Below are 72,089 nucleotides of genomic sequence, written 5' to 3'. Positions count from 1 at the left end.
AAACACATAAGTACATAATATGTCAGATGGTGATACATGCAACAGAGAAAAATAAGGCAGCATAAAAGGAGGGTTATGGATTGAATCATGTTCCCCCAAAAGACACTGAAGTCTTTACTCCCAGTACCTGTGAATGTGATCTTATTTGGAAATAGGGGCTTTGCAGATGGTCAAATCAAGTTGAGATCATTAGGGTGGGCCCTAATCCAATATGACCAATGTGCTTATGAAAAAGGGAAATTTGGACACAGATACACACACAGGGAGATAAGGGCAGAGATTGGGGCAATGCTTCCACAGGTCAAGGAATGCCAAGGATTGCATTCCACCAGCAAACCACCAGCAACTAGGCAAGAAGCATGAAACAGATTCTCCCTCACAGCCTTCTGAACAAACTAACTCTGCTGGACTGGCCAGTTAGCTCAGTTGGTTAGAGCAGAGCCTTATAACACCAAAGTAACAGGTTTGGATCCCTGCACTAGTCAGCTGCCAAAAAAAAAAAAAAAAAAAAAAAAAAAGCCAAACTAACTCTACTGATACCTAGATTTCAGACTTCTAGCCACCAGAACTTGAGACAAATTTCTGTTGTTTAAGACACCTAGTTTGTGGTAGTTTACTATGGCAGCCCTAGGAAACTCATGCAGAGAGGGAAAGAAAGATTTTAGATGGGGTGTTGAGGGAAGTAGACATATGAACAGATAACTAAAACAAAGTCAAGCAGATAACTGCAAGAGTATATACCGGGCACAGGGAACAGCTTGTGCAGAGGCCCTCTGGTGGGAGTATGCTTGGCAAGTGTATGGAACACCAAGTCAGGGTCCTGCTGCACAGTGAGCAATGTGGGGGAAAGTGGGAGGAGATAAAGTCAGACCATGTGGGGATCTATGGGCCATGTGTGAATAGTTGGCTTTTTCTCTGGGTAAGACTAGAAGGTATTAAAGGGCTGTGGGCAGAGAAATGACATCACCATTGTCACAAGTAGAGTGTTCAGTTTTCTGTTAAGCAGAAAACAAGTTGCAAGTTCCTGATTTATGGTTTTGCTTATGCATCTGTATTAGCCAGGACTCGTGGGGTTGCAAGTGACAAAGATCGAACTCCAACTCTCCTAAGGAAGGGAGGGAATTTATTAGCTCACTTAACCAAAAAGCCCCTGAGTAATTTAGATAGAGCTCGATGATTTGGGAGCAATCCAAATCATCAAGAATCTGTCTCTCTTTCTCATTCTTTCAGCTTTGCTTTCCTCTGTGTTGACTTCATTTGCAGGCAGACTTTTATTGTATTGTGGCAAACAAACCCTTAGAAGCTCTAGGTTTACGCTTCTTAGTGCTGGAAATCTCAGGAGACATTCTTTCTCTTCCACCATCCATAAAATCCCCCCAAAAGTACTGGTTGGCTTCCTCAGGTCATGAGCCTCATCCTATAATAATCAGTGATGATCTCTAGAATTAGTACTCCAGTCGGCTGGTCAGGATCACATGTCCACCTCTGCAGAAAGGGAGCAGACCCACAGGTCAGACCGAGGTGGATGAGGAGCATTTACCAAAAGGAAGAGTTCTGTTGGGGCCATGTTGCACAGCTCCAGACTCTAATCCATGCAAACGTCTATGTGAATGGAACCTCCTGGAGTTGCATAGCACATAGCCTGAGGCGGGGAGGAAGCTGGGCAGGCAAAAGCAGCAGGCATCCCCTACTGTATCTAATTACAGTTAGTCATTTGTAACTTTTAGAAACAACTTTCTTTTTTAAGACTATTTATGGCAACGTTTTAGCTGGGCTTTTGGCTTCCTGGAACAAAATATGAGTCATGAAATTCAAATCTGCCATAGATATATAAATACATTTATTTTAATTTATCCAGGGAACAATATCTAATAACTCTAATTGAGGAACACTCTTAAAGTTAAGGCAAACAAATAATTCACCTTTGATAGCAGCAGTATAAATGGAGTTATTATTCATAAATGCAATGGTTCTTTCTTTCTAATAACTTTGGGCATTTACTTGTTTGATGACTATTGATTGGTCCCCTAATATTGATAGACACTATGTTAGAAATTACAAATATAATGGGAGAACCAAGCAAACCTGGGTCCTGTCTTCAAGGGTGAAATGGACATTGAACACACAGTAAATATATTCTTTAATATTGTGATAAATACCAAGAAGGAAAAGAACTGGGTTCTATCAGAGAAATTAACAGAGGTAGGGGAATAATTTAGCTTGGGATCAGGGACTTATCTGAGGTTGTGATATTTAAGCAGAATGCTGAGGGATAAATAGAAATTAGCCAGATCAAGAGTAGGAGAGAGAGGGAGAATATTCCAGACAGAGGGAACGGCATGTGCAAAGGCCTTAAAGAGTTTAGGATATCACCAGACATTCCTGGCCAGACCCATGAATGTTATCCCAGATACTTACCCTTTCCACTGTTTGTTGCTTTCCATAATATTTCAAATTAACTAAATCTTACACATTCTCTTCTCATCATTACCTGGGGAACTGAATGTTAAGATTTCCCCCTGTGATTATGCTTTACATATGTTAAAGTATTAATATATGAAGATCGCAAAGTGACCAAAGTGTTTAAAAGGTGGAATTTATTAAATGATGATTGCAATTATTTCTTGCTGCCAGTATGTTTTCAAGTGTTTTGCAATCATTTAACATTTCTGTTTCTGTAACTTCATGGTAGGAAAAAGAGGATGAAATGAGTTAGAAAGAGCTGAAGACACCAGGTATAGATAAGAGTTTAGTAGTTAAATCTAATTCTCTGAAGTTCTTTTCCTGCATCTGCTAAGTGAAGAACAGAGACCTGGGGGCTAACTGCTGGTGAGGAGTTAAAACTTGGGTGTAGTGGTCCAGGCCTTTGATCAATGAGAGTTCCAACAGGGAAGAAATGACACACTCAGAAGAAGATAATTTGGGGTACTGTATATAAAAAGGGACTATTTTCAAACATGTGTATGTGTAGGCATCTGGTGTTTCCTCATGCACCTTAGGCCCAAAGCGATGATGAGGGGGCTGGAGGGGAACATATAGAGTCATATAGAGTTGCCATTCTATAGGAGAGAGGAGCAGTGACCTTCAGTTGAGGGACATGGCCAGCTGGAGACAACCTTACAGGAAGGAGATTAAGCAACCTCCCTCCATTTGACTTCTAGATGAATCCAGCAGGAAGCCAGAAGTCATAAGCATCCATCAACATGATCCATTCAGGTCAATCTTCCATGTAGAAAGCAGGATGGAGAAGAGGAAGAGTAGATCTGATCTAAAGAGGCAAATGAAATATATTTTACCACAATTCTCTATAGGCTTTCTATCAATCCCAAGATAATTATCTAATCGATAGCCTGCTGCCTAGTTCTTTCCAGTTCTTTTTGTTCATATTTCATAGTTCATAGAGGTTGGATGTGTATTAGAAAATACCAAAAGTGCTTATTTGCTGATTCCTAAGCTACCCTGCAAAATGGATAGGTAGTGTCAACTCCGACGTTTGTAGTTTCAGTTACTTGCTTTTTTTTTTTATATATATCTACCCAGTCAACTCCTAAAAACATACAATCCAATAGATCACATAGACTTCGGCAATCATGTGCACTTGGAACAATTCTCTAATTAAATGATGACATCCTTGAAGAAAGGCATTTTTGTCATACTGCTATCACCTCCAACCACTCATCTTGGGTTTTTAATATTACAGAAATTTCAAAACATCAAAAACAGTATAAAGAATAAGATAATGTATATTCAAATATACATCCTGATTTTGAAAACGTTTTTTGACATGTTTGCTTCAGAATTTTTTGATAAATAAATGTCACAGAGTTGAAGGCTCCTTTTTACCTCCCATTACCTCCCCTTCATTCATTCATTCATTAATGCATGGCTTCATTCATTAGCTCTCATTTAAGAAAGAGGTATTGAGCAACTACTCACTATACTATAAAGTTAGGGGATAAATACAAATAAGCATGAGACTTGTTTCCTTTCCTCAAGGTGCTCCTAATCTGTACTGTGGTGACAGATAAGAAAACATCTGGGAAGAAGGCAGGTGGGGTGGGAAAGAGGGAGTGTCCATCCCAGACATCAGGATAAAAACACAAATGTAAAGATGCCCATTAAATGTAAATTTTACTGAGCTGATCTTGGTACAGTTGTGGATGGTGGCCCGATGCAGGTGCCAAAAGTAGAACGAGGAAGAGAGCAGGATGAGATGAAAGAGAAGACAAGAAGAAAGAGAAGGAGAAATGACATCATAAGTCCTTAACCGCTTACCCCTATGACACATACAATGGGTGATGGGATGATGTTCACAGATATGCCACACTCCCCGGGCACTTGACTTAGGGGCTGTGGCATAGACAAGGGATTTGCAGTTTCTGGTTCACAGGTGTAATTCCACCCTTTTCTTTCCCACATTGGAATGACATTATCATAGGGATAACCTATGATTATATATATAATAAATATACATACAAAGTGAATTATTTTTAAACTTTGGTTCTTTAATTCTCATTAGAAACAACTTGTACAGAGACAACCCACCATAACCATGTGACAACTATGACAGGCCTTGTCTGTGTCTTGTGTAAGGGCTGCCATCAATCTTCTGTCTTCACACATATGATTTTGTGCATTAAATCTATGGAACACTTATGGTGATGTCCCCAGATTGGCTATTGTCTATTTGCAGTAGGTGGATAGGAACAGATAGAGAAAAAACAAACTAAAGAAGTGACAGCTTCTGCCTTGAAAAATTGGCAATGTAAGACAACAGTGGAAACCAAAGAGTGAAATGGATAAATTGTACCCTTGAGGAGTACAGTTGCACTAACATAGTGACCACTTTGCCTCTTCTCATTTCTGACAGAACAGCATGGTGAAAAACCTGCCACTGAATAGGTATTTGACATTGGCAATTTTACTAGTTTCAAGGGCCTGGTCCCTACTAAGCATATAACCAGTACTAAATGTTCAAAAAATGTTTTGTTGAATCCCTAGATGGCTAACTTTCTTTCGGGTCTAAAATTGTATAATTCTATTTTTTAAAAATGATAATTAAGAATAAGTACACTATGAAAAGCATGATGATGCATTCAAGTTCTTCTTACTCATAATTGACAATAAGTTTTCTAAAATCAGATAACTGTAAGGCTTGACTATTAAATGAGTACTGAAAACTTTTTACAATGGGAAATATTCCTTTGAACTTTGTATTCTCTTCATATTCTGCCATTCTTAAAGTCACTGGGTTGGATTTGCTCTTCCAGTTGGTAAGATTGCCAGCCTATACGACGTCTTGGTGCAAATTTGGAAGTGCCCCCTTGGGGCTGATGCAACCCTGCAAGCATGTACTTCTGTGTGAAGAGAAAGACTCTCCTTTTTCTGGGCAGAGACAACCCCATGCCAGCCCATACCAGCCCACACCAGCCCCTCTTGCTTTCTTGGCCGGGCATGTTTGTGCAGTGCACAAACTGCCCAACGAGGTGCCTTGTTTCCAGTGCCAAAAAACTTGGCTTTCAGAACAATACACTGAACATCTCCAAAAGCCGGGCACTCTGCCAGGCACTGGAGATTAAAAAAAGGAATAAAGCAGAGTCTACCTTTGGCAGTCTGGGAAGAGGGCCATGTAAACAGATTACCACAATAAGAGCTGGTAAAGTGATCAAAGAGAAACACGCAAACTGCTATAGGATCACAAATGAAAGAAGAACTCATTTCTTTTGGATAGGGCTGTGATCAAGGAAAATTCAGAAAGGAAGGGGCACTTGGCTAAGGGTTCATAGGATAAGTAGAAGCTTATGAGGTGGGAAAAGGGCATTAGAACTTGTCATGACAAGGACAAACTCAAGACTCTCTTCCTGTACCCCTAAATCTCAGCAGTGGGGGTTATAAAAACAGTGTAATAAACTGTTTATTTTCCCAGACTGTTCTTCTATATAGCTCTCTTGGGAGTCTATAGAACTTGTAGGTGGCTGGTCAAAGGCCAGGGATTTGGGATCATTGCCAAATGGCTTTCTTGAAGATACACAAGGACATTCCAGGAAGAGGGAACAGTATAATTCCACACTATTTTGTTTGCCAGATGGAAATATCCTTAGTAACAATCGTAAGTAATTTAGCTGCAGGTGTGACCTTTGGTTAAACAATAGAATTGTGGATCAGCTAGAACACAATTTTTTAAAGACCTAGACTGCTTATTTCCCTAGAAGAATCAATTAGTTTTGCCCAGAAAAACTGTTCCATGACCACAGACTACATTTCTAACTCTAGTGAGCCTTTTCCCTTGTTGGCATGTGCTGCTGGTTGCCTGAAGGATCAGGAGGGGGCATGTGCATAGAATAGCTCCACACAAGCCACCTTCGCTCTCAGAAAAACAACTCAGTGTGTGCCCTTTTGGCAGGAAGTCAGAGACATCTTCTCTGAGTCATTAAGAGAGAGTGGTCATGTGCCGGCATCAAACTGATCGTATTGGAGGAGTGTGGGAGAGGAGATAATGACCTTTATTTCTTCCTATAGTAGCACTCTGATGTTGCTTTAATGTTTTGAAATGACAGTGTCCTCTGAACCTGTAACATGGAGTTCAAGGTGGATTAGAAGCTTCATTGGGCACAGTTCTGCACAGTAATAAAAGCAAAACAACAACAAAAAACTCACTGACTGTGCTTTTACTGATTGGTTCAAACTGGCTATTCCAGGCCACACACTCATAAGCCAGGATCTCCTTTGATGACTCCTATGTTGAAATAAAAAGTGGTGGTGAGTTAGGTATCACCAGCCCTCAGGAATTGCCTGAGGGCCTTCATTGCAACAATCTGATAAAGCAGAAAGCACCAAGGAGTACCTCCCCCATGTTTATGACCCTCTAGTGCCCAAGACATTCCTTCTGAAGCACCCCACTGACCAGGTAGTAGAAAATCCAGCCCACATTAGTATCCAGGAAGGAGTCATCAAAGAGAACATGAGACACACTCAAGAACACTTTGTAAACACAAAAAGAACATTCCTGCAAAGTAGGCAGGCAAATTAGAATGAGGCAGGTCAAAGAATAAAGACCAAGGGCAGCAGCAGAGAGTCAGGGATGTGTTCAGCCTGTATTTAAGGACCCCGATAAGGGGGATGACAAATCAATGATATCACTGGGAAAGTATCATGCACCAAAATATCCTCAATCACTCCTTAAGGACTTCACATTCCTCAGCTCAGAAAAAGATACCCCCAACCCCTAGTTGTTTATATCAAAATCTAGGAACCATCATTTATTTCTCTTTTTTCTTCATTACCCTTGCCACCTCCCAATCAATCAATCAATCAGCAAGTCATCCTCCAAATTATATTGACAAGGGTTCAGATCCCCATACTGGCCAACTGCCAACCCCCCCAAACCAAAACCCCCTCCAAAAAAAAAAGAAAAAGAAAAAAAAAAGCAAATCAAATTACATATTGATCTATCCACCTCTTTTTATCTCCACTGCTACCATCCCATCCAACCACAATAATCTCTTGCCTGGACAACCTCAAAAGCCCACCGACTGGTTTCTCCATATTCATGCTGGCTCCCCTCAACCCCCAATTTCTGTATGGGGAAGGTCTTTCTAAACATAAACAAATGGTAGACAATAACAAAGGAAAAATTCTATAGATTTGACAGCATAAAAAGCTAAAGATTTTGAAAGTCAAAAAAACATCACCACACACATCCTTTAGCAGTAGGAGTGAGAGGGTTGGGGAGAGAGAACTTTTACTTTTTACCATACATGCTTCTATATTATTTAATTATACAATGACTATGTACATCTTTTAAAATATAAAAATACACACAATAGAACATGTTATAAATAATTAAAAGTAAACGACCAACTGATTACTTGACACAAATTTGACAGACTTAATAAATTTGGTAGCCTTATTACATAAAAGCTCATATAGGTCAAAAACACTAAGATGATCAATATAAAAATGGGTAAGAAAAAAATGTATACTTTAAAATAAACTACGAGGGTTTTAACAAAAAAACGATAAAAATGTTAACAATAAAACACTGAAAATTAAGTACAAATACGTAATAAACAAATAAAAAATGTTCTCTCACTAGTAACTCAATAAGTGAAAATTAAAAGTGAGATATCACTTTTTGCCTCTTAGAGTAGCAAGACTTTTAAAATTTATTTATTTATTTTTAAAGAAAATGTAATTTTATTAATATCAGTTTTTACATTCTAGGATGTTGTTTCGGAGCAGTTGGGAGGAAGGGGGAGAGGGGAAAGGGGAAGGAAATGGGATGGAAGAAAGAGGAAGGAGGAGGGGTAGGATTGAGGCCTCTGGCAGCCCCCTCATTCCCACAGGGGAGGGGGGCAGGGGGGAGGGCTTCCAGCGGTCGCTTGGTCATTGCCAGGCTGGGTGCAGCTGTCAGGGCGTATGCAAAAGCCCTCGTCCCCTGCCGTCCCAGCTCGAGAACCTGGGGCCCTTCTTGCTGCCGCTTCTGGTCATTGCTGGGCTGGTTGCATGTGTCGGGGGGGCATGAGGCCCTCAGCACCCCACCACTCCAGGTCGGGAGAGCCCCTAGCTGCTTCCTGTGGCAGCTTGGTGGTTGCTGCTGGGTTGGCTGCGGTTGTCAGAAGGGCGTGGCTGAGGTCCAAGGTGCCCCACCACCCTGGCTGGGAGAGCCTGTAGTGCTTCCTGTGGTGGTTCGGTGGTCGCAGCTAAGCTGGCTGCACATGTTGGGGGTGTGTGGGCGAGACTCTCCTCCACCACCCTCGGAATTGGTTGTGGGTGTCGGGGGCATGGCTGAGGCCCCCAGCCCTCCCCTCTTTCTGGCTTGGTAGCTGTAGGGAAAATATAGGAAAATGGTCAAGGCCCCTCAGATGATCAGAATCTTGCCGAGCATTTGATGTAAATATCCACGTGTGCCCAGGTGTTTCTTGGTTATTGTCTAATGTAATTGCATATGTGCACCCAGGTGTCTTGGGTTATGACTTAAGTATAAAGGGTGAGTGGCTCTGGCCCGCAGGGGGCCCCCTTGTCACTGGGATGCCCCCCTGGGGGGGGCACAGGGAGGCTGCTCCTGCTGCTGGAGGCTGTTGCTGCAAGCTATTGCTGTCAGTGCCCCCAGGTGCCCCGAGAGGACACTGCCACTGCTGCTACTGCTGCTGTAAGCTACTGCTGCTACTGCTACTGTTCCTACTGCTGAGGACTGAGCTTGTGTCATCTGCCAATGGCTCCTGGGATCTTTCCTAATTACCTAGTGTGGACCTGCATGCGAGGGGTCTGGTGACCCAGTCTGTACAATGGATTTGAAGGGTGTGTGGGCCCTAATCCCCAGCTCTGACAATACAAATGGAAACTTAGTATAACTAAAATAATGAAACGTTTTGGCTTTAGTTATGATATGCCTAGCCATACAACTAGTGTAGCTATTGCCTCAACCCGACAACTGGCATAGTCGTGTAGCTTTACAGTAGCCCAGGGAACTTCCCGTCCTTCTAGGTGTTATAGGTGTTCTTTGGTGAAATGAGACCTTTACTAGGTAATATGAAACTTTGTCTCTGGTTGCAGGTACTTTGTTTTTTCTTTCATTTCTGTGTTGGATTATTTGCTGTTCCCACCATTTAAGTTCTGTGCTGAAACTAATTAGTTATCCTTTGCTTACTTCTAAAATGGGGGAACTTCCTGTGGGAACCAGTACTTGACCTCTGTGGTTGAGCTAAATTGCTGCTTTGCTGCTGATTCCCTAGGGAAGGCTTTTTGTGCAGCTCAGGTTTTAATGGTTAACTTTATATGTACTTCCGGCTCTCAAGAGATCAGGTGCACCTTGGTTGTGTAGAAACTGTGGTCTGGGTCTGAGTCTTTTCAGCTAACTGCACCCCATGCAATTCTATATTCCTGACCAGTCTCCTCTGAGTGGTCCTACACTGGCTGGGGGGCAGATCAGCTGTCCTTGCTGTGCCCCAGTGTTTCCCTGGTGGGCCCATCTCCCCCACTGCCCATGCTGCGAATACTTCCCATGGGATGGGCTGTGTGCTGGTCCCTTGCAATGACTCCCTGGCCTCTGAGTGGCTCCTTTTTTTCAGTGTTTGTGGCTCCTCGCTCCTATGTGGGTCCACAGGAACCCTATTGTAAAGTTACACCACTACACCAGTTGTTGAGTAAGGCAAATCATAACTAAAGCCACAACGTTTCATTATTTTAGTTATACTAAGTTTCTATTTGTATTGTCAGGGCTAAGGCTCAGACCTTTCAAACCCATTGTACAGACTGGGTCACCAGACCCCTCACATGCAGGTCCACACTAGGTAATTGGGAAAGATCTCAGGAGCCGTTGGCAGATGACACAAGCTCAGTCCTCAACAATGGCAGCAGCAGCTTACAGGTCTAGCAGGTTACAGGTCTGAAGGTGGCAGCAGCCTCTTGGAGGGTTCCGGGGGCCCTGGAAGCAATAGCTTGCAGCAATAGCCTCCAGCAGTAGTAGCAGCCTCCCCAAGGCCCCCCCCCCCGGGATCAGAGCCACTCATCCTTTATATTTAAGTCATAACCCAGGACACCTGGGTGCACATGCACAATTACATTAGACAATAACCAAGGAACACCTGGGCACACATGCATTTTTTTTTTTTTTTTAAAGATGACCGGTAAGGGGATCTTAACGCTTGACTTGGTGTTGTCAGCACCATGCTCTCTGAAGTGAGCTAATGGGCCATCCCTATATAGGGCTTCAAACCTGCAGCATTGGTGTTATCAGCACCACACTCTCCCAAGTGAGCCATGAGCTGGCCCTGTGCACGTGCATATTTATATCAAATGCTCAGCAAGGTTCTGAACATCTGAGGGGCCCTGACCATTTTCCTGTATTTTCCCAACACCTATTAGTGGTCTTGCTGGCCTGGGAGTCACCATGGCCCTTTTCTCCCCTGCCGCCTCCAAGCAACTTCATCTGAAGGGCACAGCTGTGGCTTTTGCTGGCTCCTGCTCCATGCACTCAGCAGCTCCAGCCTGGATGTGGCTGGGGCTCAAAATGGTCACAGGGGTTTTTTCTTTCTCTCAACATGGCTTTTCCCACCTTCGTGCACTCTGTAGGTCTCTCCTTCTCTTTCTCTGAGCTCTAGCAGTCCCAGCTTGGCTGTTGTTGCTTTTTTATAGTGGTAAATTGGTTGATTTGGGGGAGAGAGTGACGCTGGGGATTGTCTATTCCCCCATCTTGACTGGAAGAAATACTTTTTAAATTTAATAATTTAAACTTAATATTTTAATCCACAGTTTGTGAGAGTACATAATTTATTTGGTAAGAGATCTGGCAATGTCAGATATCTCAAAGATTCACAGCCTTTGACTAGTGATTTCATTTCTGGGAATAAATCATAAGGTAATCACAGATATGGACAAAGATTCAACTATAATCATGACATAATAAAAAAATATATATTTGGCCTCTGCTCCTGCTTCCTGACACAGAGCTCCTAAATCCCTTGGAATTTCCTGGGTAATGGAAGCACTTTTTTTTTAATGCATTGACTCTTGATGGGCTCCTAGATACCGGATAGGGACTGGTCACCAGAAAGCTTGATTAGAAGCTTGGAACTTTAGGTTTCATCTCCATCCTCCGGGGACAGAGGGAAAGCTGGAGATTGAGTCAGTAATCAATCATGCCTATCTGATGAAGCCTCCATAAAAATCCCTCAGCTATGGGGTTCAGAGAGCTTCTGGGTTGGTTAACACATCAAGGTGCTGGGGGAGTGGCACACCCAGAGCCAGCATGGAAGCTACGTGCCCCTTTCTGTAAACCTTACACTATCTATATCGTCTTCTGCCTATTCATCCATATCCTTTATAACCAACCAGTAAATGTGTGTTAGCATTTCCCTGAGTTCTTTGAGCCATTTTAACACATTATCCAACCTGAGGAGTAGGGTCCTGGGAATCCCTGATTTGTAGCCAAGTCAGACAGAAGTGTGGGTAACCTGGGGACCCCTACTTGTTATTGGCATCTAAAGTTTGGGGCAGTCTTGGGGGACTGAGTCCTTAATCTATGGAGTCTGTGCTAACTCCAGGTAGTTAGTGTTGGAGTTTCCTGGGGTAGAAGAACTTCTTCATATTTGGTGTCAGAAGTGTTATGTGAGTATAGAAAAAGTTTGGTTTTTCTTTTTAGTAATAACTCAAGTAAGAATTATCTAATTGGAGGAAATATAAGTATTGAATAATAGTTAAATTAATATATTACATCTATCAATAAGATAAACTATAATACTGTCATAAAAATATATATGAAGTTTCAATATAACGAAAATACCAATTTGCCATAGGTTAGGTATAAATTTAACATAATTCCAGTAAAAATACCTTTAGAAAGTTTTCAATAGAAAAACTGATTATAAAAGTCAAAGGGAAAAATAAACAAGAATGGCCAGGAAAACTCTGGGAGAGAAAAAGAGCAATGAGGAAGGACTAGTCCCTCCAGACATACACAAAAACATACTGTAAAGCCTCAATAATTTAGTGTGTGGTACTAGAACATTAATAGACAAATGGAGCAGTATAGACACAAAATACATACATGAGTTTATTTTGTGAAAAAGGAAGCATCTCAAATCAAAGGGGGAAAAGGTGGACTACTGAATAAATGTAAGACAATTAGTAGATGTAAAGAAAAAAGTTGGATCCATATCTACATAACATTTACCCTTCCAAAAGAAAAAGTAAAAAAACCTGAAACTATATAAGAACTATAGGAGAAACCAGAGTACTAGAAGAAAATAAGGGAGAATAATTCTTTTAGTAAATGTAAAATGGGGAAGGCCTTTCTAAATATGACACAAAATCCAGAAGCCATAAAAATAAATATTAATGTTTGACTACATAAAAATATATTCCAAAATTTCAACATGGCGAAGACTCCACCATAAAGACAAAAGCAAAACCAAACTGGGAAGAAAATTGTGATTTATATCACAAAGGACTCACATGACATGACAGCTGGTTTCTCAGAGAGTAAGTGATGTGAGAGAGAGAGAGATGAGGTGCAAATGAGAATCCAAGATGAAAGGTGCAGACTTTTCCTAATAATATCCGGAGTGACATTGGATTTTTCCTTTGAATTTTTCTGATTTGTTTCTTCATGGTGTTATTTATCTTGTTCCTCTGGTCTTTGTCTTTCTTGTAAACTTTAAAATTAAGTTTAGAAGCTTAAGTAGCTTTATGTTAAACCTTTTTTGCAAGAATATTTTGTATGTGGTGGATTGTACTTTGTGTCTCCTTTCATTAGGAAGCACTTTCCCAGAAGCCTGACAGTGAACTTTTTCTCAAGTTTCATTGGCCAAATTAGGGAAACATGCACTGTCCTGGACCAATCACTGGTGATGGAAATAGTAACACCATGATTAGGTTCACTAATCACATGTACCTTTTCGGGCTGAGGATGATGCCAGGCTCCTCTAGAGGAAGAGGGTGGATACATGAACAAAAAGTGTTCCTCTAGTAAGGAGGAAGCAGGTGGCATCCTTTCCCTGACCTCTTCTGTGCATCAGCAAGTTCTGTCGGTGCTACCTTTAACCCATGTCTGAAATCCACCCACTTTGTTCCATCTCCACTATCACACCTATCCAAATCAACAATGACTCTGGCCTGGTCTCCATGATAAACTCCTACCTGGTCTCCCTGCTTCCAAGCAATTATCCAAACAGAACCCAGAGTTATCTTTTCAAATCTAAGTTAGATTATGTCAAACTCTGCTTTAATCTCTCCAGTGGCTTCCCAATGCATTTAAGATAAAATCCCCAAATCTCAACTTGGCCTACAAAGCCCCACATCATTCGGTCCCTGCTTATCTCTCCAGTTTCACATTGTCCACCCTCCTGCACAACCACTAAGTGCCAGCTACACAGCTTTCACCCTGTCCTTTGAGTATGCTGAACCCTTTACGGATTCAGGGCTTTTGCACATGCAGGTCCCTCTTGTGGAACATTATTCCTACTCTTTGCCTGGCAGTAGAATATAGAGATGAAGCAGGCAGATTCTGGAGAAGCCTCCCTAGGTGCAAATCCTGCTTCTGCCAATTACTAGCTGTGCGATTTTAGGCAAATTACTTAACCTTTCCATACCTTGTTTTCCTTTTCTATAAAATGGGGATGATAAGAGTAGTATCAGTAAGGTGACAACTGTCCAGTTTGCCTGGGACTGAGGAGTTTCCTGGGATGTAGAATTTTCATGCAGCTGAACCTATATCCTTATTATTACAATGCGAGTTATCACATTATATAATAATATACGTATTTGTAGTGATTTTTGTTTGTTTAAAGTCTTTATCTACCACTAAAGAATATGTTCTTTGACAACACAGAACATATTTGCTCATTCTGGCATCCCAGCAACTGGCTCAGTGTAGGCCCATAGTTGGCTCTCAATAAATACTAAATGAATGAAATAACAGCATAAGAAAATGTTTTTGACAATGTTAGGCTAATCAAATAACATAGTACAGGCAATATGTAAAAACACAGAAAAAGCCTATGCACAGAAAAAAAGATGAAAGAAAATGTGAACAGTAATTGCTTCAATTATAGGTTTACATGTGATTTTTTTTCACATTTGCCTATATTTTCCAGATTTCCTTCACTGAGCTTTAAATATATATATATGTATGTGTATATATATGTGTACACACACACACACACACACACACACACACACACACACACATGTTATATATATAATGGAAAACACGTAATGAAATGAAATGAACCAGGGAGAAGTCAGTTGATCCCCGAAGGCCTTGGAGAGGGAGGAGGAGGCATGTGGAGGATTCTTCTCCAGGGAGGTTTAACTAGTTGTAGTCTGGTATAGATTCTCTCAGACCCTTTAGATATACAAGGTGTCATGTAAAAGCTGACAGCAACCTGACTCTTAATGTATGGAATGAAGCTCACTTCTTAACAAAGGCCATGGAAAAAATAAGAGGTGGAGTAATATTCTGGAACAATAAGGTATAAATCTTTAAAATGTAGGAATCAACCAAAGGACAGTCTTTACTGGGCTAAAGCTTGGAAAGAAATGTTACTATGTTTCATCAACAACTACACATGTGGATCAGTTATAATCACCATGGAAAAACTCATTTACTGAAAGAGGACAGAGTAAGCAAATGCCACAGCTAAAGGCCCAGTTAACAAACTGTGCTTCTGTGGTCATTAATGTTGTTAACTTTAATATTTTGCTTAAGCACTGAGCTTCTGCCTTGATTATGACTCGGATTGAATTAAAGTGTATGCATATTTCAAAAATATTGGCTTTGATACCAGGAAATTAGACTAAGGAAATAATTTTATGTGCACATAATACTTTAAAAAAAGGCTATAGTAGAATGTATAAGAAAAAATTTAATTTCAAGGTTAGCAATAATAGATGTTCAATTAATGTTAGTTAGTGACAATCTGTTATCCATAGCATAATTTTAAAGGTTCTTAATTTTTCCTGTATTGACATTAATTGGAATTCTGCCTTCAGGTTTAGGCTCATAACACCTTTAGTATGCATTTGTGATAACTAGAAATGGCTATATTTTTCAATATGGACTCATTGGCCTGGAGACTAATTAAGAAACAAATAAAGCAGGTTCATCAGAAAGATGTGAAACTGTGAAATGAAAGTAAAATGGAAGCAAAGTTAATAATAGCTAATGGTAGCTGTTAAACACTTTAAAAAAAAATTTTATAATCATAACTTTCATACAGATAAAATATGAACATATCAAAAATTTCATTTAACTCATTAATTAATGAAGGTACCAGTAAGATGTTACAACCAGTTCAAAGAAGTATTCAGATAGGAGACACATACAGGCAGTCAGGAATGCATAAATAAATCTGCTTTAAAAAAAACTGCTTAATAGATGCAAAACTGGCAAAATTGGTCATTTGTAGAACAATAATCAACTGAATCTTCATTGGATACAATCTGCATATTTATGAACAGGAATCAATATTCTACCACTTACAGAATTGTAAAATAGCACAAATACCACATAGAAGCAAATGATCTGGACAATGTCTAGCTTTCCATTGAAGATACCCAGCAATCTTTGTGGTTTGTTTGAAAAATCTTTCATAACGTTTTCCCTTCACAGATAACTTGTGTTGGGTATTATCATAGGCCATGCACTGTTCTAGGTACCTTAGATGTACTAACTGACTTAATTCTCACAACAGCCTTATGAAGTAGGTTCTATTATTATCCCCATTTTACAGGTGAGAAAACTGAGGCACAAGAAAAGGTAGGTAACTCACCTGAGGTCACAAAGTAGTAGGGGGTAGAGCCAGGATCTGAATCCAGGTAGTTTACTACCAGCTATGCTGCCATGGATATACATATTCGAAATAAAAAGAATTAGTAGGATCTGACCAGTTAGACTACATTAGATGTAGAAGAGGGAAGAGATAAAGATGACTCCACAGTGTTTCCATTGGTTGATTGTGAGAAGGGGACACTTTCCAAATAAATAAAGAGACTAAGATGAGGAGTTGGTTTGATTTGGTTTTTAGACATAACAGACTTTGAAATAATGGCAAGATGTCCAGATGGAAAAACCCAATTGGGCAGGAGATCAGAATTGGAAATGTGGATATTTTATTTCATTTTATATTTTTTAGTGGATGTGGTGCTAGGGCCAATGTCAGCATCCTGCCAACATAGGCAATTGTTGGGCTCTTTTACCTGCTGGTAAGCCTGCCAACTAGGCAAATTGTCGAGCTACGGCTGGGTCTGGAGCTCACAGACCCCTCAAACCTGTTGTCCAGATTGGGTCACAAACCCTTCACATGCCAGGCTGGGTCACCAGACCCCTCACACCCAGGTCTATGAGCTAGATAACTGGCCAAAAGGTCCTTGGAGCTGTAGGTTGGAAAGCATGGCTGCGCAGGCAGCCGCCAGAGGCAGTAGATGCCAGCCAAGGTGGTGGCACCATGCATGTGCACTAACTCCACCCACACACAACTTACTTACAAAGAATGTGCTGTACCTCCCGCAACTGGACCTGGGGCAAGGGACCGTGATTAAACTATTCTATTTTCCCAACAGTGGAGCAGGTTTAAATTGTGATATTGGAAACACTAACATGTGTCTGTCAGAGTTAAAGGACAGAAGCCCAGAGGGAAGAGAGGACATCATGCAGGAGGGACTGGTGTTCTGCTTTCACATAGGCTGAAGAGAGGCAGTCTCAGGGAGTGAAACCCAAGCTAGGTGAGTTGGTTAGAGTTCTTAGGTCCAGACAACAAGGTGCTCTCCCTTGAATTTAAGCAGAAACATTAAACTGGAGTTACAAATGCAAATGACCAGAGTTGAGGCTAAAAGGTAAATAGAGGCCACATCATGAAGGGATGGTATCCAACACACCAGTAAAGGTTGTCAGTAGGGAAGGGCCGTGACCAGATGCACATTTTTTTGTTTGTTTGTTTTATTTTGTTTTTTAATTTTTGTGTTTTTTTGGGTGGCTGGCTGGCACGGGGGAACTGAACCCTTGTCCTTAGTGTTACAAGATGGCACTCTAACCAACTGAGATAACCTGCCAACCCCAAATGTACATTGTAGAAAGATGCAGACTGGCCGTAGCATGAACAGTTTGGGCAAATCTGGAGGCAGGAGGTGTCATTGGGATCCAGATGTAGGTGGCTGCAGACTTGGACCCAAGTCAGTGGTGGCAACTAGACCCAACTCTGATATTTGAGGAGCTGGAGGGTAAAAGTACTAAAGGAAGCTGACATACCAGGTGATCAAATATTTAAAGTTATAAATCAAGCTAGTATACTGTCAAAAACTCTATCTTCCTACCTTGATAAATCATCTTCATAAGGACCTGAAAGGTCAGGTTTAAATAGAGAATTTGACCCCTTGGAGTTCCACGCTGAAAGTTAGGGGCCCAGATGCGCAGGCTCTGGCCCATGGCCTGTCTCACTTCTCTTCCCTCCCCAAACAGCACTCTGGATAAATACAGATACAGTATTTCGAATGTTTGAATTTTACCTGACCACTTACTATTTACGTGAACAGAGGCTTCTACAATGTTCAAGCGACTGGCATTGGGGATAAAGCAGGAAACAAAAGAATGACTCTGCTCTCATGGAACTTAGAGTGTAAGGGGAGAGACAATCAACAAACAAGTGAGCTACAGGCAGTGGTTGATAATGGCGTAAGGCATTGCTCCTCTCAGGGATCTTCGTGTTTTTCTTCTGGAGGTGCAAGGTGACCAGTGGTTCCTAACCAGGGCAATACTGCCAGAGCCTTTGGGAATGTGTGGGCATTTGGTGGTCACCATACCTGGGCATCCAGATGTGGCAAACTTCCAGCAACGTGAGGGACCGTCCCTCTCGGGACAGTGCTGTTGCGCCCAAAGTGCCAAGAGCACCCCTGTTGAGAAACGGTGCAAGGTATTCCGCTCTCATGGAGAATTTGGGGCCCAGGGGTGGTGGGACATAATTTTGACAGCTACTTCTTTCAGAAGAGGGCACTAATCACTTCTTATAAGTGCTCTGGGGTCGCTTGTGGATGGACGTGGGGGAGGGGAAGAGCCTGGGCGGGATCGGCCGGACTTAGGCGGGGCTTCTACCGTACTAACAAGGCCGAAGAGCGCGGCGGCGGCCCAGATGCAGAGGACGACAGCGACACCTGCCTCTTCTCCGAGCGGCCTCAGAGGCGGTCTTCGGGAAGCTTGTGGGGGCGTGGCTGCGCGCCGACGGCGCGGGGTCGAAGGGCACGCAGCGCCATCACGCATCATGGCGGCCTCCGCTCCGGGCTCAGCCTGGGGCCCTCTGCGGCTCGGCATCCCCGGCCTGTTCCTCCGCCGGCCGCCCCGCAGTCTGTGCGCGCGCGTGCGGAGACTCCCGGGACCCGCGGTGTCCGGGCGGAGCGTGGCCGCGGCCAGCGGACCGGGCCTCTCGGGCAGTGACCTCTACTGCCTGGAGCTGCTGCGGTGAGCGAGCCCAGCCTGCACGGTGGGAGGTCGGGGGGTCGGGTGGGCGCGGCTGGGACTCGTGTCTGGCCTGCGCGAGCGGACCAGCGCCCTCCTCCTGTCCCTCTGGGGGTACGTTCTGGTGGGCTTCTGGTGCGGGTGTGTGGAGGGAGTGAAGCAACAGAAACTTTCACGCGGGCCACAAAATCGTGGCAACGTTTCTTCGTCTGCTCACGCTTCTCACCTTGCCTGAACCGTAATTTTATCCTCATTTATCGTTTTTGCATTCATAGCCTTCTTTACTCCTATAACGGCTAGTAATTAACTTTAATGGCAGTAATGGCTAACTTTGAGTTCTTTGTGTGTGTCCGGCCCTATGCAAGGTAGTTTACAAATTATCTAATCCTTATTACGAATTGTGACAGACAAATGTAGACCAACCATAGGGTTGTGAGGATTAAAGCACTTAGAACAGTGCCTGGCACTTAGTAAGGGCACCGTGAGTACAACGTTACGTCATTATTATCTCATTTAATAGTCAGGAAACGGGGATTGATTGATTGAATGTTTGACATATTTATTGGAATCACCTTAAACGTGTACACTGACTTATAAGGTCCATTGTCATACATTTTTGTGTTTTTTTTTTTTCTTTTTCTGTTTTATTGAATCATAATTGATAGGAAACGGGGTCTTAGAGAGATTAGGGAATTTGCCTGAGGCTCACTAGAATAGCTCATGAAGGCAGGGGCTGAAGTGTTTTATTTGACCCGCAGTGCTGGGAAGGCCTGGCAGTTGAGAGTCGCTCCTTAATCATTTGTGGAGGTGGGTTGGATCGATCAAGTCACGTGGCTCATTGGGGCAGGGAGAATCAAACTGCCTGCAGAGACGCACGGCTTAGCCCCGCTGCCCTTCTGCTCTTCATTGGGAACAGTGGTGTAATGTCTCAAAGTATCTGTTCTCAAGGATTTCTGAGAAGTACTAAACTATCTATACTGTCTTGGAATTGATTGGGCAAGTAACTCCAATTTTTTTTTGAATTCCATTTTAGTGAAAAGTAGTATAACATTACGAAAGACATGTATTTCAGTGTTCTGTTTTTAATCACTTTTTTTAAAAAGCGACTTAATTCTGTTTATTCCCCACCTTATTTGTTGATTACTTATAGGAGAAACAAGATAGCAATAGTGGAAATCAGGGCAGTAAGAATTATAAAAGCCAAAACGTTAAAAGGTTGTATTATTTTTATGTATTTTAAAGTTATTTATTTTTTGATGATAAAAAGTTCAAATTACCAGAGTATACCACCCATATCCACTAGAGTCATAACTTTTCTCTCCAGAAATAATCATAAGAATATAAATTTCTTATGTATTCTTCCAGTGATAGTCTATGGATTTACAAATATTTAAATACATAATTCTTTATTTTTATTTCATGCACATGCTAGTTTTTCTCAAAAATATGTATTTACAAATGGCCAGATATTTAACCTGTCCAGGTTGTTATTTGTGTGGAATGGAGGCCTTGGCTCTAGTGATTTATTAAAAAGCCTGGATTTTGTAGGCAGACCTGTTCTGAGTTTATTTCTACCAGCTCTATCACTTGGGAAAATTACTTTAAGATTCAGTTTTTTACTCATTTGTAAATGTCTACTCTTACCTTATATACTGGTGGTGAGGATTAAATGTGATGATGTGTATAAAAGTGCTTAGAGTCCTGGTACATAACAAATGCTTAATAAGTAGTTAAAAATAAAAACAAAATGAAACTTGAAAGGAATATTAGAACTCCTGGCTTCTAATTGTTTATCAACAATCTGCAAGACTTGGCCTCTGAAATTGTTTTTGCAGGGTTGTTTGGGACATGCATATTATGCAAGGCCTCCAAATATCAGAAAAAATATGAGGTCATAACTTCAGGTGAGTCAGCCTAGGCTGTCCTAGGAATCTAGGTTTTTGGGAAAATCTCAAACCTAATTTACATAGGCTTTGGGGGGTTTGGTTTTGAGGAGGATAAACAAGGAGCCTTAGTCCTTGGAATTCTTGCTATTGTAAGGAGATGAGGAGATACTAGTTAGTGGTGATGTCTGGGAGTGTATTCATGCTCTCCATCCTCCTGCAACCTCACCAGGAACCACTTCTTCCTTTGTGCCCAATGTCACAGGTCCATGGTACTAGCACAGCAGTACGAACGTCCCACGTGCTTGTTTCTTATATTTCTGTTTCTCCCTACTAGATTAAAGTCTGTACCCATCTTCAGTGTCTAGCACACTGCCTGGCACATAGTAGGCACTGAATAAATGTTAGAATGAATGAATGAATGAGAGTTTATTGGCCTTGTTGCTGTGTGAAGCCATCTGTTATATACATCCATAATATGGCATTTCTCACTCTCTGGGACAGCTCTCAGGTAACTGGACCTTGGTTTGCTCTTTAGGACCTCCTTATATACCCAAAGTCCAATAATTGATATTTATAATAATGATCCCGAATGATGAAATAGTTAAATAATTAGTATATCATATCTAATATAGAGAAGGGAGTAATAATTTTTAGTAAAATTTCTATCCAAAATTTAAAAAAAATAAACAGGGCAAATCCTTAGCTGTGTAGGGTATCTTATTTCCCAGATGTTCCTACAGTTCTATTTTGTCTTCATTTTATTTTTCATTTTCCCATAAGAAGCTTGAAGTACTCACATATTGGTTATTTTGAGGAGACGTGGAACGTGTAAGTTATCAAGCGTCCTTCTGCAAACTGGGAAATAGACATGAGTGATTGGTGTCATTTCTGTCAATAACTAGTTGAGTGATGGAAGTTAAGATTGTAGTTTTGATTCCTATTTAGTGTTTTCTCACTGTTTCATATTAACTTCAAGTGTTTTAAATACTTTTGAAGTTGAGAGACTTTTTATAGTAAAATAGAATTTGAAAGTATAAACTATAGACCTGCTTGCCCTTGCTGTCCTTAGAAACTTTTTTGGGAGCCAGTTTGTAGGTGAAATTAGTGAGATCTTTTTACGAGAGCTGTCTTAAGATAGCAGGGTTATAATTCATGATCTTTTCCTTTTGTTTATGGGGAAATTGGGGGAAATTGTCAAGGGAGTGCTAGAAAGTGTTTAAGTTCTCTGTTAGGCACATGACAAAATAGTTCTGTTAGGCACGTGAACCAATTGAAAGGTGGGAGTGATCTGAATTTTAGTACCTAACTTCCATGTAATGAGGTCCATGACAGGTTGGACTCATTTTATATTAAATACTGTGTTATAGGAAATAATGTTATAATAAGGTTCCAGTGTGTTACAAGTAAAATAGACTGGTCAATAGGTAGTCTGGTAAGTACTTTATACCAAGTCTCCTTCCTAGAATGAATATAGTAAGGTCTATATTTTTTAAATCTATTATTTTGAAGTAATTTTAAGTTTTCATAAAAGTTACAGAAGTAGTTCACAGAGATCCAAAATACTCTTCTTTGGATTGCCTCGTTGTTAACACTCTGATCATAATATTTTGAGAATAAGATGTGGATATCATGCCCATTACTCCCTGTAATACTTTGTGTATTTCCTAAGTACAAGGACACTTTCACATATAACTGTGGTACAAGCATCAAAATTGGGAAAGTAAAATTAATCCAATGTAGTTATCTCGTTCACAGACTTCATTCAAATTTTGCTGGTTATCCTATTATGACTTTCCTATATCCAAAGTCATTTTTACATTTAGTTATATCTCTTTAGTCTTCTCCAGTGTGAAACAATTCCTCAGTCTTTCCTTATTTTCATGAGCTTGACATTTTTTGAAGAGAATAGGCTGGTTACTTTGTAGGATTTCTCTCCATTTGGGTTTCCTCATGATTTACACATTTTTGGCAGGAATATCACAGAATTGATGCTGTGCTTTTCTCTGTATATTATATTAGGAAGCACATGAGATTGATTTGTCCTATTACTATGATGTTAACTTTTTATTACTTGGTTAAGAAGATGTCTTCTGGGTTTCTCCCTATAAATTTGGTTAAGAAGAGTGTTGATTAGTAAGAAATATTTACTTTGTGGGGAGCTATTTCAATATTTTGTAAATATCTTGTTTCCATCAAACTTTTGCCCATTTAACATTTTCAATCATTTATTGGTGCTTTTTGCTTGAATCACTTCTTACTATGATAGTTATCAGATGATGACTTTTAAAATTTCCATTATGTCTTCTAAATTTATCAAGAGGCATTGTACTGGTCAAGTTTTTCCTTCTCTTTCCATTTATTTATTAATTCATTAATTAATATGTAGGTTAATGAAGTCTTGTTACAATCTGTTACTGTCATTATTTTTTTGATGCTCAAATTGCTACATACTTGGCCATTGAAAACTCTGTCAAGCCAGTTTCTGTTTTCTTTTCACAAGTCTCCATTCTTTGAATGTTACTTTCTCCTCAAGAAGATGTTTCAGGCTTATCTTTCCCTGCTCTGTGCTTGGAGTCAGTTATTTCTCTAAGGAGCCCTAGTTTCTTTTAGTGGAGAATGGCTTTAGAAACCAAGATGTAGGTATAGGTGTGGTTACTGATACTGGGAGTGTGGGTGGTATTGCTGCTTCTAGGTGCTTTCAGCAGATGCTGCTAGGAAGTGTGTGTGTGTGTTTTCTATTTCTTTTACCTTTATCTTCCTGTGTATCTATCTGTGCATTAAAAACTGTGAGTTTACACTTGATTTCTACTTCTGTAGCTCATTTGAATTTTTACTGAAACCAAAGTGATTCTGGACTTCCGGTCAAGATGGTGAAATAGACGGTCCCTAGCATCACTCTCTCCCACAAATCAACCGATATAAACTATAAAAACATAACATCAAGTGCATACAGAACAGGGAGATGTCCAGCGAGGGAGGCAGAAGCTCCATGGAGACGACATGCCCTGTGGGGCTGCCGTCGCACGATCCGGCAGATAGGCTTCACTGCTGCCACCCGGCTCCATTCCCAGCCCAGCCCAGTGCGCACAGAGTTGGGAGACGTTTAGCAGGGGAGGCAGAGGCTCCACAGAAACCACACACCCTGTGGGACCGCAGCTGCGTGATCCAGCAGGTAGGCTTCACCTCAGGCACCTGGCTCCATTCCCAGCCCAGACTAGTGTGCTCGGAGCAGGGAGACGTCCAGCAGGGGAGGCAGGAACTCCACGGGGACCACACCGCTGCCATGGGATCCAGCAGCCCGGCCCAGTGCGTATAGAGCACAGAGACATCCAGCAGGGGAGATAGAAGCTCCGTAGAGTCCACACACCCTGTGGTGGGGGCTGCCGCCATGCAATCCAGCAGCAGGTAGGCTTCACCGCCACCACCCGCCTCCATCCCAAGCCTGGCCTAGCACGCCCAGAGCAGGGAGAAGTCCAGCACGGGAGGTGGAAGCTCAGCAGAGACCACACACCCTGCGGTACCACCCCGTGATCCAGCAGCCCCGCGGAGTCCAAGCTGACCAGAGAGGTGGCTCCTCGGAGAGGCCCAAGACCCGAGGCAACCACACACGCAAGGCACTAGTGGCCAACTGAGCAGTCACTGAGGTAGCCATACCAAATTGGCAACCACAGCAACATCTTAGTCAGTCAAGAGTATCAAACCTGTGGATTGTGAAACCCTCTGCCACAATGAATAAACATCAAAGAGAAGATACGAGAAATACGAAAAATCAAGAAAGTACACCACCAAAGGATAATAACTCTCAAGCTCTAGATCCTATAGAACAAGAAGCCCTTGAAATGACTGACAAGGAATTTCGAGTGATAATTCTAAGGAAACTGAATGAGATACAAGAAAACTCAGCTAGACATCATGATGAAACGAGGAAAAGTATACAGGACCTGAAAGAAGAAATGTACAAGAAAATCAATGTCCTGAAAAAAAAATGTAGCAGAACATGCCGAACTGAAGAAGTTATTCAGCGAAATAAAAAACACAATGGAGAGTTTAACCAGCAGGCTTGTCGAAGTTGAAGAGAGAACATCTGAACTTGAAGATGGGCTGTTTGAAATACCACAAGCAGACAAAAAAAAGGAAAAAGAATCAAAGGCATTGAAGAAAATCTGAGAGAGATATCAGACAACCTTAAGCGCTCAAATATCCGAGTCATGGGTATTCCAGAAGGGGAGGAAAAAGGAGATTGCATTGAAAACATATTCAACAAAATAGTGGCAGAAAACTTCCCAGGTATAGGAAAAATCACAGATCTTCAGAGCCAGGAAGCTCAACGATCTCCAAATGTATTCAACCGAAAAAGGTCTTCTCCAAGACATGTTATAGTCAAATTGGCAAAACTCAAAGACAAAGAGAGAATCTTAAAAGCTGCAAGAGAGAAGTGTCAAATCACCTATAAGGGAGCCCCAATCAGGCTCACATCAGACTTTTCATCACAAACCCTAAAACCCAGAAAGGAATGGGATGATATATTCAAAATACTAAAAGAGATTGCCAGCCAAGAATATTCTACCCTGCAAGGCTATCCTTCCAAAATGAAGGGCAAATAGTATATTTCTCAGACAAACAAAAACTTCAGGAGTTCACTACCACACGACCACCCTTACAAGAAATTCTCAAGGGAGGACTGGGTTTGGTTCCTGAAAAATAACTACCACTGCCATAAAAACCCAAGAAAAATCAATACCCACTAGTATAATAAAAATGGCATTCATGAAGAGAAAACAAACAAACAAAAATGCTATCTACAACCCAAGGAACCAACAAACACAGAAAACAAACAGTAAATCAGAAAGCAAGGAACAAAAGACACCTGAGACAACCAAACAATAATCAATAAAATGCTAGGAATAAATCAACACTTCAATAACAACTCTTAATGTAAAAGGCTTAAATTCCCCAATCAAAAGACACAGACTGGCTGACTGGATTAAAAAGGAGGACCCAACTATATGCTGCCTTCAAGAGACCCACCTCACACATAAAGACTCACATAGACTAAGAGTGAAAGGATGGAAAAAGATTTACCATGCAAACAGAAAAGAAAAACGAGCTGGAGTAGCTATTCTTATATCTGATAAAACAGACTTTAAACTAAAAACCATAAAAAGAGACAATGAGGGACACTACGTAATGATAAAAGGATTGATCCATCAAGAAGGCATAACAATCATAAATATATACGCACTCAATGTTGGAGCAGCCCACTGTCAATATTGGACAGATCATCTAGGCAAAGAATCAGCAGAGAAACAGAAGATCTTAACAATACTCTAGACCAATTGGACTTGACAGATATCTACAGAACATTCCATCCAACAACCTCAGAATATTCATTCTTCTCATCAGCACATGGATCATTCTCCAGGACAGATCACATATTAGGTCACAAATCAAGTCTCAACAAATTCAAAAAAATTGGAATTATCCCATGTATTTTCTCAGACCACAATGGATTAAAATTAGAAATCAATAACTAACGAAATTCTAGAAACTATACAAACACATGGAAAGTAAACAGCATTCTACTTAATGACATATGGGTCCAAGAAGAAATCAAGCAGGAAATCAAAAAATTTATTGAAACTAATGAAAATAATGATACATCATACCAAAACCTGTGGGATACTGCAAAAGCAGTACTAAGAGGGAAATTTTTTGCATTAAATATTCACCTCAGAAGAATGGAAAGAAAGATGGCAAGTGAACAACCTAACAATTCACCTTAAAGAACTAGAAAAAGAAGAACGATCCAAACCTAAAGTTAGCAGACAGAAAGAAATCATTAATATCAGAGCAGAACTTAATGAAATTGAAACCCAAAAAACAATACAAAAGAACAATGAATCAAAAAGTTGGCTTTTTGAGAAGATAAATAAAATTGACAAACCATTAGCATGGCTAACAAAAAAAATGAAGAGAGAAGATTCAGATAACAAAAATTAGAAATGAAAAAGGTGATATTACAACTGATTCATCTGAAATGCAAGGAATCATTCAAGACTACTATAAACAACTATACGCCAACAAGTTTGAAAATCTGGAGGAAATGGATAAATTTCTGGACACACACAAGCTCCCAAAACAGAGCCATGAAGACGTAGAAAATTTGAACAGACCAATAACAATAAAGGAGATTGAAGCTGTTATCAGAAGGCTCCCAACAAAGAAAAGCCCAGGACCACATGGATTCACAGGAGAATTTTACCAAACATTCAAAGAGGAATTGACACCGATTCTTTACAAACTATTCCAAAAGATTGAAACGGACGCAAATCTCCCAAACTCATTCTATGAAGCAAACATCCTGATACCAAAACCAGGTAAAGATATAACCAAAAAAGAAAACTACAGGCCGATATCCTTGATGAATATAGATGCAAAAATCCTCACTAAATTACTAGCAAACAGAATACAGCAACACATACGTAAAATTATTCATCACGATCAAGTGGGATTCATCCCAGGGATGCAAGGTTGGTTCAACATACGCAAATCAATAAATGTGATACACCATATTCATAAACTCAAACACAAGGACCATGTGATCATCTCTATAGATGCTGAAAAAGCATTTGATAAAATTCCACATTTATTCATTACAAAGACCCTCTATAAGTTAGGTATAGATGGAAAGTATCTCAACATAATTAAAGCCATATATGATAAACCCACTGCCAATATCATCCTGAATGGGGAAAAGATGAAAGCTTTTCCTCTAAGAACAGGAACTAGACCAGGATGCCCACTCTCACCACTCCTATTCAACATAGTGTTGGAAGTACTAGCCAGAGCAATCAGAGAAGAGAAAGAAATAAAGGGCATCCAGATTGGAAAAGATGAAGTCAAACTGTCCCTGTTTGCAGATGACATGATCCTATATATCGAACAGCCTAAAGCCTCTACAACAAAACTCTTGGAGTTGATAAATGATTTTAGCACAGTAGCAGGATACAAAATCAACACACAAAAATCAGTAGCATTTCTATTCTCCAATAGTGAACATGCAGAAAGAGAAATGAAGAAAGCCCGCCCATTTACAATAGCCACCAAAAAAATAAAATACTTAGGAATTGAGTTAACCAAAGATGTGAAAAATCTCTACAATGAGAACTACAAACCACTGCTGAGAGAAATTAGAGAGGATACAAGAAGATGGAAAGATATCCCATGCTCTTGGATTGGAAGAATCAACATAGTGAAAATGTCCATACTACCCAAAGTGATATACAAATTCAATGCAATCCCTATCAAAATTCCAATGACATTTTTCTCAGAAATGGATAGAACTATCCAGACATTTATATGGAATAACAAATGACCACGCATAGCCAAAGCCACGCTGAGCAAAAAAATAAAGCTGGAGGCATAACACTACCTGACTTTAAACTATACTACAAAGCTGTAATAACCAAAACAATATGGTACTGGCATAAAAACAGACACACTGGTCAATGGAATACAATAGAGAATCCAGAAATCAACCCACACACCTACAGCCATCTGATCTTTGACAAAGGCATCAAGCCTATACACTGGGGAAGAGACTGCCTCTTTAGCAAATGGTGCTGGGAGAACTGGATATCAATATGCAGGAGAATGAAACTAGACCCATCCCTTTCACCATACACTAAAGTCAACTCAAAATGGATTAGAGAATTAAATATACACCCTGAAACATTAACTTCTTAAAGAAAACATAGGAGAAACACTTCAGGAAGTAGGATTGGACACAGACTTCGTGAATATGACCCCAAAAGCATGAGCAACCAAAGGAAAAATAAACAAATGGGATTATATCAAACTAAAGAGCTTCTGCACAGCAAAAGAAACAATTAACAGAGTTAAAAGACAACCAACAGAGTGGGAGAAAATTTTTGTAAAATATACATCTGACAAAGGATTAATATCCAGAATATACAGGGAACTCAAACAACTTTACGAGAAAAAAACAAGCAACCCAATTAAAAAATGGGCAAAAGAGCTAAGTAGGCATTTCTCTAAGGAAGATATACAAATGGCCAACAGACATATGAAAAAATGCTCAACATCACTCAGCATCCAGGAAATGCAAATCAAAACTACACTGAGATACCATTTCACCCCAGTGAGGATGGCTAAAATCCAAAAGACTCTGAACGATAAATGCTGGTGAGGTTGCGGAGAAAAAGGAACTCTCATACATTGTTGGTGGGACTGCAAAATGGTGCAGCCTGTATGGAAAATGGTATGGAGGTTCCTCAACCATTGCAGGTAGATCTACCATATGACCCAGCCATCCCACTGCTGGGAACATACCCAGAGGAATGGAAATTATCAAGTCGAAGGTATACCTGTTCCCCAGAGTTCATCGCAGTACTGTTTACAATAGCCGAGAGTTGGAACCAGCCCAAATGTCCATCATTGGATGAGTGGATATGGAAAATGTGGTATATTTACACAATGGAATACTAGTCAGCTATAAAAACGAATGAAATACTGCCATTTGCAACAACATGGGTGGACCTTGAGAGAATTATATTAAGTGAAACAAGTCAGGCACAGAAGGAGAAATACCACATGTTCTCACTTATTTGTGGGAGATAAAAATAAATAAATAAATTCACACACACACACACACACACACACACACACACACACAAAACCGTGGGGGGGGAGAAAACATAACAATTACAAGTCCTTGAAGTTGACACAACAAGCATACAGAAAGGACATTGTTGGGTGGGAGAGGGGAGAGGGAGGAGGGAGGGAGGTGTTGTTAATGGGCCACAATAGTCAACCACATTGTATATCGACAAAATAAAATTTAAAAAGAAAAAGAAAAAGTAAAAGAAGTTAACATTTTTAAAAAAAAAGGTGATTCTGAACAATTAAAAGTACAAGTACTGTAGAAGTAAAAATAAATTAATAGAGATTGAGCATTTCTTTATTTATGTGTTCTGGAATTGGGGGCAGATACATTTTTCATAATTGCAGAGGAACAGGTAGGAGATAAGAAATGTCAGGTCTATTCTGAAATAAAGTCTTGCTGTTTTTGGTTCATTGGGTCAATATTTTTGTGTGCAATTTGGAAGTGAAGAGTAATTATCTTTTTTTTTTGTCTATTTGTTATAGGAAACGAGATTATGAAGGTTATTTATGCTCCCTGCTGCTCCCTGCAGAATCCCGAAACTCTGCTTTTGCACTGAGGGCCTTCAATGTGGAACTGGCTCAGGCTGGTATTAAGATACCTTAAAATATTATTTGCAAAATGGTTATATAATGTGTTTAATGCTGATTGATAAAGAAATATAATTGTAATTTATGTGTAAGGTGTGTTTAACGTCTCTGCTGGTAATTTCCTTCTCCTGCTAACTATTTAGGTTTATCAATTCAATACCAAAGATAAAACTAGCTAATGAACTTAATGTTTCTGTAAATGCTATTCTGGAATTTTTTATTTCTTTTTCTGAGGATATTATAAAACTATGCAATTAACATTGCACATTTGTTAGTCGAATTGTTTAATCAGAGTATTACTGCTTTTCCTCCCCAACAGCTGCATAATTTACATGTATATAGCAGTTTTTGAAAGCACTTTATAAATTGAAGTTTTAGCTTTAATGTGAAGTGGGGAATGGAAGCAATCATAACAAACCCAGACCTTAGATCTTACTCAGTTTTGACTAGGAATTACGAAGGAAGGAGAGATCCTTTTTCTTAGAATGAAAAGAACATGTGCAGTTACAAATAAATTGAAATGGGGGATGGCAACGAGGGAATAGAATGGCCTTGGTCTTCTCAGTAAATTAGATGAAGAGGTCAGAACTGGGAGCCAGGGAGCAGGGGAAGGTTTGGAGTCTTGAAGAGAGTGGCAAGCTTTGGCACAGCTTCTCTGGTGAATATGATGGGATGTGAACAAGGAACAAACAAAAGGATGTGAGCATAGCACTGAGGCACAACTGAGATTCACAACTGTGAATCTGCAGAGAGTCTAACAGACTGAGTACGTTTTCCTTTGGTGTCTACCTGGAACTCATGGGTCATGATTTTTCACCTCATTTGTTTTCAAGTATAAGCTATACATCAGCATGTTAAGTCAGTCAAAGTTTAGCCATCAACTGTTCCCATTGTAATCTTCCATTATAATTTTTAAATTATTAAAATTCCATGTTTTAGTAAATAAATCCCCAAGTTCCCCTGAATTCTCTGTCACTTTGTAGGACCACCTTGCTACTTCTTTACACACATAGTCTTGTTCGTTCACTCATTCAACAAGTACTGATTGAGTGTCCAAAATGTGCTAGACACTGTTTATTTCCTGGGGGTATAGCATTAAATAAAATACACAAAGTCACGGCACACAGTGAACAAATAAATAAGTAACTGTAATGTATCAGATGGAGACAAGTGAAACGGAAAATAAAACAGGGTAAGGGGGATAGGGAAGGCTGGGTATAGCAAGGGTTCCTATTTTATGTAGCATGGTCAGGAAAAACCTCATTGAGAAGGTGACATTGGAGCAAAGATTTGAAGAACGTGAAGGAGCTGTACAGATATGAGCACAAAGAGTATTCTAGGCAGAAGGAACAGCAAGTGCAAACGCTCTGAGGTGCAGGTGTGCCTGATGCATTCAAAGAGCAGAAGGCGGCAGGTGTGGTACAGCAGAGGAGGGAGGGAGCATAGGATGAGATTGGGTTAGAGGCATCTGGATTAGAAAGGTAAGGTTTTGGGGACCATTGCAGTCACTTTGGGCATTGCTCTGAGTGAGATGGGCATTCATTGGAGGATTCTGAGCAGAGAGGGACATCAACTGTTAGTCATGGTTTAAAAGGATTACTCTTGCTGTTATATTGCTGTACTGTATGCCACTAGGATATGAACACTAAACATTGGGAAGAAACCCACGCAGCACCAGGATCATTTTTTTAAAAAAACTTTTTATTTATAAATACAGTCACCCCTTGGTATCTGTGGGGGATTGGTTCCAGGACCTCCTGTAGATACTTGTAATATCTAATGCAATGTAAATGCTGTGTAAATAGTTGCTATTTTGTATTGTTTAGGGAATAATGACAAGAAAAAACAAGTCTGTACATGTTCAGTACAGATGCAATATTTTTTTGAAATATTTTCAGTCTGCAGTTGGTTGAATCCACTGTTGATGGAATCCACAGATGTGGAACCCATGGATATGGAGGGCTGACTATAATTTCACATACAAAAAAGTAAGAATAGTACAAAGAATACCCATATACCCTTTTGTTAATATTTTGCCCCATTTGCTTTATCATTCCGTCTATATATGTATACCCACATGCATTTTTCTTTTTATGAGTCATTTTAGAGAAACTTTTTTTTAAAATTTATTTTTTATTGGAATATAGTTGATTGTACCTATCTGTGGGGTACAGATTGAATATCAATACTTGTGTGCAATATGTGATATTCAAATCAGGATAATTAGTATATTCTTTGTTATATGATGTAATCGATTTTCCTGGCCCTTTACCATTGTTTTAAAGTAACTTGACTACACCATGGCCCTTATCCCTGTAAGAGTAAGAATAAGGATATTCTCTTACATAACCATAGTAAGTTATGAATGAGTAAATTTAACATTGATACAGTGCTTTTATTTGATCTACCATCTAACTTTCATTTTTTCAAATGATCTAGTAATGTCCTTTATGGCATTTTTTTTTTTTCCTTCTGCATAGGATCTAATCAGGATCAAATATTCCATTTAGTTTTTATGTCTCTTGAGCCTCCTTTAATCTGGAACATTTCCATATCCTTTCTTTGTCTTTTATGACATTGACATTTTAAAAATAATACTGTCCCTTTTTAAAAGTTGGATGGTTCTCATCTGGGGTTTGTTTATTTTTCATCATGAGTATATTCAAGTGTGCATTTCTAGCCTAAGTGGGGTGTGTCCTCTTCAGAGAATCCCAAGGAGGCATGAAATTTCCATCTTCCTTTCTGTGGTGATATTAATTTTGGTCACTCAGTCCAAGCGGTTAATATTTTTTCCATTGCTACTAATAAGTAGTCTTTGAGGAGACATTTTAAAACCATGGTCCTCATCAAAAGTTACCTCCTAGATTTAGCTGTCATTGGTGATTCTTGCCTGAACCTAAGAAGGACATTTTTAATCAGTAGCAAGACAGTCTTTTTAACAAGATGTTTAAAAAACAATTACTTAATGAATGAATAAGTTTATTTAAATGTACCTATGGTAAAATTTACTCTTTCTGATATACAGTTCTATAGATTCTGAAAAGTGTAGAGACTCACGTGCTTACCATCATAGTCACGATATAGAACAGTTCCATTAACTCAATTCCCTTAAAAAGTGATTTTGTGTGACTGTAAACAGTGTATTTGTTTAAGTTTTTAAACACTATTTACAGGTTAAGGACTCAGTCTCTGAGAAAACAATTGGACTGATGCGAATGCAGTTTTGGAAAAAAACTGTTGAAGATATATACTGTGACAATCCACCGCATCAGCCTGTGGCTATTGAACTATGGAAGGTAAAAAAAAAAAAAAAAAAAAAGATGCTACTTTTAATTTGTGAGAATATTGTTTGAGTCTACTTTTGGATGGATACAATTTGAATAGTGGTGATAATAGTGGAATCTTCCTGAAAATATTCTTAGGCTTATGTAATATTCAGATCTATGTTAGTTTTGGCAGAGGAATTCAAAATCATCCACTGATAATTTGCAGAGATCTTCAGTGTATTTCTTTATTAAAGGAAAAAAGAAAAATCTGATCTCTATGTTATAAATTACTTATGTGTTTTTCATGTATTTGGTTGCAGAATTTAAACCCTGCAAAATTTTGATGGCAATGGCAGGTAAAATTTTCTTTTTTATCTGCCCAGCAGCTTCTTATGCCAGTGTTTTAATCTACACTCTGGGCTGGGGAACAACATGTGTTAAACTTTTGTGAAGGGAGACTTATTTTCACCATTGTCCAGACACATATCTAAAACTCCCTTTTCTAGTTTGATAGAATTGCCTATTCGTTGATGAATTTTAGGTATTACATAATGGAAATTTATGGGCTAGAGTATTATTTGTATAGCTAGATGTGTATTGTAAATGGTTTTATATTAAAGCAGCTATATGGATCCCTCGTGCATAAACAGCCATGCGTGGTTTAGAAATATGTTAAACTATGAAGAGTGGAAGGGAATTAGGTGCCTTTCATCACTGATGGGTGTCCTTGTTATAATATGAGGAGTGCCAGAAGAGGGTTTCTGTAACAGGAGCCACCGACAGACCTGACAGTGGTACACCTCTTCTCCGGTCTGCACACCAGCAGAGGCTGGCCTGGTTTCTGGGCCCCAGATTGACTTCACAGAGTCCCAGTAAAGATGGAAAGCCAGACCCTCCCCCAACATCGGGGACTGAGAAGAAAAAGTGAATGGGAAGCTGTGAGTATTAGATTAGTTGTTTACCTCTATTGATCCCACTTCAAGAAGGTCAACCTAGGTGACATACTGAGAAAATTTTCTCTAAAATCTGGAAATCCTTTCTATTTATTATTTTACACACAACCTGACTGTGGTTGAGGTTTATGTTAAGACTTACATCGAAGGTGCTGGTCTTTGTTAGGAAATATAGTATAAGACTGAAGAGTCCTTTAATGCAAATTTATCTTTCCTTGGCTTCTCTTAAAAAACCAGCAGATGTATTTTAATTACAAAATGTTTACATATGTGCCAGTTTAGAATTGCCTATTTGTCCAATTTGAACAGCACCTTAGATTTTGATGATTAGTGTTGGCTATCTTTCTGACCAGTGTTGAAGGTTAATACGGATATTTGAAAGAAGTGGGTAGTGTTCTGAGTGATTGTTCTCATTGTGTGTTCTCTATCCTTCCCCATTCTGGTGGGGCATATGAGTATTGTGACTCCAGTAAAACTTGCTGTTGCATGAAGTAGGGGGACACTGACAAGGTATTGTCCAGAGAGCACTTTGCTGCTGTGCTGTTTTCATTGGTATTTTTAGGGTACAAAATAGTTAAATATTTATAATTATATATTCTGTATGGGGTTCTGCATATTTATGTGTATGAATACTAGCTGCCCTTTGAATTTATGTTTATAGCCAAGGTTTTTATTCTATTTGGCTTCATTTTCCAAAGTTGATATTTTATTCAGTGGATTTTCAGCTTTTTAAAAAGATTTTTTACTTTGATCACTGATATCCTTCAGAATCAGATAGAACTATATTTTGTGATCAAGGAAGCGCAGCTGTTATAGCTTCAGCCTTTAGTAAATAGGAGTTTGACATTTCATTGATTAAATATTTATTGAGTACTTTTATTTGCCAGGAATGGTGCTCAGTGGTGTGGTTACAGAGATCAAGCATGCCCATCCCACTCAGACACATACAGAATAAAACTAGAATAGGAGTCTGTATTGACAGGCTGTTTCCTGGAATTTGGGAGGAAGACCTTATGGGGAGTCCTGCTGTGTAATAGTAGTGGTGCTGAGAGCATTTTGGAGCTAACTCCATGTATCCCTTTTAGCTTCTGTTAGGTTCCTGCCAGGCAAGTGGGATCTGTTCTCCTTACTTGCACCCTTTGTCACATAAATGTGTATTGATGAGCATGCTAGCCTTTACATTTTAATATCAATGACATCTCAGAGTCTCAGTTGAAATGTAGGCTATCCCTCAGACTTTATGTTCACTACAATATTTATTGTGAAAATATATCATACTTAGTGTTGACTTGGCCAAAAAACCCAATGTTTTTAAAACTTATTTGGTAATGATTTCAAACTCTCAGAAGAGTTACAAAATTAAAAATAGTACGAAGAACTCCTCTATACCCTTTATCCAGATTCGCCTATTGTTAACATTGTATCCCATTTGTTTAATCATCTTTACGTGCTAACTCACATGTGTGCTCTTGCATGTACTCTCTCCCCACTCTCCCCTTCTCTCCCCTTCTCTCCTCCTTCCTCCCTCTCTTGCTCTTTCTCCCTATATATATGTATATTCACATTTATTATTTTTTTCTGACTCATTAGGTGTGCTCTTTCCTACTGGAGTGTCTTTACTTGCTAAGATAACAATTTACTCTGCAGATAATTTTTGTTGGAGTTTTAGTTACTCTTCATTTTTGGAGAAGTGATTATTTTTGCTAAATAGAATCTTTATGGAAAAAATTTGTGTTTAATAAGTAAGCATAGAAGTCAGAGTGCATCACATAATAGAGAGGCTTAGTATTTAATTCTTGGGTTTTTTTTGAAAATGGAATTGTTAAATTATTAATAGTACAGAAAAAAAAAGATAGGTTAGTGGAAAAGTATTAGAAACATTATCTTTACTTGGGAATGTTTTGAAATGTTTTCTAGGAACATGTTCTTTTTTTTCTGACATTTCTTTAACACAGCTGTCTATCTGGTGATGAGTCATAACAAATGTTCTCTTACCTAGTTTTGTATTAGGTTTGTTTATTTTATTCAGATCTGCAGAAATCATTTCTAGTACTTGCTAAAAACTTACATTGCTCTTGTTTTTTAGGCTGTCAAAAGACATAATCTGACTAAAAGATGGCTTTTGAAAATCATTGATGAAAGAGTAAGTTGAAATTGTTCAAATCTTAAGTTTTTTCTTCCATTTTAATCTTTAAGCTAATTCTTCAGGGAGGAAATGTTTTAATTTATGTATTAATGTTTTGGACGAAGGAAACTTTTACAGAACTATGCCATTTTATCAATAGTTCATCTCTGTGTCTTTCCTCTCCACCCCTTACTGTTCCATCTTAAGACAGACCAGCAAAGACAGACACCCATGCAGAGGCGTGTTTGTGCACAACCACACTCAACTAGTTTGGTTTTTTTAAATGGAAATTTTCATACTTATATAAAAGTAGAGAGAGTACTGTAATATACTTTCATGTATCTGTCACCCAGTTTTAATTGATATCAATGCACATTCAATCTTATTTCATATACATTCTACCAGTTCCCCTTACTAACCTCCACTGGATTATTTTAAGTAAATTCCAGTCATCATTTGATCTGCAAATGCATGTGTATCTTGAAAAGATGAAGACTTTTAAAAAACATAAGCACAATATGATTATTATACCTTCAAAAATTACTAATAATATCTTAATATCACCAAATGCTCGAGTAGTCATATACATACCTCTGTGTACACTCCATACTTGGATCTGTGTTCAAATAGTAGAGGGAGTAAAGAAAGTCTGATGGTTCCAGTAAATGGTATCCTGTACTAAATTCTTAGAACTGAGTTCTTGGTGCAACCAAGTCTGTGAATTGCTCTGTTTCCTGGCCTAACTTGTGTAATATTTCCGACACATTATTGGGTCAGTTTCCTTATTGGCCTCATATTTATCACATACTGTTGTCATAGAACTGTAAGTTTACTTACTTTATTTAGATACAATCTGTTAATAACCACAGGCTATAGTAGTAAGCCAAAAAGTAATAGATAATTACTTTCGTGATAAAACCCAAAATTGCTCAGTTGGCCTGCAGAGTGAATTAGCACTAGAAAATCTACTTTTTAGCTCTCTTCTTTTCTCTTTTTATAAGGTAAAGAAAATTAGAGAACTCAAGACAGAGATACCTTTTTGTTTAATGAAAAATAATATTTGGCATTTGAAATGGGGTATTAAGAGTGAAGGACTTGATCTAGCATTGATCTATACATTTAATACAGTCTTTATCAAAATTTCAGCTTTCTGCTTTGCAGAAATTGACAGGCTGATCCTAAAATTCATATGGAAATGCAAGGGATGCAGAATAGCCAAAATAATCTTGACAAAAAAGAACAAAGTTGGAAGACTCACATTTTCTGATTTTAAAACTTAACTACAAACCTACAGTAATGAAACTATGTGATATTGGTATAGGATAGACATATAGAACAATGGAATAGAAATGACAGTCCAGGTATAAACCCATATATTTGTAGTCAATTGAGTGACAAGGGTGTCAAGACAATTCAAAGGGAAAAGAATAGTCTTTTCAACAAATGGTACTGGCACAACTGGATATTCACATGCAAAAGAATGAATTTGGACCCGTACCTCACACCATATACAAAAATTAAACTGGATTGAAGACCTAAATGTAAGAGCTGAAACTGTAAAACTCTTAGGAGAAAACAAAGGCATCAATCTTTGACTTTAGGATGAGCAGTAGTTTCTTAGATATAATACCAAAGGCAGAAGCAAGAAAAGAAAAAATAGATAAATTGGACTTTATCAAAATTAAAAATTTCAAGAAGGTGAAAACCCACAGAATGGAAGAAAATATGTGCCAGTTAATTATGGGATAAAGGACTAGTCTCTAAAGTATATAAGGAACTCTTACAACTCAAGAATAAAAAGAACCCCAGTTTAAAAATTGGCAAAGGATTTGAGTTGAGATTTCTCCAAAGACATACAAATGACCAATAAACATCTGAAAAGTTTTAACTCTTTTCATTTGAGAAATGCAAATCAAAACCAGAAGATACCACTTCATACCCATTAGGAGGGTGTATTAGTCTGTTTTCTGTTGCTTTTAACAGAATATCTGAAACTCGGTAATTTATAAAGAAAAACAACTTATTTCTTACAGTTCAGAGGCTGGGAAGTCCACTGTCCAGGGAACAGATCTGGTGAGGACCTTCTGGGTGGTGATTCTGCAGTGACACAAGGTATCACATGGTGAATGGCTGAGCAGCAGAGCTAACTTTCTTACCTGCTCTCCTTTTAAAGCCATCAGAACCACACCTCTTACCACCCACTAAACCATCAATGGGTTATTCCATTCACAAGAGTACAGTCCTCACAATCTAATCACCTCTTAACAGCCCCATCTTTCAATTACCATAATAGGATTTTCCACCCTCCTAACACTGTTAAAGTGGAGATTGTTTCCAGTGCATCAGCCTGTGGGGGACACATTTAACCCATAGTGGAGGGCTGTAATAAAAAGATGAACAGTAACAATTGTTGATGAGAATATGGAGAAATTGGAACCCTTCCATACATTGCTGGTGGGAATATACAATGGTGTAGTCACTTTGGAAAAAGTATGGCAGTTCTTCAAAAAATTAAACATAGAGTTACCTTAGACCCATTAATTCCTCTCCCAGGTTTATACCCTAGAGAAATGAAAGCGTATGTCCAACACAAGACTTGTACTTGAGTGTTTGTAGCAACATATTCCTAATAGCCCCAAAGTGGAGAGGACTCATAGTCTGTTAATAAATGGTTAAACAAAATGTGGTATATCTATACAGTGGAATGTTATTCATAATTTGTTGAATTAAAAAGAATGAAGTGATAGATGTTCCAACATTGATGAACCTTGAAAACATTATGCAGTTGAAAAAAGTCAGACAGAAAAAGCTACGTGTTATACGATTCCATTTATATGAAATGGCCAGAACAGACAAATCCATGGAGACAGAAATTAGATTAGTGGTTTGCCAGGACTGAGAGGAGAGGGAAATGGGAAATGACTGCTCAGTGGGCATGAGGTTTCTTTTTGGGATGATGAAAATATTCTGGAATTAGATACTGGTGATAATTGCACAACTTTGTGTACGAAAAACCACTGAATTGTATTCTTTAAAGAGGTAAATTTCATGATATGTGAATTATGTCTCAATTTAAAAAAACATAAAGGGCATTTTTTTCCTGGGATCATTGCTGGTGTCAGTTTCTCCTGATTAATAAAAAGAGGGGTACAAGGGGGGATAATGTTTTATCCTGACAACAGAGCCTTTTTAAATGTATTATTATGAAAGTGGCTAAATGTTCTTGCTCTAGGATTTACATTTTTCTTTTTCTTGAATATAGTGTATTGAGGTAATTAATCCTGTTACTTTATTAAGCATGGTTTCTTTATGGGGTGGTGTGCATGGGTACCGATTACTGTTCCCTTTCTTTTCTAGGCACCTTTCCCTCATTAAGAGCATGGGCTCAGGAGTCAAAATGTGTGGGTTTGAATCCCATCCCCACCATTTATTAGCTATGTGATGTTGGACATGTTACTTAATATGGCTGTGCCTCATTTTCTTCAGCTGTAAAATGGAAAAAAACATTACTTTCTTATCTCTTGGGTTGTTAGGGTTAAGAAAATAATGTCTAAAGTAAAATCAGTTTCTATTGATACCTTGGGCTTTAGAAGGAATTAAAAATTAGGGGCTGGCTGGTTAGCTCTCCTGGGAGAACATGGTGCTGATAACACCAATGTCAAGGGTTCTGATCCCCACAGCAGCCTGCTGCCAAAGAAAAATAAATAAAATTTATAAATAAAAATTTAAGCCAACACCATGACCATGGTGATTTATGCACTGAGATTATTTCTGAGGTATTATTTTGAGGGGTGATTTGTAAGTATTGAATGTGTAGAACTTCATCATTTTAATGTTATTTTAATCTTATTTTATTGTGTACTATACTATATATGCTAAATATTTTTATTCTTTATTATTCAGTTCTTCGGGGCCAAAAAAGCATCTTCTCTTTGTTTAACTATAGGAAAAAAATTTGGATGACAAAGCATATCATAATATCCAAGAACTAGAAAATTATGCTGAAAACACACAGAGCTCTCTTCTTTATTTAACACTGGAAATATTGGGTAAGTTGTTTTTCTATTTCATACTTCTCTTTTCAAATAAAACACTTGAGATTTCACTTTTTCATAATTTGACAGTTTAACCCGTTTAGCACTGAAGTTGTTCTTTGTAATATCTATGAAGTAACAGCTTTTTTTTTAAGCAAGAAAGAGGAGTGAGTGAGTGTGTGTGTGTGTGTGTGTGTATCTTTCTTTGGAGTACAGACTAATCCAGCACTCAGGTTCTCATACAAGTACTTTAGCTACCTCATGGGAGTGTTGTAATTAATAATCTGGTAATTGCAGATGGCTTTACTTTTTTATTATAGCATCTCCTGCAATTTGGAAAGCTTGTAGCTTGACTCTCTTTCCTGTCAGTAACGCTACCCTTATGTAAAAAAAAGAAAGAAAGAAAGAAAACTGCATTTATAAAAGTTTTTATGAGATTTATTCGCCCCCCCGCCTTAAAAATTTTTTTAGACGGTAATATTCCTCCTCCGACTTTGTTCTGAGTTAGTGAGATCTTATTGTAATGAGGGGATTATTTGGGCCAAGGACAATACCATCTCATTTGAAGAAGGAAATACATCTTTGTGTCACACTAAACGAATAACACACATCCCCATTGAATTTCCCAGGACTATTCTGCTTGCCCCCCTGGTGACATGTTTGCCATCATAATGCAAAGAGGGAGGAGCACAGAACAGAATGTTTGTTAATTATTTACTTAAAATGAGGTCATGTGGAAATTGCACTGAGGAGGAGAAATGGAAGATTTGTAATGTTTTTCCATGTGATGGCTGATTAAAATTCTAAATGTGTTCCTGGTGTGCTGTAGTCTGAGGAAAACTCTTTTATTTAAAAGTTGAGATTCAGATACCTGCTAGTGGTAAATGGTCAGCTGCTCCTTGTGCCCAGTTTTTCCCTCATAAATCCTGTTTTTGAGATGTAAAACATAGGATAAACACCTGCCTTTATGTGTTTAGGTTGTTTCTCTATGCTATTTCTATTGATTTGCTATGCACTTAAAGAGAATAGAGCAGCCCTGTTTAATTTCTGAAATCATAGGTATAAAGGATCTTCATGCAGATCATGCTGCAAGTCACATTGGAAAAGCACAAGGCATTGTCACTTGCTTGAGAGCAACACCCTATCATGGTAGCAGAAGAAAGGTGTTCCTGCCTATGGATATTTGTATGCTGGTAAGACTGTAACTGTTTACCTTTTGATAGTTTCCCTTAGGAATACAGGGAGAGAGGCTATCTCTTGGTTCTTTGCTAAGTGTGCTCATGTAACTGTTTTGAAAAGGAATGCTTGTTTGCATACTGCATATGGTTTTCCTTGTTTCGCCCCCATCTTATCGAGTCAGAATTTTATCTGTCAGTTGTTTTAGGTCACTGGACGAGCTATGAGTAAGATGGTCTGGAGAACTTCATTAGATGGAGCTTTGTGTTGATGCCTTACTCCCTTCTAAGCAATTATAGTAATTATTCCTAGTGTTCACCTTTGCTATTCTTTATTTTATTTTATTGGAGGAAGTGATCCACTAAAAATTCTTGTTTATGAGAGCTTTTGTTTTCTGTGTGAGATTCATTATTTGCCTGTTTGTTGAAACTTCTTGTATGTTTGTTTTCTTGCTTGTGTATTTTTGTTCCACCTACAACTATTGTTAATTAGCATCTTGTTGCATGTTCCAGGGGTGGGGGGATATGTTTGTGTGTCTTTCTTTTTTTCTCTGTCTCTATGTATATACAAACACACATATACGTATGCACACACGTACACATACACATATTTTTAAACACAAAATAGGCATTATACTGTACATACTGTTCTATTACCTGTTTTCTTGAGCTGAGTTAGTTTTGAGTGTGCTTTTTAAATTCCTAATATAATGTATATTTTCCCACATAGCATGGTGTTTCACAAGAGGACTTTCTACGGAAGAACCAAGATAAAAATGTCAGAGACGTAATATATGACATTGCCAGCCAGGCGCACTTGCACCTAAAGCATGTAAGCAGCCTGTTTTTGCCAAGTCATTTAGGAAATTATCATTTCTAGATGTGGCTGTTCTAAAGCATGGTTATGGTATTCCCAACTTGGCAGTCTTTGTTCCATTTTTCATTGAATTCCCTGTAGATTTATTTCAGGGACTATTAGAAACTTATCCCACTTTTTAAACATCTCCCTTCTCTCCCTCTCAGCAAATGAATGTACCCTTTACTGAGTGAATCAAGCCTGAGCTTTCTCAGGTCGGGTCTCTGCTCCATCCACTCACCATTTCTCTGTCTCTCAGAGGACAGGGTATCTTTCTGCCTTGCCAAGGCTGATGCCTCTCCTCCCTCCTCCAGGACCTCGCGTCCTCAGCAGTCCTCAGTTGGTGTTTTCAGTTCGCTTCTCTGATAACTTGCCCCCTTTATCTTCTGGTTTGTTGCTACTGCCTTCTGAATTTACAGGCAGCCTGTGGACCCTTCTGTTTGTATTTTTTATCCCAGTTAAGCTTTTTGAATAAGTCGTCTGCATTCATTGTTACTTCAAGGCCCTTATACCCTGGCACTGCTCATCATGCTGTAATTTGACTTCGTCCTGCCTACTCCAGTAAACAATCACTAGAAAATAATCTCCTTATTGCCAAATTTAATGCTCATTTAAAACTCTCTTTCTTGTTAACTCCTCTTCCTTTTTGACACCATTGACCCTTTTTTTCTCCTTAAAACTTCCTAATTTTTCTTCCATTGATTCTCTGACTTGGTTCCTATACTGGTTCCTGATTTCTTCCGCATATTACTTTAGTTGGTCTCCAAGAGTTTGTTCTTCATTTCTTCTCAAACTTTAACTGGTCTTCTTTTTGGATTTGACACTGTTGAGTATCCCCTTCTTTTTTGAAACTATGTCCTTCATCTCTGTAATGCTATTTCTTTCTGATTTTCCTTGAACCATTCTTGATTTCAGTGGCTCCTGAGGACTTTGTGGAAACTTTCTATTTCCTTGATTCCCATAATGCTATTTTTTCCCAGTTCTTCTTGTGAACTTCCCCCCACCCCCAACCTTCAGTGGATCCTAAAGAGTTGGTCATTTACCTACATATCTCAGGGCCTTTGTACTTGCTGTTTTTCTGCTTCCTGTCCCTTCCCTCGCTACTGCCATCATAGTAAGTGCTCAAATTTCACCTTATCAGTAACATCTTTCCTGGCCACCTTATCTAAAATAACATCCTCCCTTTCCATTACTCTCAGTGCCCTTACCCAACTTAGCATGTTTCACTACCTGATATATTGAGAGTTTGTATATTTATTGCTTCTGCCCTCCATGGGATGTAAGTGACTTTGTTTGGTTTTGTGCTGTATTCTTCAGCATCTGAAGTGCCTGGTACATTATAGGCACTCACATTTATTTATTAAATAATAATCAGATTGTAAGTTCTTTGAGGGTAAAGACTCTATTTTAAGGATCTTTTGAATTTCTTCAAGAATTTAATACAGTTCTCTGGTATGACAGAGGTATAGATAAAATACATGGAAGTTCAGATGAGAAATTACTTAAGGCTAGCAGAGTCTGGAGTGAGGTCGGAAGACTATAGAATCACCAAGGCAGAAAAGCCCTGGACTTGTTTGGGGACCTGAGTATTACCAGTTGATAGACGTAAGGCACCTGAGAGAAACAAATCCCCAGGCCTCACTGTCTGGAGATTGATACAGTAAACCTGCATTGGAGCCAGGAATTAAAATTTCCAAATTATTTTAAACAACCAGGTTTGAAAACTACTAGGTTATGTGAAATACTCATGGAAAATAGGTTTGGAGTGGTGGATTGAAGAAAGATTATGGAGCTTTGGAGAGTTTTGAGAGTCAGTAGAGCATGATGAATGAGAGTGCAGACTCTGGAACCAGAAGCCTGATCCTAGCTCTGCTGCTTACTCATCAGGGGATCGTAACCTCTCTGTGCCTCAGTTTTCTCATCTTTAAAAAAGGATCGTTTTAGCACCTAGCTCAAAGGGTTATTTGGATAAATGAGTTAACATATATAAAGAGTTTACAATAGTGCCTGGCATATAGTAAGTGAAATATACGTTAGTTTTCATCAACAGCAGCAGCATCAAGTATAGCAGTTATGTTAGTGTTACACTCTGGTAGCAGTGTTTGAGATGAGGGTTTGGGGTTGGGAAATCAGTTAGGAAACTTATTTAGAAAAAGGAAGAATGTCTTATTTAGAGAAATGTTTATGTGTGTGTGAATGTGTATGTATGTGTACACAACTTAGTAGAGTCAACTAGACATGATAACTGATTGGATTGTGGCAAGACTGGGAAGAGGGAAAGTTGAAAGCTGCACAAAGAGTTCAAGTATAGATGGTGATGTTGCCTTTCAGAGATACAGTGGTATGCATGGTTCTGATCATTAGACTTTAGACTAGCTGCTGGACAGAATTGAATTTGAGGGAATTAAAGGACATTTAGGGAGATGGGCTACTGAATGCAGGATTGTGACTTTCAAAGGAGGGCAGGACTAGAGATAATAGATTTGAGAATCATTCGTATAAAAGGCTTACGGTTAAAAGTCTAAGTTTGGGTGGTATTGCTGAAGGAGAACATACATCTAGACAAGAGGACCAAGGGCAAAACCTTGATTCCCACCTCCATTTATTAGGTAGAAGGCAAAAGGGCCATTTTTTAGGAAGGAGAGGGAAAGAATGGTCAAAAAAGTAGGAGAATTGAGAGTCAACATCTTGAAAACCAAGGGAGGAGAAAATTTCAAGAAAGGAGAATATCAAAGTTTTGCATGCCACAGAGAGATTGAAGAGAAGAGATGGCTGTGGTGATTAGTAAATCATGGATGATCTCAGAGCAATTTTAGTAAATGGTTGGAGATAAAACCAGAGTGTGGTGGATTAAGAAGGGAATCAGGAAGTAAAGGCAGTGAGTATCTGCTTTTCTTGCTGTAAGGGACAATATAAATAAAGACATAGAGACAAGAGTGGGCTGGGTAAATTATCAGCCTGAGTGGACCAGCTGTGCATAGCTCAGAAGGAGGGAGTTAGGTTGGATAGTTGAGATTGGAGTCAAGATGTGGAGGCCTTTGAATTCCAAGATGAGTAGTTGAGATTTGATCTTCTAGGGAGTTAAGTTAAAGAAAGTAAAAATGAAATAATGATGTAAGGACATTAATTTGGCTGGCTGTATGGAAAGAATTAAAAGTTGGGGAAGCACAGAAACAAGAAGATCACTTAGGAGGATCTTATATTCATCTAAAGAGGAGATAATGTCAGTCTAAGCTGGGGAGGTGCTGGGACTTGTTAACGCAAGTATTTCTTCCTTTACCCTTTACCGCAGAGCTGAAGGGTCAAAGTTGTTATGTTGTAAGGTAATTGGAAAATGCCAAAGCCAATCTGTAAGAAAGAATGGAATTTTTAATATAGTAGTTACTTTTTCCTGAGTCCTCTAGGCTTAGGAAACTAATCTTAATCGGTAGGAGATGAGCTATATTTTGATTTTGAGAGAGGTCCTAGTCATGTTGTTAAACTGCCAGTGTTGCTTTGTGTTCACTTTCAGAGGGAGAATGTTTATTTGCAGAAATATTTTAAACCAGTTTCCTTTCTTCTTCCTTTTTAGGCTAGGTCCTTTCACAGAAGTGTTCCTGTGAAAGCATTTCCTGCTTTTCTTCCGACAGTAAGTAGATTAACAGAGAAGGCTGTATAATTAGTGAGGCAGATGTGTATGATATTTTTATTTTTTATAAAGTTTGCAATACAGTTTTTTAGTTTGGAGTCTTTTTGTTTGTTTGTTTGTTTCCCTCCCTTATGGTGGGCTTTATTAGTTATATGATGCTTTTAGTGATGGTCATTCCTGTATTTCCCCCAGGCAAGTGAGCTGAGTAGTTAGCATGGACTCTGCAGCCAGACTGAATTGGTTTGAATCTTACTTGCCATGGGACCTTAAATTCCTTAACCGCTATGTTCCTCAGTTTACTTGGATTTAAAATAGGAATAACAGGAGAAACTACCTTGTAGGATTGTTAGGCTATTTATAGCTGTATAAGTATTACTTTTTATTCTATTAGTTTTTTCTCCATAGTGACCTGACCATATTGTAGCACTGTTTCCTGAATAGTGGTTCACAGATCAGTGCTGAGCTAGCTGCATTGGAATAACCTGGAAAACTTTTAAAAAATATATGTTTCTGGGGTTTTCCTATTAAATAAGACTCTTGGGATTGAGGAGGGGCCAGTTCCTTGGAGAATTTATGATTTTTATCAACACTATGCTGATTGAACCCTGGACCTTGGTTATCAGCACCATGCAAATCTGTGATTTTAAAAAGTTCCCCAGGTGATTCTGAAGTGTAGCTGGATCCAGGAACCATTGTTCTAAAATATATAGAGAAATGATAATTGCTACTAATTACTCAGCACCTACTGTAGGACAGCCTCTGAACTAGGTCATTCCATACATTATTCCTAGTCTTCCTAGGAATAAACCTAGGTATGATTAACTTCATTGTATCGATGGAAATCAAGGTTCAAAGATTTGTAATCTCTGAAAATTGTAATCTCATGTGTTATCTATAACACCAAACATATCTTCTCCCTCTTTTCTCTAAAAAGGTTTGTGTCTCTCCCTTCACACCTTCTAGTCTAGATTTCAGGTTTGTGTGTTTGAAATCATTTGGTCTCTTTATTGGGTTTGCTTACTATAAAAGTAATGCATTCAGGCTGGCTGGTTAGCTCACTTGGGGGAGTATGGTGCTGATAACACCAAGGTCAAGGGTTCAGATCTCTGTACTGGCCAGCTGCCCCTCCCTCCCCCTGAAAAAAAAAGTAATACATTAATATTTTAAATGTTCACGTGATATAAGAGAATGCAAAAGAAGAAATTTAGAACCCTCACAGTTGCACCCTATGCAGAGATAATGTCTTTATCTTTCTGGACCTTTTATGTGCATATAATCATGTGTATTTTTTGTGTATGTCAACACATTGTCTATATCACCATTTTTAATGGTTATTTATTTCTTGGATGTACTATCAGCTGTTTAACATACTAAGTAACCTCCATAAAAGTTAAGGACTTTGTTTTACTCACTTCGGTGAAAAAGGTTGTGTTCAACCCTGGCTGCTTGTTAGAATCACTTGGGGAACTTAAAACAAAACAGATCATGCTTGGACAACCCTCCCCCCTCCTCCCACCACAGCAATTAAATCATAATATCTGGGTGATTAGACCCAGACATTGATACTTTTTAGAAGCTCACTCAGTAATTGTAAAGTGCAGCTAGGCCTAAGAACCACTTTCTTAGACCAGTGGTTCTCAAAGTGTGGTCCCCGGACCAGCAACATTCACCTCAACCTGAGAACTTGTTAGAAGTGCAGATCTTGGGCCCCACTGCAGACTTACTGAATCAGAAGCTCTGGGGCTGGGTTCCAGCTCTCAGTTGCCATTCTGTGCCAACAGAAACTGGAGGGACAACATGGCAATTCCTGAGGGACTACTTCTGTCATAGACCTCTTCTTATTTATTTTATATGTGGGGCATCTGTTAATTATCTTGAACAAAGAAAAGGTTTTATATTTTAAAAACTGTTTGAAAATGACTATTCTAATATGTTCTACATAGATGAGGTTTTAAGAAGACATATTCAGAAAGTGTATGTCTTTGAGAATTTTATAATGAATTTGTTACCTAGAACAATTTATTTTACCATTAATCAAACTTTCCTTTGAACCAAACCCTAATTTGTAAATGTCCAGTTGGGCTATGTTTAATTTTGAGATCATATTTCATCTGTATTTTCATGGAATTTTCTCCTAATTGTAGAAGTAATACATCCTCATAATAAAGATTTAGACAATATAAAAAAGAGAATTAGAAGAAAATAACCACCACCTACAATTCCAGCACCCAGAGATAACTATTATTCATTATGTTCTTTTTTAAATGGTTTTTTGTGTATAGTTAAAATCACACTTTATATGTCAGTGTTCTGTTTATTGATCATTTTATCACATTATTAAATATGTTTATAAATATAATACTTAATGGCTGTATAATATTCTGTCGTGACTATCTTCATAAACTGTTCCTTATAATTCAATATTAAAAGATATTAAAATTAGTGTAATAGAATTCTTAGAGATAGAAAGTTGATCACAATATATTAGGTGATGAAAAAAGCAAGTTACAGAACATGAATAGTACAAGCTCCTTTTTGCAAAAGAAAGAAGCGGAGAACATGAAAGAAGTATACACTAAAATATTTTGTTTTTTCTTTTATTCTTTTTTAAGGTTTTAAATTTTTGCCACATACAAATGAGTATGACATATATATATATATATATATATGTATTACAAAATGTAACATAATAAATACCCATGAACTCACTACTCAATCCGGGGACTAGAAGGTCACCATTAAATTGTGTTAATAATGTTTTCCCCATCTCATCCCCATGCCTCTGCCTTCCTCTCCCAGGTAGCTATCCTAAATTTTGTGTTTGTTGTTCCCTTGCTTTTATTCCAAAAAGCTATCCTCATTTTATGTATTCCTAAACAACATGTTGTTTAGTTTTATTTTTCTTTTTGTTTTTTGGTGGCTGGCCGGTACAGGGATTTGAACCCTCGACCTTGGTGTTGTAACACTGTGCTCTAACCAACTGAGCTAACTGGCCAGCCCTAATTTTGTTTTTAAGCTTTATAAAAATGATCATTTTCTGTTTATGTCTTCTAGAACACACTCTTAGTTTCTAAGATCTGTGCATGTTATTGCATCTAGCTATAGTACATTCATTTCACTGCAATATAATATTGTATGAACAATTTATCTTTTTTTTTGTCAAAGAATTCCTACGTTATTTCCAAGTTGTTTACAAATACTCATAAAAGATGGCATTGTACACATTCATTCACATATCTCCTGTTGTATATATATATGTAAGTTTAGGGTTTTAAAAAGTAGATACTGAATTTGTTTGTATGTGCACTCATGTTTATTAATGCATAGGAAAAAGTCTGTAAGAAAATAGAATACTTCTTGTTTTCTTTCTTCTTATCTATAATATTCTAAAGAATCTGTAGGCATAATCCCTGTGTTGGATTACCCAGGTTCTGTGCTGCAGAACTCTAGGGGGCGCTGTGTACATGGACTGAGAACAGAATGGTGCCTTTTAGAATAGTGAAGCGTAAAACTGAGTTCCCTGTTTAATAGATTGTTAAAGTAAAATAAATATTTATAAATTAATAAAAAAAATAACTGAATACCCCAAAATAAAGAGTACTGCACATCATCCTGCTCTTATCCTGGTGAAAACTTTAAGTTTTATGTGGTAGGGGAAGGATGGGGTGACATTTACAGGGACCTGTGATTATTCTTCCAGGTTGAAAATCATGTTTTCCAGCAAGAACATGGAGACCCATTAAACTTTTTCCACAAAACAAAATAATTTTTAAAAAAGACAACTTGAGGTCCCTCTCATGGCACACTGTTTTGGGGAGGGTGGAAGTTGGGGGCGTGTCTCATTTTCCCTGATTGAAACATCCTTTTCGTGTTCCAGAGAATCTAGTGATAAGACCAGGCAAACACAATTTCTCTAATCTTTTACATTTTGACTAGAACATTATATATTATGAACAAAAGAGGCTTGATATTTCTAGTTCTAGATCTGTAATAATCTTTTACTGGCCTAACAGAAACTTCTTTAGAGATATATTTATTTTTCTCTTCCTTATTAAATTCTCATTTACATTTTTGTTATGTAGAAGACTGTCTCAGGAAAACCAAAATAACTTTAATATTTTCTTTAGTTTCTTTTAAAGACTTGATCATTTTATGATCTAGTGACAACTATTTCTCTTTTTCCAGGTTTCTTTAGAGGACTATTTAAAGAAAATTCAGCGAGTGGATTTTGATATATTCCACCCATCTTTACAGCAGAAGAATGCATTACTTCCATTATCTCTGTATATTCGGTCATGGAGAAAAAGATATTAAAATAATTTCATGGCACTTGTATTAATTTTCTTTTAGTTTATTAGTTTTACAAAAGTGTACTAGTTAAGGTTCTTGTTTAAAATTGACAGAAACTAACTCCGTTTACTTAAGGAGAAAATGAATTTATTGGATGGATGTCAGGTAGCCCACTGAATTGATGTGAAGTTGCCATTGGACTAGGGTGCCAGGACACTGCTGAGATTCTGCCACAGGCACTGCCATTGGCACCACCAGCTGGACAGTGTCTGCTGTGCGGCCTCTGCGAAGTTGGAGCTTCAGAAAGGAGCATCAGTTTAGCTGTGCTTAGGCTGCTGGCCATGCTCCAGCCAGAGGGTAGGAAGAGGGAATGTCATCCTCCCTTATGGAGGGAAAAGGGAGGGGACTCAAATTAGGGGCCAAACTCAGATGTTGAGTACAGCTGGAAAATGCATTTATTTAGGGGTCACGAAGAGGGAAGTTATCATTTGAGGATTATCAGTCACTATGTTAAGGGCTTTATATCCCTAACATTTAATCTTTACAACCTTGGTAAAAATTTATCCATGATGATAAAATAACTTCTTTAAGGTAAAGCAGTGGCTGGCAAGAGAGCTGGAGCCCTAATTTGGCTTTAGGTCTGGCAGCTCTTACTTTTTTATTAACCTCACTGCTTCAGTCTGTCATTCAGTGTTATCATGGTCATGAACAAAATTGTATTGACAAAATTTGTACTACTGTAGATTATATTAACAATATTTAACATTCATTAAGGGGATGTACATTTTTAAAAACTAGTATACCTTGAGCTTCCTAGTGATAAGCGCTGTACTAATACTGCATATATATATACACACACAAACACACCCATTTGATCTTCCTAAAAACCCTATGAAATAAGATACATTTTTGGTAATTAAAATTTTAAATTATAAAATACATACCGGTTGCAAAACCCAAAATTGTTTATATTGCTGGTAATTAGTAGGTTTGGAATCTGAGTGAGTCTCTTACTCCCAAGACCAGGACTGTGCCACAGTTTCCTTTTTTCTGCATTTTCAGTGGTCTTGTCTCCTGCCCCATTAACACCTGTGGTGTACTTGTCCTCTGTCCCATTTCTCTTAAATCCTTGGTTTCAGCCATGAATTATGCCTACTTAAATTGTTAGTGATGGCTTGAAATATTACATTTTTGTAAATAAAATTTAAACTGAGAGCTTGCGGGGGGGGGGGGGGCAAGAATACGTTGTTTCATTCATTTTGGCGTTCCCCAGTACCCAGAGTGGCTTTTGATTTAGAGCAAGTAGAGATTAATAAATGTATAACTGAATGAGTGTACAATGTGGTTGTGTATATTAATATACTCGTAGTTGATACTGATGCTGAAGGAATATACTCTTGTTTAATTCTGTGGCTTTAGAGACCCATTTAGCTTATCTTTAAAGACAAGTACAAGGAAATGGGACACATTTCCTCTTGGGATTCTGAATCATCCAGGGTTGAAGAGTTCATTAGAGAGTGTCTTTGTTAGTAAGCATTGTGTTCAGGTCTTTCCAGGTTAAATTTGGCAGCAGTCAATTTCTAAGCATCTTGGGTCCTGTCTAATGGTCTTATAAAGAAAGGTTTAAACACTCAGCTGGATTACTGGATTCTTTGCTGGCTCAGAAGCCAATTTATTATTAAGTAAATAATTTCAAAATACTTTCTAAGCCGTTTTAAATTTGATGCTTAAAGATCTGGATGAACTAAAGTTACCAATCTCCTAGAGATTAAAATAGAGTCTTATTTAGTGACATTTACATACTATTAATTTCCTGGCATTAAAGATATTCGCTTAAATGGTGCCAATATACTTTTTTTATTTTTCAAATCTCTGGGTTTTTATTAGAGTATTTTAAAAGAGTCAGATAAGTTTTCAAGCTATTTTAGATGTATTTTGATACTGAATAGGTGGAGAGCAACAGATAACAAATGTTAAGTATTAATTACAAATTAACTTCAATGTAGGTAAAGGTGCATATCATGAAATAAGTTTTCCCAGTCAATTGGCAGTATTCTCCTTTCTCCTCTTTTGTTTAAATCTCTTCTTTTGGTGAAGTTAAATTACTCTTGAGAAATATAACAGTAGTTAACACTTATTGACCATGCACTTGGACAGGTGGTATACTTTGCATTTTCATGCTTTAATCCTCACAGTGAAGTAGGCCTTTATTTTCCAAATGATAAAATCGACTCAGATATTGAGTTCAAGGTCACACAGCCATTAGTTCTAGAGATCGATGCCAAACCCACATTAGTTCAGTGCCAAAGCCCGTTATTTTTACCATTCTTGAGATTGTAAAATAAACCGCCATGTTTAAAGGCTCACAACTTTTTTCAGAAACAAGTATTACCACATAAATCTCAGGTAAAAACTAGGTTAAAAAAAAAAAAAAGTAATTGCTGCATAAATTCAAACTACAAATTAGGAGAGAGAAATAAGCAATTGAAATAGATGTTAAGTACTGGTCACTAGATATGTATAGGAGGGGCACTTAAGCCACCTGGAAGTCAAAGAAGGTTTCTAGATATGTATAGGAGGGGCACTTAAGCCACCTGGAAGTCAAAGAAGGTTTCCCGGAGGAGGTGGCATGTGAATACTGCCAGGAAGGTTGGGTAGGAGCCAGGGCTTGGGGAGGGGGTGCGGATGTTATTGTGTGGAGGTACTGGCAGAAGGAGTAGTATGTAGAAGGGCCAGGAGGCAGAATGGATGGTCTAACTTAAAATTTTTTGGCTTTAACTCACTTAAACAAAAAGAAGAGAATGTAATGTCCAGAGTTCTTAGGAAAGTTTGTGAATAAAAAGTGGCCACATCCTCTGGTCTAGTGAAACACTTTGAATTAAGAGAAACACTTGGGAGTTTATATTTGCCCATTTCAGCAAATCCCTAGGTGCCCTTGGATTTGTGCTCAGATAAATTAGACTTCTCTGAAGACACTGGCTTAATTGATTGCCTTGTCTAGAAAGATCCACAGAGTTGTAAACATTATGCAGATGGCTACTGAAAATAAAACATTATCCTACTGTTTGTTCATGTAAGGAGGACTGAGCAAGAAACCACACATAGCCAGGATTGGGAAGGATCAGAAGGAGGGGAGAGGAACTGGGGGAATATATTTAAGATAATTTGGACACTTCACTTTACCTACTACTTTTTCCTATAGTGAAAATGTTTCTCAGGTAACTGCAAAGTTATTTCTTAAAAATTTAAACTCTTCAAATGAGAAAGATAGTAGTAGACAGGGAAGGTGACTAAGTATGTGGAACAAGGAATAGATAAGAGGACATGAATTTTTCCCTCAAATCTGTATGTACCAGTTAAAAGAATTTGTTCAACAAAGATGAATATTTGGCACAATAGGTTATTAAATACATGACTCATTCTGTAGTGTAAGTTGAAAAAGAAATCCAAAGGGTTTAGATACAGAGCAGTAGAGTACGATGATATGAAACACTTCTTTTAAGACTATGGACTCTGGAGGAGCCTGACCCTAGGTTCAGTCCTAGCTCTACTACCCTAACTAACAGCTGTGTAATCTCAACAAGTTATCCCATGCCTCAGTTATTCCATTTTACAAATAGGCAAAATTTGAGAACCTCAACAGTTGTGCGGTATAAATGCGTTAATATATGTAAAGTGCTTAGAACGGTAACACATGTAGTAAACAGTAAATGTTAATATTATTACACAGAAGTCACAAACTGGCAGCCTGAATTAAATTAGGCCTTCAGACATATTTCATTTTGCAGGCATGGCATTTGAAAAAGAATGAGAAATTTAATGCCTTTAGACAGGACCCATCATGAGCTGTTATCTCTCAGCCCAATCCATACATTCATGTTACTTGCTTACTCTATAAACACTTGAGTTTGCGACCAGTGGTTTAGGAAAATTCGTGGATGGTGGGTTAATAACAAGTGATCTGCAACTTGAGGCTGGCTTCATGAAGCACAGCCATACTTCTTCCAAAATGCAGACTGTATTTCAACTACTGATTACCTGTTTCTCCCTCATTCAGCCAAGTTCCTTGTGTGCAAGATAATATTTTATTCATCTTTGTATTACCAGAACCTACTGTAGATCCTGATGTCACTCCAAAAACCTTTGTGGTCCAAATGAACATGCTGTAGTATGATGTGGGGTAGTGGGCTCTCAGGAAATGTTAATTGAGATTGGGGCTGATAGGTAAAGGGTGAACTGGAAGCGTGTATCGAAGATGTGGCGTTTGGGCAATGGGTATGGTGTTCAAGAAACTAGGATTTGTCGTGAGATTGGACAGAAGGGTGTGAAGAAGGAAAAGTGAGGATAAAAAGATAAATAAATCACAGACCATGTTAAAATGTTTTGATTTTAAGAATGGCATGAGATTTGAAAATAAGTACTTCTCCACAAATGGCCCATAATATATATTTTGTGTATGTTCTCATGGATGTTATGTACATTATTTCTATTGTAATCATAACTTTGGATAAGCAGTGCCTTTTCAATCGGATATGAGACAGAATGTCTTTATTGTTATTCAATAAATCTGTGGGTTGACTTTTTATTCCCCTGCACAAATACTGTTTTCTTTGAGTCACCCTTTTCTCATTAAACAGTCCTGCCTTGGTGTACTGTGTGTTTTCCCTTTTATTTTTAATTACGATTAATCTTCCCAGCTGCTTAGTTATATAATAATATCCTGTGTGTTTAAACACAGGACTACATAATGAATTTCTCAGAGAGCAAGTTCAAGAGCTTTTTAAAACCACAAGTTCTCTTTTATGGGTGCTGCAGGATTCTTTAGGAACTCAACATTAATGATTTGAGAAGCTCTTTCACTATATCCTGTCTTCATTTCTTGCTGCAGTTGTTTTATACAATGTTGATTTTCTAAATTGACTAATAAATTGAGAAATTTCTCACTTAGCATAAAGACACCTCCTCTACCCCTTTCTTGTAAAATATTCCATGAGGTTGTTAGAAATAAATCTGTTTGAATATTGCTTTGGGGAAATATACACTCTTTCCTAAGAGGTCATTTTTTTAAAAAAATGTGTTTTCTTCTTATACAACTAACTTACACGTTCTCATTACAGAAATCTTGGGGAAAAAGTAAACACAAAGTGTAAAGGAAAAATGTTTTTTTAAATCACTCATAATTTCACCAGGTAAGAGATACACAACATTAACATTCTCATCTCTGTGCTTCCAATTTTTCCCTTGGCATCCATATGCAAAAAATGGCACATTCCACTATTGTTTTTTTAGTCTGCATTTTAGCTTAGTAATACAGTGTGAGAAAGATTATATTAGAAAGATGTTCTTTTCGGATCCCTACACTGGCCAGCCACCAAAAAAAACCCACTTAATATTTATTCTATGGATTGTTTTTAATTTAGTGGGACTGTGTTATCTCTCTTATTTCACAGTTATAATACAAATGAACTTAAGGCCTCCAGCCTTCTGAGGTCAGCTTTTCCTTTAATAACTGAATAAAGTTTTTTAAGTCAGCGTCCCATGTAATGTTCTCAGAAAAACCAGCATAATCTTTACCAGTATTTATAAGGATTTCCAAGGTGGAACGAAATGTGATTTATTTACTACCATCACTTCTCAGTATAGTTTCCTTTGACTTTAATTTATTAGGGATGAATTTGAGTATCTTGTCATATATTTAAAAGCCATTTGTTTACCTTTAATTTAATTATATTTTTTGCCCACTCATAAAAAACTTTTCTCCCATGATTTCTTTTAATACTTATTTGTTTCTTGCATTTAGATCCACATGGAATTAATTCGAAGCAAGCTGTGAGGAATAGATCCACAGATGGTTGCCTAGTTCAGCCACTACCATCAGATTTGAAAAGCCATCTTGAGCATATACTCAGTTCCCACATGTATTTGAGTCTGCAGGATATTTTAAATAAATTCAAGGAGATCACTTTTTAAAGAAATGTTCTCCTAAATCCCTTTTATTAAAAATAAAAACTCTTTGAGAAGTAGGGAGTCACACTCTACTTCATCATTTTTATAAATCTGGTTTTTTAAAAAAATTACTGTGTCTAAAGTGGAATCAAATTCCACTTAGAGGAATCAAATTTCATTCAATCCCTTCAGCATTCTCTTTCACTAGGCCAAGAAAAATAAGGTGTTTTCTCTTATTTTTTTCTCATTTTCCCTCTTCAAGCAGTGAAAAGGCAGAAAAAGAGAGGAAGAGGATAAATGAGAGGCCTTTGTAAAACGCACTGCAGGTTAGTATGCCTCTGAGCAAAAAGTGACACCTTTGCACAGCTCTAAATCATCTCGCCTATCTGTTTTGTTTTTATTCTCTTGGTTTGGGGCAGGTCCAAAATAAAAAAGGATTCTTAGTTTGTTGACTTGTTCCTGATGGGTTAGCTCAGACACGAATCGTAATTAATAGAGGTGGCCTGCTGGGCCTGGGGCTCAACCCAGGAATGTGAGGCAGGCTAATAATTTAGCTCCTTCCAAACTAATATTCATTTACATACATTTTCAAGCTTCATTTAACATGGATGGAGCTGGTGCCGGTGAGGACGATTTTTCCCCACTCAAGGCACTGTCTTCTTAAAGCTGTCTTAGTTTAGCCATCTGTTTTAGCTGGCTAAATACCATTACCAATCCAGCAGACCAAGCGGGGAGCACCACTTGGCCTCTGTCCACACTGGACAGCGGAGGGGCTTCTAGTTATTGCTGGGCAGGGTGGGTTCTGGATCCCCACTAGGCATTTGCTGATACCCTCCTGGCTGGGGGGTAAGAGTGCCTTGTTACTGTTCCCCACGTGGCCTCGTCATCACTGGGCAGTGGTGCAAGTCTTGACTCTCCACTAGGCCTCCCCCAACACATCGAGCCAGGAGAGGGAGGGAATACCTTGTTACTGCTGTGTGTGGGTGGAAGTTCAGACTCCCCATGTGGTCTCCATTGACACTGTGGGGGCAGGAGCCTTTTTACTATCAGGTGGAAATGAAAGTCCCAGCTCCCTGTGGACTTCTCTGATCCCATGCCAGTGGAGGTGAGGCCCCTTGTTCCAACCTGGTGAAGGAGGAAGTCTGGGCTCCCATTCCCCTTTGGCTGGTGTGGGTGGGAGTGGGGCCATGGTTTTTCCTGAGCTTTTTAGCTGGAGTAAGTGGGTACTGTCTAAACATTCTCTGTCTTGTTAGGCTGCCCCTTTCCTGGTCCTTTGGCTAGAGAGAACAGGCTTTTGTTGGGAATGTTTGTCTTGTACATAATGTCCAGGGTTTTCAGTTGCACCTAACAGGAGCAGGAAGAAAAGTACATCTACTCCACTTTCCTAGAAGCAGAGTCAAGATATAACTTAAAAATATTAGTTGGTTTCTTGTTTATGGAACTGTACAGAGATCTGCTTACCACTAGTGTGCTAAATCCCCCACTAGAACAGTGTCTGGTATGTGGCAGGAGCTTAACAATACTCAGTGACTGACTGAATCCTCCCTTTAAAGATGAGAAAACCTAGGGAATTCAGTATCTTCCCCAAGCCACACAGCTAGTGATAGGAAGAACTGGGATTCGATCGTGGGCAGTCTGACTCCACAGCTGGAGCTCTCAGAAGCATCATGGGGCCCTCATAAAATCTGAGACCCCTTTTGTTCTCATAGGACAGAGGACGAGTGAGAAGGAGCCTAGTGTCCTAATTACTCCTTTATGCCCCTTTTTTTTTTTTTTTTTGGAGGCTGGCCGGTATGGAGATCCGAACCCTCGAGCTCATTAAAACACTGTGCTGTAACCAACTGAGCTAATGGTTCAGCCCTACTCCTTAATTCCTGTACAGTTGGGATGCCACTCCAGTTTCTCTTCTGAAGCTGCCTTTTTTTTCAGCCCCAAAGACCAAATTCAGTGTGTCTATCCAATTCTCTTTTAAGTTTTTCTGCAGTATTTCTTAAAGTTGTCTACCATTTCCCAAACTCCACTTTCATGATGCTCCACTTTCCTGATTTGCCCTCTATCCCTCTGATTGCTTTCTATCTTCTCTCTCTCCTGCCATCCTCAGGTTGGTGGAATTCTTCACGATTCTCCTTCTCTTCATTGTTCATGACCTTATTCTCAGAGAGGTTATCTAAGCTCGCAGCCTCCACCGGGCTGGTGACTACAAGGGTACTTCAACAAGTTTGTGGAAAGATTGAATTAAAAGGTGATACGAATCCTTCCATGAATTTTTTGGAGACCCCTCATACATTCATTCATCTACTGTTCATTTATTGAGCACCTGCTGTGTATCAGGCACTGTTTTATAGCTGTGTACAAAGTAAACAAGACGACTGTTCTCATGGAGCTTATATCAGTGGAAGACAGAGTAAACAATGATAAATTAGTTAAGGAGCCATACAGCATTTCAACAATATTAAACAAATGTGTAAGCTCTTGTGTTCATAATCGCAATTATCTATTAGATTCTAAAATTACTAAAGGTAAGAGTTATCTACATAAGACTACTGCTACCACTATTTGTATGATGGTTTACTTTAAATAAAGCTACGCTTTCACATAGTTGGTGCTTTAAGAATTCTTTTGAATTAAAAATATAAAATATTAATTTTCTTCTATGACCTTTATTTACAAATACCTCAGAGCAATTTAAAATGTTCTTGATGTTACATAATGAATTCTAAACCTGTCCAACCACATACCAGCTGCATGGTCTGGGGCAAGTTACATAACTAACCTGTACTTAATGATTCCAGGAGCTCCTTAACTCATGAACTGAACTGAGTATCCAGACAGGGATTCAGCTCAAGGCAGGTGCCTTGATTACTTTGTGTCCCAATGGGGGGACCTCCTTTTTTTGAGAGGCATAGCATATAGGACAAGAATGTGGCTCTGGAACCAGGCAGCTTGGTCTTGTATGCTGGCTCCTCTACTTGATTGACCGTTAGCAAGTTATTTAACCTCTCTGTGCCTCAATTTTCTCATCCATAAAATGAGGTAATGATAGTGCCTACTTCCTAGAATAGATATGAAGATTATGTGAGTTAATACCTGTGAAGTGCTGAGAATAGTGGCTGGCACTTAATAAATGCTATGTGTGTGTTTGCCATTTTAATCTACTTATATACATGTCACTTTCAGAGAAAATCTGGTCACTAGATTTTGTCTGTTGAAATCTTGCTGACATTAAGGTCTGAACCTTGATATTTTCCGTGTTGGATGCTTTAATGATTTCAGGTTATCAAACAAATAACTTGAAGAGAGGAAACATATTTTTATGTCTTTCAACTTGGAGAATCAACTTCTAAAAATGAGTGCTGAGTTTCTCTCCACTTTAGATTGTGAAAAATAAGATATACATAAACAAAACAAAACCACATAAAAATCCATGAATTCAGAAGTTATATTTGAAATGAAATAGGCCAGATGGTAGATAATTAATATGTGCTAAAACTATTAAAAGTCCCACATAAGTATTAAAATGTATCAGCAACTACAAGCTGGGCAGAAAATTTCTGGTGTCATAATTCATTCCTATGGCTCTTTGCTGTGCAATTCAAATGCAATTAAAAACAGAAAAACCTTCTATCGAACACTTCCCATTTTCTCATGTTTGTGGTTTTGAAGCATATCTCCCATGATTTTTTTCCCTCTAATCACCTTCCCTTTATTATTTGCCTTTGTCAGAGGAAGAAAATAATTTTAGGAAAACAACAAACAGTAAAAATCAATTTTTATAACAGGCAAACAACATTGGTGATAGCCCAGATCACGTAGAAGTTAAATCCACTCTCCTTAAACAGTAAAACCAACTATCTTTGCATGTGTTAGTATCATGTGGCTACTTTAAAGCATAAGGCAGACATCACCAGCACAGCACCCCCATTAGCCAGCCAGTTTTTCAGTCTCACCCACCACCTGGGCGCTCCTGGGCCTGCAGTGAGATTTAAAAGGTCAGCCATTCACCAGGACTGATCCCAGCAACCTTTGTACCTTCTCTGAGGGCTCAGGAGACTTGCATCCTGTTTAGTGGGCACAGAGAAAATAGCTCATGTCCTGGAAATACCCAGCCTGAATATACTGGGTAGAAGTAGTTCCTGGCCAAATTCCTCCAGAGATAAGAATTTGGATCGTGGTGGAGATATGTTCCTCCTACTTTACTCTAAGAGGTGGTGGCCAAGTAGCCTGTGGGAATCTTGAAGGCAGCGAGCTGAAGTTATTCCAGTCCCTGGGCTCAGCTCTAGCAATGCCCCAGGGCATCTCAGAACCAGCAGCATCATCAGTACCAACCCAGGACGCTGTGATTTGTTTGGGGCTGAGATCCGTTTAGGAGGCTTTTGGTAAGGAAATTAACTGCATTGGCAGAAGTTTCAGTGCCACGCATGGGGCTTTCTTGCTGCTCACATCCACTTCTTTCAAGTTTTCTTTCACTCTGCACAGACTAAGTTTATCTTAGGGTGAGAGGAAATCCAAGAGAAAGATTTGTTGCTTTTGGTTCTGCATTGAGGCTGGGCAAAGCAGCCAAATGAGCACTTCTGGGCCGCTAGTGGCCAAGTGGCCTGATCCACCCACCAGAGCCCAGGTATGTTGCCTGATGGTGCAACCCGCTGCTTTTTCAGACTGGTTGGGAAAGTCCAAAAGTTATACAATACTGTATCATTGCAGACCAGCACAAGAGTGACTACAAATACCTTCACAGACATCAAGAAAGTGGTCCAGGGCAGGGAGGGTAGCCAGTAGTGGGCGCCTGGGACAAGAGCAGGCCCCGAGTAGTGAGGACAAGTAGGCCAATCACCAGGAGCTCCCCAGCACCTGAAAGCCAAGGCTGGGACCAGCTGGAGAAGCAGGAGCTCTCTGCAGGGAGGCGGCCGGGCTGGCAGGAGAGTGGGCGAGGGTGAACGCGCTGAGGGCCAGGGGGACACCGCCTAGCCCCGTCACACCGAGGGGCGTCCAGCGTCGAGCCATCCGCGTCCCCCGGAGGGCCCCCACCAAGTGCAGCCCGGGCAGGGCCTGGAGGCGAAGGCGCCCGCGCGCCCCCGAGGACAGCCGGCTCTGCAGCCCCGTGGTCCCGCCTCCGCCTCGCCCTGGCTGCTCCTGCCTCTCCTTTCCACGTGTCTCCTCTGCCCGCCGGTAAGTGTTGCCCTTCCCTGGGGTCCGTCCTCAGATGGTTCTCACTTCACGTTGTTTCCTGCCAGCCCCATCCGTATCCACGGCTTCCTCCATCACCTTCACTGGGCATCTTCTGGCATAATACTTAAAATAAAAATGGATCCGAATCTGATCACAGTGTCCAATTTATAGGACACGGGTGTGCAGAGGACGGAGGACACATTAAAGTACACCGAGGGAATGCAACCAGCACAATCCAGAGTGTGGGAAAATCGGAGTGTGCCAAACAACTCCATTTTTTCAAAAATAAATCTCAAAGTTGGAGACAGGGTGTGGAAGAAATCTACAGAGTAAAAGACACTTAAAAGCCTATCAACCAATCCCCATCTGTGGTCCTAATTTGAATCCCGATTCAAATAAACTGTTTTTAAAAATGGAAATCTGAACCTGACTTATTTCATAATATAAGAAATCATTGTTATTTTTTGAGGCATGATAATGGCATTGTGCTTATCTAAAAACAATACAGCCCTAAAAAAAAAAGTCCCTATTTTTAGAAATTCATACTGAAATATTTATTATGAAAGATATGGTGTCTGGAACTTGCTTCAAAATAATAATGCAGGGAGAAGTGGGTGAGAATACGGATGGAACAAAATTGGCCATGATTTGGTCATTGTTGAGGTTGGGTCATGAGATCATGGGGGTTCATTATATGATTCTACTTTTGTATATTTTTAAAATTATCCATAGTAAGTTTTTAAAATAAGTTTTTAAAAAAAGAAAGAAAAGTAAAGAAAAGAAAAAATGGATATATTCCAGCTGACTAGTGTCAACATTTTCAGAACGACATACAGGTTAAGCATGTTAAGTTTGTTAAGATAATCTGGGAGACCTTTTTGTTACTGACTTGTGTGGTCCTCTTCTGCGCTATGACTCCTAACTGGGTTGGTCTTTGATCTGGGGTCAGGGACGTGTTTGACCTTTGGCTGGGGTTTCCATCTGGGTTTCCAACCACTTGAAGATGGTTTTCCATCTCCTCCAATCTCGATATGTCTAAAACTATATAGCTCCACGCTCTACCTCATTTCCATTTATGGCCGTGTTTCCTTTGCCTCTATCCCAGAGTAGGAGCCATTTAGCTATCTTTGACTTCCCCCTCCTCTTCTCTCTGTACATCCATTTGGTCACCAAGTTCTATGAACTCTTCTTGATGTTTCTCAGGTTCATCTGTTCCTTTCCACTCTCATTGCTGTGTCTAATCCCTGATGTGGCTTTTCTCTTGTGTGCCTTGACTGCCTCACTGGTTTTCTGCCGTTAGTGTCCCCCTTCCAGCAATCCCACTTGCCACTACCCATCAGATCAAGGGCTTCATATTTAGTCTGAAGCCAAAAGAGGGGGAATTATGAGTAGGGTTTACAAACTCTAAATTCCTTCCTTTACAATATCAAGAGTTACATTCAGAGAGAAGTTGGAATGGCGATTATCAGGCATTCAGCAACTGCATACTTCAAATAGTCTAATGTGAAAAACATTATTTCTCAATTGTTAAGCAAACACACCTTTCACTGATTGTTGATAGGTCAAGTACACCCCAGACCTGAACAGTCAACAAGCAGAATCACGAGGATCCCATTCAAATGGGTCAATAGCAAATGAAAGAGCTCAATCGATGGTAGAAGAATGGTCCAGAGATCTCTGCTAATTTCTCCAGCGTGCTTTAGAGAAATAGACCGGGTTTTTAAAGCATGGACACAGATTCGACAAATGACTTTCAGAATCATGAATTCATTCATCCATTCACTCATTCATTCATATGAAGTTGTACAAAGGTGTACAATAATAAATCATTTTTAGTTATACACTTAAAAACCATCTTTATTGAGAAAAAAAAAGCATTTCTTGGGGGCAAGGGTGAGTAAATGACCCAGTCAGTGTTGTCCTAGAGTTTTCCAGTTGGTTCAGTGAGGAAGGGTCCTCTTTCTTCTTTAAAGGAAATTAGGAATATAGCCACTCAGGATGTGAGCTATGTACAGCCGGCCAGCCAGCCTGAGAAGATGAAGCCAAGTTGGGGAGAGATTTGAAGAACTGTAGTCCCGGGGTCCGGGCGTACCTGAGGCTGGCTTCATCCCTACCTCTCCAGTTAATTGAGCCTAGAAATACTTTTGCCTGACCAGCTCTAGATCAGTCTTGTTTCAACCCAACCCTCACCCACTTCTCCCTGCTTTATTTTGAATTGCCATAAGAGACTCTCTGACAAACAGATTAATGATAGTGTGAGCAGGACTAGGTAACCACACAAAATCAAAACAACAAAAGACAGAGCTACTTGCTGGGCTCTCCCAGAAGGCGGGTGGACTGACTCCAGCTCTTTGAAAGTGCTAACAAGGGTGGAAATTGACCTGGTTGTCATAAAAGGGTCAATCCTTAAATGAGGTCTCAATGGTCTGTTACCTAATGTTACGTCATTAGAAAAATCAACTGTTGACGAGAAAGAGGCAGATTTTTTCCCTGCGAAATTCACGATTTTCTGGAATTCTTTATAAAAATTCCATGTCTCTAGGTAGCAACTGTCCAATACTAGAAGTTCACTAACACTTAAATGCCCTTTCCCTCAAGTTCTCCCTCTGCTTATGACCTCTCAGGGCAGCCATGTTGCTCACAGGGTAAATTCCAGATGCCTCAGCTGGGCACTCAGGGCTTCAAGAATGGGCCTGACCGTAGCCGTCAAGTGCACTTCCCACAGCTCTCCAAAGTGGACCCTGCCCCGGTCATGCCAGTCTCTGTGTTTCCTTCATGCTGGCCATACTCACTTGTTTTCCACATCTCGCTTTAGGCTGCTGACTCTGAACCATCCCTCTCGCTTGTGTTCTTTCTCCTCCTCTTTCTCTTTGCCTTTCTTCAAAAGAATTGAATGCCCACTGTGTGCCAGACTCAGTCCTGAGTGCTGGGTATAAAATGACTTAAAGCTCATGTTTTTTTGTTCTTGTTGAAGTCCTAAACCCTAGTACCTACAAATGTGACTGCATTTGGACACAGGGCCTTTAAAGAGGTAATTAACGTAAAATGAGGTTGTATTAGTCCATTTTTGTGTTACTATAACAGAGTACCCAAGACTGGGTAATTTAAAAGAAAAGAGGTTTATTTGTCTCACAATTCTGGGACAGGTGCATCTGGCACGGGCCTCAGGCTGCTTCTACTCATGGAGGAAGGTGGCAGGGAGCTGGTGGGTACAAGCAGATCACATGGTGAGAGGAAGCAAGAGAGAGAGAGGAGGTGCCAGGGTCCTTTAAACACCAGCTCTCGTGGGAACTAATAGAGCAAGAACTCACTCACTACCACCTGGGGCATTAATCTATGCATGGAGGATCCACTCCCATGACCCAAACACCTCCCAACATTGCCAAGTTGGGTTCAGATTGTGACATGAGCTTTGGGGGACAACACATCCAAACTCTATCAGAGGTCATCAGGGTGGGCCCTAATCCAGTATAAGTGGCATCCTCCTAAGAAGAGGAGGTTAGGACACAGACACACAGAGAAAGGACCATGTGAAGACACCAGAGGAAGATGGCCATTTGTACAAACCAAGGAGAGAGGCCTGAGAAGAAATCAACCTTGCAGATGTCTTGATCTGGATTGAACGTCCACAACTGTGAGGGAATAAATTTCTGTGGTTTAGGCCACCCAGTCTGTGGTATTTTGTTATGGCAGCTTCAGCAGACGAATACAAGGGCCTTACAGTTTGGGGAGGGGGAAAAACTGAGAAAAGAAGCAAGTGCAGTACAGCCCTTGAGTACTATGACAGAGAAGCACAGGACATGGAGGCGTGGACTCTCAATTGTGGGAGGTAAGGGGGACTGTTGAGAAGTTTCCCATGGGGAAGTTATTCTGGATTGTCAAGCTCATGAGAAGTGCCTGCCCCTCCAAGGGTACAAGGGTGGCTAGAGGCAAACCCTCAGGCACAGGTGGTCTTGCTGTGTACCTGCCCATTCCTCTTCTACCTGAGCCAAAGGCAGCCAGCTCCAGCCAGGCCATTGGCCTGTAGGCTGGTCTCAGGTGCACACCTGGCCCCTGGGGAGATGGACCTCATGGAGAGGGAGCAGCCGAGCCAACCACATCTACTACCTTAGCAGGTGGAGCCAGCAGGGGAGGAGGAAGCTGAGAGCCACTGCGGGAAGGCAGTGAGCAGCAGCCATGAGACCCAGAGGACACTCATCTACCAGAGCCAGGAGACACAGAAGAGGTCAGAATAAGAGTCAGCATGGGAGGAAGGAGCCCGTGGAGAGAATCAGAGGTGGAGGCGGGAGCCACAGGCATTGTAAGGCTGCTGGAGTGGAGAGAGCAGTTGAGGGCTGCTCCTGGGGTCAGTGCCCACAAAGCATGGCTCTGCAGCTGACACACTCATATGCATTGAGGTTCATTCTTTGTGCTGAGAAGTTCTATGGATTTTAACAATTTGCCTAGTGGCATGTATCTACCATTACAGTACCATACAAAATAGTTTCACTGCCCTAAAAAAATCCCCTGTGCTTTACCCTATTCAAGCCTTCTCTCCCTCCCCCAGCACCTCTGGCAACCACTGATCTGTATACTGTTTCTATAGTTTTGCATCTTCTGCAATGTCATATAAATAGAACCATACAGTTTGCAGCCCTTTCAGGCTGGCTTCTTTCACTTAGCAATATGCATTTAAGGTTCATCCATGTTTTTGTGTGGCTCAATAGCTCTTTTTTTTTTTTTTGATGGATAATACAGTGCGGCATCCTTTGCATGGATGTACCATGTTTTATCACCTATAGCAGGACATCTTGATTGCTTGCTGTTTTTGGCAAGAAACTCCTTGTTAAAATAAAATCTTTTGTAGAACTTGCAATACATAAAAAAGATTAAAGGTATCTCATTAGACTGAATCTAGTTTATTAACTCAAAGGAATAGCAGGTCTGTATTTTAAAGTAAATCACTGAGATGAGTGAGGCTGTTTTGATGAGAGAGAACTCCATGATTTCAGTATTATATCAGCCTCAGTGTCCATAACATTGTAATCAAATGTTTGTAGAATCACCAAGTCTCTAAAAATTAAAGTTTGAAAACCATTGTACTAGAGAAAAAGATTCAGTGAGAAAACTGAGTGGGAAGGAGGACATTTATTGACAATAATTAAACTACAGGTCTAGTCAAGCTTTTCATAGAGGAAAATAAACAATGACTTTGGAAGGAGTCAGATTGTTCTGTGAAGAAATAATTTATTTTCTTTTCTTGGAGCAAACTCTTTCTGAGCACAGCAACCAGAGCCTCTGCTTTGGGCCATGCTGTGTTGTCCCAAGATTTGATGCTGGCCTCTGGGGCTGTGTGTCTAAGCTGACCCACTGTGCCCTCACCCCATGCAACCCACCTGGCCCCCTGCTCGAGGACAGAGTGCTGCCCTTCTGTCCTCAACTTCTTCATGCATTCTTTCCACAAATACTGGTTGAGCATCTTTGTAGCAGGCACTGTCCTAGGCTCTGGAAACACAGCAGTGAACAAAAACAGGCACAGGTTGTGCCTCTGGGAGTTTCCATGGAGTCCTGCACCTTCATTCTATAGATCTAGGTCCCAGTCCACCCCCTGTGTCGGCTTACTCCACTTCCCCGATCCCCTCATCAGTGGCTTTGAATGATGAAGGATGGTAGCAGAGGAAAACTTTTAATGACTCAGGGACTCTGATAATACTCAGGAGAACAAATACAATGAAATTAATCAACATGGAGGGAAGAGATATTGTAGAGAGAAACGGGAAATGTTTTCTGGAAAGGAACGGAGGAATAACAAGCCTATGGTAGAAACCAGAGAAGAATTAACAGTGTGGCCGCGGTGGGAATGGGCGGACTCGGTGCTGCTGCTGTTGAGGTGGGGGGCGTGTGGAGGGAACGCAGAGGCTCTGGTGCCCAGCTGTATGCTCGTGCCTTCACAATCACTTCCTTCTCTTCAGGAACACTTGGAGGTTACTAACGTGATTTCCGAACAGATATCTGGAATTGATGACAAAGGCTTCCATTTCCTGTTTCATAAATTAAAATCTCTGATGTGAAAAAAACTTTCAAATGTTCCTTAGCATTCTTTCAGGGTCTTATCTGCCTTTATTTTTACATTTAATTTTTAAATCTAAGTGGAATTAATTTTGGTAAATTGTCTGAGGTGATGCTAAATTTTTTTTTTTTTTTTTTTTTTTGATCCCTAACAGCCAGTCCACTGTTCTAGCTTCATTTAGTAAATACTTCTTCCTTGCTCCGCTGAGTCGGGCCTCTTCTTTATCATACATTAAAGTTTTATTTGTACCTGGTCTGTTGTGAACTCTATTCTGTAGCATTTATCAGTCTAGCTATCATTACAAGTTATCCATCTAGATATTTGTGTATCAGGACCATATCAGTTTAATTCTTGAGCTTCTTTAAACGTGTTTAATATTCATGAGACTTTTTCACATTATTCTTGAATTTTAATTTTAGCTCTTCTCACATGTTTATTCATCTAGAACAGCAGTTCTTAAGCTTTTCTGTGCTCTGGCCCCCTTTGTTAAAACCTATGAACCTTTTCTCGGAGTGATGATTTTAAATGCATAAAATAAACAGGATTAAAAAGAAAGCCAATTTTAAAACAGTTATCAAAATACTGAAAAGCTTATAAGATAGTAAACATATGCTCCTTTATTAATACATTAATTACAATATCTAGCTGCAGGTCTCATACCTACTACATAGTTTTAAAGTAGTGATGACCATAGGTGATATTTCTAGATGACTACAACAACCGTAATATAATATGAAAGCATCTGTGATTTCTAATTGGGACAAAGTCCCAATTAATAATTGCCATGTTTTCTAGCCTATATTTATAATTGAAGAAAATGCTACATTTCAACTGGAGGCTAATAAAAGGAAAAACGTATTTTTTTTTCCCCATCGAGATCATAGAACCCCTGAATTCTATCCATGGATCTTAGGTTAAGAACACATTATAGATCAAATCTGAAAAAATTTTGTCAAATTTTAGAAAAACCCATTAAGATATCTAATTAGAATTGCGTAAGTTTGTTAAATTAATCTGGGAAGAAAATTCATCTTTACCATATGCATTCTTTCATTATTTATTCATCTAGGGACACCAGACAATTTAAGTTTTGTTGCTTTTTACATAGAGATTTTTCATTTTCTTTTGGTGGTATTCCTAGGATATTTTTTCCTACTGCAAATGAAAAAAATTTCCATTAAATATATTTTAAAGTTCCCATTCAGATCCCCATACCAGCCAGCTACCAAAATAAGTAAATAAATAAGTTCCCTGATTATTTTGAATCAAATTTTGAACATCCTATTATTTCATCACTAAATATTTCAGTACACATCTCTGAAAGAAAAAGATGAACAAACTACCTTATCTTGAAATAAAATAAACAAACTTCTTAATAGCAAACATCTAGTCTGTGTTTAAATATTCATGATTGTCTCAATTTTTAAAAGAAATTTTAATGGTTTGTTTAAGTTAGAATTCAAAGAAAGCCCATAGATTACCCTGAATAAATCCTGAGTCTCTTGTTGGTTTGAGTCGAACATATTGGCACCACTTTCCAATGGGTGCCATTCGTCTTCCTTTGGTACCAATTCCATGGCTTAGTGTCAGTTCAATTGGCTTCCTAGGTAACTGGACTCAAACACTGAGGGAATTATTTAGATGGCAAACACCACAGTAGGCGAGACAACTAGAAATCTAAAACCCCTCTCATGTCGTACCTAGACAGGTTCCTGTCTGTACCCAAATAACACTTGGGTACCTATCATGGGATTTAGCATTTGTAACCAAACCTTCATAGAAATAAAATTTGAGAGCTGGCTGGTTTGCTCAGTTGGTTAGAGCATGGTGCTGATAACACCAAGTTCCAGGGTTCAATCTCTGTACCACCCATTCACCAAATAAAAAATAATTTAAAAATAGAACTTGAGAAAGAACTGGGGAATGGATGGAGTATTATTAGAGGCTGTCTTACTTTTATAGACCTTATTTTTAAAAGGCATAACATATATACTCAGGCCCAAATAATTTTGTCTTAGAACTACCTGATGATCTCTACACTAACAACATCATTGCTTGGCCTGAATCACAGTTGATAGAGGTGCAAAACCTTACAATATCACTTGATAACTCCTTAGAATTATTTGGTCAAAGACAGATGACTGATGGTGCCAGTAACTGGTATTGGATTTGTAGCACAAAAGCCTATTGGCTATTACCTGCAAATTGGACTGGGATCTGTTATCCTGGTAAATAATGCCTGCCTCCAAGGTATGCCCTGACATCATCCAGATTCCCTTTGGTCATAAAGTTCCCTTTTTGGAAAAAGTGGTCTTTAGATAATGTGTTTCAAGAATGAGAAAAATTGGACCTTGATCTGAGTTCAAAAACTTTACTCAAAAGGAATTTTGGGCTATCTTCTTCTCCCATGCCTTTTCATTTTACACTTTACAAAAGGCCTAAAGAATGAGAAAATTCTAAATGCCATGGTTCAGAGAATAGCAGGAGAGCTTGACAATTTCACTCTGGTCATAGAAACCCTCGTCCAGGGTCTCATGAAATTGGACAGATGATGGTTGGGAACGAATTCATTCTAGATACCATATAAGCCTCCCAGGGTGTAACATATACCCCTTAGAATGTTGTACTTGTATTCCCACAGACCTCTCTGGAATCTTCAACATTATTAAAAAGATTCAAGAAAGAAACATGAAAATCAGATTAGGTAATTCATAATACCCCCATGTATGGTACTGCAGCCTCTATAGATTGGGGACGGGACTTGTTCTCTCGGTATAATTTGAATAAACTTGGGTCTTGGTTTAGAAATGAACTACCCTGACCATAATTTATTTTCCTAGTACTTGTCTGTGTTGCAGTGTTCAAATGTTCCAGTCCTAAATGCTAATGAATAGCCATTATTCTGTCACACAATCCACAGTTTATCCAGCAACAGAAGGAACTTCCTTTCATCCAACTATGGGCTATGTTCTCTGGAATGCCTTTAGATCAATCCAGATTATGGTGAAAATCTGGATTTCACAGAATAATGTCCTAGTCTGCCTTTGGCCAAAACAGGGGACTGGAAGAGAATAACCTGACTAGAACTGAAAGAATAAAAATCAGCTCAAATTGAAAAAGAAAAAAGAAGCCCTATCTTTAATCAGGCAGAGAGGACAGAGACAGGTAAAGCCAGCTGCAAAATTAACAAAATGCATTGTTTCTCCCAAGGCTGTAAAATGCCATAACCCTCTCTTCGAGTGATTACTGCGTCGTACCAATGAGGCCCCCAGACCCACTTTCTTGTTTTCATTTGTTACTGTGGACACCCCGTTGCTTGCCCCACGCCCCTCATGACAGCACTCAGTCCCGAGGTGTAATCCCTGCTTCTCCTAATCCTGTTCTCAGAAGTAGCCGCTGGTCCAGAAATGGCCTCCTTCCCTTTGACCCCCGGAATCCTTCAGTGGGAATACGAGCCTGACAGAGGCTGCTTCCCTCCTCCCGCCTGTCCTCAGGAGTGCCCTCTCTGGCTGCCATCAGACCCTAACCGAAGTCTATGGGTGTAGGGGTGGTGGAGCTGCCACCTGAGGCGGGGGCGGGCCACCCCCTGACTGCAGCAGGAGCAGTTTGTGGAAGTTACGTGGGGCCAAACACTACTTCTCATGCTTGCATCTCCCTTTTCTCCTACCTATATATATTTTTCTCTTTCTGGCCACTTCTTGCGCATTTTTAGCCATCTGCATTTCTGCTATTCCAGGATTCTTCATCCCCGTATCTGTGATTCTTTGCACTTTTCCCCTTCTTGGAGTAAGACACTGTTTCTTCACGACTGAAGTTCCCCCTCACATTTTCCCAAAGTTTCCTGGACCTTTTTCTCGTCCCATCATTTGGCTATGGCTATCGTCCTTTGCATTTTTCTGGCAGCTGGTTCATGTCTCAACCTTTGTGTTTCCTCGATCTACGCACTTCATTTAAATTTCTGTGCAGCCAGAAATCTATGTGCTGTGTAAAACCTTTTTTTGGCTTCCTCCTTTCCTTAAGTGCCTTTAACTTAAAGCATTTAAAAATATATCTCACCATTCTGTGCCTTCATAAAAAGAGATCCAAATTTCCTTCTCTTTTCCTTCCGTTTTATTTTCCATCTCCTTCTGTTCTAATACATAGTTGCTGACGGCTGGTAAAGCTGACCTGCCACGCGGCTTTGGAGACTTTCATTTCCACTCTTACCCCAGCGTCTTCCCTGTGCCATTTCACAACCTCCTGTCTGTCTTTCACATTTGATGCAGGGCCGGGGAGTGGCACACACTCAGCTACAACAAAACCCACTGTTTCTCAAGACCTCCACTTCCCCCAGCTAGTTGTGGAAACTTCAGTCTCCACCCGCCGCACTGGGCTGTTTCCCAGTAGCAGAGCAGGACAGAAGCTCATAAACCCTCCTTGACAGCGCCGAGGAGCAGCTGAGCCCGCAGCTGCCACGCTAGGCCTGGAGCCTCAGGCCAGCCGCTCAGCGCCACCAG

At 39.3% G+C, this 72,089-nt stretch overlaps 1 protein-coding gene across 5 annotated transcripts; it reads left to right on the top strand.

Moving 5' to 3' along the window:
- Positions 1-18,746: 18,746 nt before the first annotated feature.
- Positions 18,747-51,661, top strand: NDUFAF6 (NADH:ubiquinone oxidoreductase complex assembly factor 6). Of its 5 annotated transcripts, XM_063079659.1 has the most exons (9): positions 18,747-18,949; positions 30,001-30,100; positions 33,279-33,401; positions 36,411-36,467; positions 40,396-40,498; positions 41,543-41,676; positions 42,389-42,490; positions 46,086-46,142; positions 50,328-51,661. In XM_063079659.1, the coding sequence occupies exons 1-9, from the start codon at positions 18,753-18,755 to the stop codon at positions 50,454-50,456; spliced, it is 1,002 nt and encodes a 333-aa protein (XP_062935729.1). In that variant the 5' UTR covers positions 18,747-18,752; the 3' UTR covers positions 50,457-51,661. The 5 variants fall into 5 exon arrangements, with proteins under 5 accessions (XP_062935729.1, XP_062935730.1, XP_062935731.1 ...); XM_063079660.1 differs by lacking the exon at positions 42,389-42,490; XM_063079661.1 differs by lacking the exon at positions 18,747-18,949 and having other exon boundaries at positions 30,008-30,104.
- The last annotated feature ends 20,428 nt before the right edge of the window (positions 51,662-72,089 follow it).

Source organism: Cynocephalus volans, chromosome 15 (genome assembly GCF_027409185.1).
Source record: "Cynocephalus volans isolate mCynVol1 chromosome 15, mCynVol1.pri, whole genome shotgun sequence".
Taxonomy (NCBI): Eukaryota; Metazoa; Chordata; class Mammalia; order Dermoptera; family Cynocephalidae; genus Cynocephalus; species Cynocephalus volans.
This window is presented reverse-complemented; position numbering and strand designations above follow the sequence as displayed.

Bases quoted from the DNA above. Each gene is read 5' to 3' on its own strand.
- NDUFAF6 (XM_063079659.1), top strand. From the start codon at position 18,753: ATGGCGGCCTCCGCTCCGGGCTCAGCCTGGGGCCCTCTGCGGCTCGGC. The intron at 18,950-30,000 runs GTGAGCGAGCCC...TATTTGTTATAG, and splicing joins TACTGCCTGGAGCTGCTGCG to GAAACGAGATTATGAAGGTT. The intron at 40,499-41,542 runs GTAAGTTGTTTT...CTGAAATCATAG, and splicing joins TTTAACACTGGAAATATTGG to GTATAAAGGATCTTCATGCA.